Below are 72,089 nucleotides of genomic sequence, written 5' to 3'. Positions count from 1 at the left end.
TGTAAACTCAACAATATTTTCTTTGTTAAGAACAGTGCGAACACAAGTTTTAAAAAGCCCGCGTATTTAAATATCCGAAGTTTGGCATCTGGCAACACTATCTCAAAATTTGTCAGCTTCTTTTAGCCGGAAATAGCTACTTTTAGCTATAATCCCGCTAAAACCATAATTTTTCTTTTGTTAATTACACAAAAACTACATAATAAATCGCCAAGGCGCACCTGAGATCGTACTTGTGGAATTTTTCTCGTTCGTTTAATACCAAATTTATGTAGTTTAAGGCTGTTTTAGGCTCGAGTAACGTAAGTAAATATTTACCATAAAAAAATTAGCAATGAATAGAAGACATAAAGAAACAAAATTCAAATACATTTTGCAACGGTCAAACAATTTTTTGTCGGTTTCGCTTAAATTTTCCATTTCATCGAACGAAAGACTAAATGCATTTGTTTTCGCTTTAGACTTTGAGTAAAATTTCTCGGTTTTTAATCGTTTTTGTTTCCAAATAAAAAAAAAAAAAGTAAATGCCATTTTTCTCATTAGCACGTAACCTGTTGAGCCTGTGAAATAAATACTTCGAAAACGATTGAAATTTTAGTCACATTTGAAAATGGATATTCACTTTACGTTTGAAAACAAGGCAGAGTACGGAAAGCAAGTGATTTAAGACTACTTTCATGAATGAGCTAAAGAAGCATCTCGAGAAGTGGTGTCCGAAAAATCTCTGCGAGTAATATTTTGCCCTTAAAAAGGAAATTTGTCCTTTATTATCGCAATAGAGAAAATCTCTAATTGTGTACAAATAAGGAATCGGTTAAGTCGGCTGCATTTTTTTTGCACCCGCAGTAGGGGATTGCATTCGCATTCTTGGAAAAATAAGTTTACATTTACTACCCATTTACATACAACAAATCTTCTGTCGATTTATAGATGATCAAAAATCTACATTTCTAGCCTCGCGTCAAGTTTTTTTTTAAAATGAAGCCTGGATAAAAAATTCGGATTATAATGATCGAACCATGGAGAAACGCAGCTTTGCACCATGGCAAGCGATTCAACCAAAACACCAAAGGAAAATATTTTGGAAAATTTTATTCATCCAAACTCCAAAAAGACACTTGCCCCGGACTAAAATAAACGCCTCTTACCGTTCGATACTAAGAAAACAAAAATTGTAAAAAAACCAGAGGGCCGGGGCTAACTTCGACCGTGTCAAAGTTTGTATACCCTTGCAACTTTTATGGTAACTCTTTCTTTACCTATAGCCATCAAAATGGAAAAACGTTTTTTCTAAAAAGGCTAAAGCTTGCGAAAGAACGGCCTACAATCTTAGCATAGGAAAGATATTGATCAAAGTCACTGTTTTCCACCGATCGTTCCTATGGGAGCTATATGATATAGTCACCCGAACTTTATCAAATTCGGCACAGTCATTAACAGATATATTAAACTAACAAATGTTTAATTTGAAAGCAATCGCGTCAAAAGTAACGAAGTTATTGACAAAAGTCACTGTTTTCGAAAGATCGTTCCTATGGGAGCTATATGATATAGTCACCCGATCTTGATCAAATTTGGCATAGTTTATATTGTAATTAACTCACCAATATTAAATTTCACGACAATAGCTCAGAAAATAATGAAGTTATTAAGAAAAGTCACTGTTCGTGACTTTGCCGTTTGTATGGGAGCCATATGATATAGTGGTCCGATCCGGCTGAATCCGAGATATACAACGCCTGCAGTATATACAAGCCTACATGCAAAATTTCAGCTCTGTAGCTCTTACGGTCTAGGAGGAGTTTGCGTTGATCCAGACGGACGGACGGACGGACGGACATGGCTATTTGAACTCGTCTCGTCATGCTGATCAAGAATATATATACTTTATATGGTCGGAGATGCTTCCTTCTATGCGTTGCACACTTCTGACCAAAATTAATATACCCTTTTTGCAAGGGTGTAAAAAGAAGAAAAAGAAGAACAAATAGCTTCCAAATACCCCCTTGCAGAGGGTATTATAAAATTGGTCAGATGTTTGTAACGCACAGAAGGAGACGTTTCCGACCCCATAAAGTATATATATTCTTGATCAGCATGAGAAGCTGAGTTGATATAGCCATGTCCGTCTGTCCGTCAGTCTGTGCATATGCGTTTTACTCAGCCGTCTTAAGAACTATCGGGGTTTTTTATTACCCGGGAAAAATAAAGTATGAAAACCATCAGGATCGGACCACTATATCATATAGCTCTAGAAGAACTAGAAGAAACAAATTCATAAAAATTGGAGTATTGAAATTTACATATCACATATGTATATAAAACCCCAGATCCCAAAATTTGAATGTGATCGGATAAATATAACACAAGTTACAGTCAATATAATAATCGGCTCTGCTCCCAGCTCTGCCGGCAGCGCTACTACGTCTTTCGTCATCAACAGAGTACATGCATACACACACAGACGCAACGCTACATAAAGTGTATGTGTGTGCGTGCGTTGCTTTGCTTTGGGAATGAGGGAAGAAGAAGAACAAATTGTAAAATAGAGAGTAAAATTGTTTTGTTTGTATATTGATGAATTGATTTGCAGAAAACAAACAAACATGTAAAATTATTATTACCAAGGACTGCAAGGGTATATAAACTTTGGCATAGCCCATGTTAGCATCTTTGATATTTTTTTATTATTGTTTTTTTTAGATTCTTTAAATTGGCATGGAATGGGCCCATAACCCATTGAATTGATGAAAGCCAGTCCTCAGATGAAGAGAGGGAAATTATTAATAAACTAAGAAAATCTAGTCGTTCAATTGCAGACATTGCAAATTAATGAATTGCTCAAAAATAAATGGGTTTTCCGCTATTTATTTTGAATATAAGCAAGACATAAAAAACATAAAGACATATAGTGCTCGAAAAGTGGGGAGGAAAAATAAAAAACATAAAATAGATCAATTGATTAAATACTAATTATCGATTTGACTTAATATGATTTTCTGGCCTTTCCACAGCTCAAAATAAATGATTAATATTTAATCAATTTTTTTTTATGAAGTTTCATTAAGATCTGTTGTGAGACAATTTGTTTTGCACTTCATGATTGACATAGAAAATTTAATTCAGCTCAAGTTCAAAATTCGAGTATTTGTGATGGGCCGACAGTCCTGTGGAGGTAAGAATTGAAGATCCAGCGGGTGCCTTCTCCTCAGTCTTCTTGTGTGAGTACTGTTGTCCAGCAAGTTGAAAGCCAGGGTATTCTCGTGATGTTCAAACCTCAGGATAAAACTATTTTTAGGTCTATTTGCACAATTTAGTGATGACAGTGGTCAATATTTGCACTTGGTCTAGTTGACCAGCTGTTTGGTTTTCAAAGATTGGGGCTGGGAGAGCGGGTTCAATTGATTAAAAATTTTTATTTTTTAAGTTTTAAGAAAAAACTTATAATGATTACAGTCCCTGAAAAAAATCACTCCTTATGATCCAAAAAACCCTTTAAAGACCGTTTGGCATTGAGGTGGTAACAATATGTTTTGGGGATACTCCTCTTCTTTACGTGTCGGTCCGTTATTTTGGATAAAGGATAAAATGTGCGCCATCGACAAAGTAAATATCATTAGCAACACTATGCTTCTTTATGCCGAAGGAGAATTGCCTTTCAAGTGGGAATATCAGCAGGAAAACGATCCCAAATACTCGTCCGAACTGGCGAAAACATGGTTCAAGGAAAATCAAGTTTACTAAATGACCAAAAAAATATTAAAGAAGCTAAGTGTGGCTATGCTAAAGTTGTGAAACTGCCGATATCTGCTAAAATATATGAGCTTAGGACAGAGCTTAAAAGTCTGCTCAAAATACACCCGGGAACAGTGAGGAGAGCACCTCGTCTGATGGTGGAAGCTTGCGACATTAAAACAGAATTTGAAAAAGAAATGAAACCGAAAGATATAAATGGACAGCGACCCTCTAAGGCTTCGGCCACGCTTTAAGCGATGAGCGACTAAGCGACTGAGCGACGCGCTCTCGAGCGACGTTAATGGGCGATCGCGTTGAGTGAGGTGGCCACGCACTAAGCGACACCGCTCGATTGATTAGTTGCAAAAATGACTTATTCTAAAGAAGTTCTACGAAATCTTCTTGAAAGCCGCTATAGCAAATATAGACAATTAAAGAGAATTCAAAGGCGAAGGTTTGGCGTTCATCCCATAAATCGGGTGAGAAAAGAGTATGGCGAGTTTCATCACCTATACAGTAGCCTTCGAGACCACCCAGATCGATTTTGGCAATATTTACGCATGTCAATCGATTCATTTGATTTGTTGTTAAGTAAAATTAATAACAAAATAAATAAACCGAGATCAACAATTTCTGCTGAAGAACGATTGGTTTTATTATTGAGGTAAGTGTAAATTATGTAAATAAGTATATAACAGTAGTATTAGTTTAAAGTTGTAGGTGTTCCTTATTTTTAAGCTTAGCTATAATTATATTTTGTATTTCGTTTCTGATTTCCAACTTTTCGATGGAGGTAAATTTTTCAAAAAAAAGGCAAAAGTGATTTAAAAAACAATAAATCTTGGTTTTTGTTTTCTTCGTCTGTTTCCTTGTCTTTTCCGATTTGGTTTTTTAACATTTCCAGTCGCTCTTTTTCTATTTCCAAGAATTCGGTTTCCATATTTATTTTCCTTTTTTTAGAAGTAGGTTTTCCGTCTATACTTGTAGACGGTGTTGACATAACAGACATATTGCTGTTATCTTCATCAAACAGATCTGCAAGCAGCATGTCGTTCATGCTTTCATCGTCCTCCTGCAAATTGCCCTCAGTAGGATCTGGTGCAACTGTTTGCTTTAGGAAAGACATTAGCTCCAAGTATGGCCATTTAACATTTATCGTTTGAGCTTCGGATCCTGATGGTAGGCGTGGTAGTCTTTGCAAATTCCTTCTATATGTATCCTTTAAATTTTTCCATTTTGCTTTTGCAGCAGCTCCTAAAAAATAATTATATATAGATGTAAATTTGTTATTAATTTTAATTTTTTATATCAGTTTTATTTTGTTAAGCACATATTTTTATTTTAAGGTACCTTGCTACAGGTCAATCGTTTCGTGACTTGTCATTTGCTTTTCGTCTGGGAAGAAGCACTGTTAGCAACATTATATGCGAAACAAGCATTATAATTTGGAAATCACTCGTAAATGAATATATGCCAACACCAACAACTGATATGCTTCAAAAAGTTACGGATGATTATTATAAGCGTTGGAAGTTTCCAAACTGTCTGGGTAGCATCGACGGAAAACATTGCCAAATTAAGTGCCCAGCTCATACTGGATCACATTATTTTAATTATTTGCATTATTTTTCCCTTGTTTTACAAGGTGTAGCAGATGCTGACAAAAAATTCATAGCAATTGAAGTGGGTGGCAGAGGAAAGCAAAGCGATGGTGGCACATTTTCTGGATCCACTTTGTTTAGATTGCTGGAAGCAGGCAAATTCAATGTTCCACCACCACAAGCACTACCAGGCTCGAATATCATTTTGCCGAACTTTTTAATAGGAGATGAAGCCTACCCACTGAAAAATTATTTATTGAGACCATATCCTCGAAAAAAATTAAATGCCAAAACTGAACGATACAATGAAAGATTATCAATCGCCAGGAAGTGCATTGAATGTGCATTTGGTATTTTAACTAAGAAATGGCGAATTTTACAAAAAGATATTGAGACAAAACCTAGCACAGCCATTCAAATTATAAAATGTGCTTGCATTTTACATAATTATGTAAGAGAACGTGATGGGGACAGTGATCTGGACTACATAAATACGACATCAGAAATTAACAATGGAATAGTTGCATCAACAAATGTGGATGTTTTTGAAGAACAGTCACATTGCAACAGAAGCAGTCACTCAGCAATGAATGTTAGAAATTCTTTAGCTGATTATTTTTGGGATTTTAGATATTAAGTTATTAAATTAAATAACGTTTAAATATATACACTAATTCATACATACACATATTAAATACAACTTGCTACACATATTAAATATAACTTAACTTAAGTTAGCATTCTATATTCTACATAACGGTAAATAAAAACTTACCTGTACAGTTACAAATAACTCCAACTTCATTCCATTCTTTATCAGTTATAAATCTATTTTTATACTCTTTATGAGTGTCGTTCCATAAAACGGTTCGGCTTTGAACAGCCGAAATTAATGATTCTGCGCAGATTTTTTGCATTGTCTGCAATTCGTCGCTCAGCGATGCACTAAAAATTAGAATCAATTCTAGCGCTGAGCGACGTCGCTCGTCGCTCAGCAGCTGTGTGGCCACTCCAACGCTTTCTCATAAGCTTTAATATTTTACGTCGCTCGAGAGAGCGTCGCTCAGTCGCTTAGTCGCTCATCGCTTAAAGCGTGGCCGAAGCCTAACTCTGTAAAATCTTCCTATCACATATAGCTTTAAGAACATTGTACTATCAAAGAGCAATAAAGCAAATAATGAATTGAAAAAATTGTATATTCAGTGGTTGTCTTCTTAAGTTAAAATGTATCACAGATGATTTATTGGGGTTAAAAGTTAAATTAATTTTATTGCACTTTTCGTTGAATTTGTTGACTAGATTTTCTAAGTTATTTTTGGCTGCTAAGAAGTTTTTGTGGAAGCTTATTAAGAAAAAGTCATCAGCATATTGGAAGAGGATGCTGTTTCGTGTATCGGTGATGTTGTGTAGTTCAGCTGTGTAAATATTGAAAAGGATGGGGCTAAGGCAGCTGCCTTGACTCACTCCCTTGCTCACTGTTTTTTCTATCGTTCTCATAGAGAGAACTCTTTTTCGGAGAAAATTGGTGATGAAAGTGATGTGCATTTGTTCAAAGCCCAGATCAGTGAGTTTTTTTTCCCAGGATGGGAATATTCACTGCATCAAAAGCTTTGCATAAGATCTTGGGGGGAGTATTTGGTATTTGGCTATATGTTCTTCCATTTAGGGTTTTATCAAACCTTCTAGGCACTTAAAGACTACGCTTAGAAGGCAGATGGGTCGGTTGTTGGTTATGATTGAGGAGTCGAGGTTTTTTTTCGGGACAGGTACAACCTTTATTTTTCTCCAAAAATCTGGGATAATGCCGGTATCTAACGTTTCATTTAGTAGGCTTACCAGTTTTTGGGTTTGAGCAGCTGGGAGGGAGAGAAGCATACTGTACGAGATATTATCTAGTCCTTTCGCGGAATGAGGATTACGCGATTTAAGAAAAGCGTAGATCGTTGTTAGAGAAACTAGCCCTGTTTGAGTTGTCTAGGCTAGCTTCAGGGGGGGATATTTGTGTGCAACCAGGTGTGTCGGGTGTAGAAGCTATTACATTAAGAAATTCTTCGTAGTTTTCTACTAAGGTTTCGGCCCTAGAGGGTTTTGTCTGTTTATATAATTTCAGTGTGCGAATTATCCTCCAAGAATCTTTTATAGTAGTAGGGTTTGACAGGGTTTCTGCAAGATTGTCCATGTTGTCTTTCCTAACTTTTCGTATATAATTATTTAATTTTTTATTGCTATTTAGATATTCTAGGGCATCCGCATGTAGCTTCGATTTATAATACTTTTGTCTGCTCGCGCTCCTAATCCTGAATAGTTTTTCACAGTTTTCGTTCCAGTATTTCTTTGGCAGGTATTTATTTTTGGCATCTACTTTAATTGTGTTTTGCGATGTGATTGCGATTGAGGTATATGGTAAGTTTTCTAAGGTGGATATATCAATTTGTGCAAAGTCTTGAGCTACCTTTTTATAGTTGATTATTTTTCTGTTGCAGGACGAGGATATTCCCTCTATCTCAATAGTAATCGGGAAGGAAACGATTGCTGTTGGAAATTTTTGAGTTCGTTGCTGTCCAGTTAAATTGTAAATTGGTTTTGTTGACTAGGGTGATGTCTAATGCTGAACTGTAAGTTGGAGTGTGAGAGTAGGTTGGACTGCCGTTGTTTATGCAAAAGAAGCCAGAGTTTAAAAGTACTTGCTCAATGATGTTTCCTCTAGGATTATGTACGCTGTTACCCCAAATCTGCAACTTAGCATTTAAGTCTCCGCCTATCATCGATAGGCCCGTGGATTGATTTGCCAGCGATATGTCCTTGCAACCGTCCTCAAATTCATCGTTACTTAAGGATTGTGGTGCATAGACGCTAAAGACGCTGATGTTGTGCTTTAAATTGGTTGTGCAGATGCCTATTGCTTCTACAGAACTAGGACAATTTGGCTGCTTAAAGCGTATATGTTTTCTTAGGTAAATTCCCACCCCTCCGTAGCCGTCAGGGCGGGGCTTGCAAACAAAATTGTAATTAGCTAAGCTACACATGGCATTGTCAGTAATCCAGATTTCGGAGGGTATGGCAATATCTATGTCGTTTTTAATCAGGTAGAGTTCAAGGAGATGTTTATTGTTATTTGACGTGAGACTTTGTATGTTATATTGTAGAATTCTCATCTTAAAAGGAGATAAGTTTAAGAAATAAGATAAGTAGGCTTGAGAAATTTGTCTAGAGATTTAATATTAGTAAGTTTGATTTATTTTAAGTACATCTATTTTAGAGTTGGTTTGAGCAATTCTACTTCTTAGGGCTTCTAGGAAATTTTTGGATTCGGGTATAATGTTAGAGTTCTGGTCTATTAGAAATTTTGAGATTTCCATTGATAGGGCTGACAGACTGTCTTCGGCTGTTTCAAGAGCCGAGACTCTGTCGTTAGATTTTGAGGTGGAAGGTCTGGGGGTGAAATTGACGTTATGGTTGGCATGGGAGTTAACATATTTTTCATTGAGAGAGATTCTATGATCACTTAGAACCGCATTCCAGCTGTTCATGGTGTTCATAGCGTTTCTCTCTTCGTTTCGAAGAGAGAGCGGGGTATTTAATGTAAGTCTCGTTTCTTGAAAGATTTTCCATAGTCATGGCTTTTTGTATGGCGAATTCTCTTTTTCGAGCAGGGCATTCTGTGTGTGTGGCAATGTGTTCATTTTTGCAGTTTATGCAGATTGTCTGTGAGCAAGATTGTTCTTTTGTATGGACTAGGGAGCAGGTGCTGCATTTTTGTTGCTTTTCTTTGCAATGCTGAGCGAAATGGCCAAAACGGAAGCAACGAAAGCATTGGCTGAAGGGAATAAAAGGATTTACTTTGACCTTGGAGTACAGAAAAGTTATCTCTGTTGGAATATTGTTTCCTTTGAAGATAAGCTTAACCCTACTCGTGGGGACCAGCACATCCCTTTCTTTCCTATTTACACGTATTATTTCGTAAATTGGAACTGCAGAGCTGATGTACTCTTTTAGTTCCGCGTCTGAGAAACGTATCGGTATTTGAAATAAAATACCAGTTTTGAATAGAAAATGTTGAAGGATCTTGGGTTCATAACCGTTTTTTTTTTAAATCAGAATTTAATAAATTATTGGCTGCCTCTGCTGACTTGAACTCTGCTTTACATCTACCATAGCCTATTTTATTGACCGTTAGGATGTCTTTTACTTTGAGCCTAAGTAACACCGCGTTTAGCTCTAGGGGATTTATTGGAATTCTCATTTTCGACTCACTTGCATTTGTGTCAAATTTGTCTATGTATACGATGTAGGGGCCTTTGTGTGTGTTATTATACATATGTACATTCGTTGAGTTCTTTTGTAGCATTGTTTTTACTTTCGTATTGTGTAATAATTCCACTTGATTCACACAATTTATATTTTTCTTGTATAAAAAAGAAATAAAAATATTTCCACTGGTCTGTGGAATTTGATTTAAATTTTGCGCCTTTTTTTTTATGTTCACACTTGAAAAGTACCACCACTATGCTTTGAAGCTGTTGCTTCGGAAGTCCACTTGGTAATGTAAGTGCAACTTTATATTTCCAAATTCTATTTTGCCAAATTTTCAATAACGGGATAACCAGGCTGCCACATTTCCAAAAAAAGAGTTGCCCAATCGGTCATAATACTAAAAATTTAATATAGAAAGCCTAGTGTGCAAATTATTTTGTTCATCGAAATATGCCTTATTTTTTAGTTTTTGGTTTTTTAGTAATACTATGTTTAAGTTTTTGAAATAAGTTTTTTGTGTATGTATAATAAATACTTTAATCTCCGTGTCTAATATTCTTTTTGCGACTCATTTTCATTCCAAGGGTCACACGGTGGCCAGAAAGTTAAAAAAGCTTGCTGTGCCAAAAATTTAGTTCGTCACTGTACTTTAGTTTTAAATCGACTGAACCGTCTGAACGTCTCAATTCTGGAAACGTGCGCGTGGTCTCCAGAATTGAATAAGAACAGAATAAACGATGATAATCATCGTCTGTGTATATATGTGGCAAAATTCAATTATCGATATATCGATAAACCCATACAATATATTTTGTATGTTACTTTTGCTTATTTTTAACATTTACTTTGAAAGCCTTTTGATTCTATTACATTTTCCAAGGAAATGAAAATAAATGCCATCGTTTTTATATTAAACTTATGCCGTTTCTATTATTTCTTCCAACACTGTATATGGATACATAAACAGCCGTCAAAGAAAAATGTTTTATGTGAAAAATCTAATATTTGTATGCTTTTCGCCAATATCTCCGCATTTTCCCAAGCATCATCTATTTTGCCAGGCATTGTGTTATCAATTACTTTAAAAAACTTTTAACTCGGTCTCAATTTCCATGTAGAATACTTTTTACCACAGAAAAGCTTAATATAAATATTATACTTATTCTTTTCCATTTCCCACGTATGTATGTATTATATATATATATATACATATATATATATATATATATATATATATATACAACAAACAAAAAACACTCATGCACGCACAAAACAATTTCCATTTCTTAACTATTTTTTTTATATTATTTTTTTTTTTTAGATTCTTTAAATTGGCATAGAATGGGCCCATAACCTATTGAATTGATGAAAGCCACTCCTCAAATGAAGAGAGGGAAATTATTAATAAACTAAGAAACTCAAGTCGTTCAATTGCAGACATTGCAAATTAATGAATTGCTCAAAAATAAATGGGTTTTCCGCTAATCATTTTGAATATAAGCAAGACATAAAAAACATAAAGACATATAGTGCTCGAAAAGTGGGGAAGAAAAATAAAAAACAAAATAGATCAATTGATTAAATACTAATTATCGATTTGACTTAATATGATTTTCTGGCCTTTCCACAGCTCAAAATAGATGATTAATATTTAATCAATTTTTATACCATACACCCATAGGGTGAAATGGTATATTAAAGTCGCCAAAATGTCTGTAACAGGCAGAAGGAAACATCTCCGACCCCACAAAGTATATATATTCTTGATCAGGATCAACAACCGAGTGGATCTAGCCATGTCCGTCTGTCCGTATGAACACCTAGATCTCGGAGACTGTAAGAGCTAGAGCCACCAAATTTGGTATGTAGACTCGTGTAGTATGTAGAGTGATCAAGTTTATTTCAAATTTTGGCCACGCCCCTTTCCGCCCCCGCAATTTAAAAAAAGCGTTTATCTCAAAAACTATTCCAGCTAGAGACATACCATATTTGGTATGTATATTCGCTTAGTAAATGCACACATTTTGTATATATAAAGATTTTGCCACGCCCTTTTCCGCCCCCGTACTTTGAAAAACTTGATTATCTCCCGTATTTTTTTACCTTATGCAATCAAATTCGGCACACTTAAATTTAATACTAATATCTAGCAAAATACGAAATTTGAACAAAACCGGACAAAAACAGTCGAATTATGCATATAAACGTTTTTCCATAAGGCCGGAGTTGGCCGTTGGCTGGTGGGGGCGCTAGGGTGCTCGTATGATTGAGTAAGCGAGATACTAAGATATGCTTGTAAGAAGCATGTGAAAATGCATTTGTTTAATAAAGTTGAAATATTTGCTTTACTGGTGATGGTATACCTAAGTCGGCGAGACGACTTACTTACTTCATTTTTTTTGTTGTGAGACAATTTGTTTTGCAGTTCATGATTGACATACAAAATTTGATTCAGTTCAAGTTCAAAATTCGAGTATTTGTGATGGGCCGACAGTACTGTGGAGGTAAGAATTGAAGATCCAGCGGGTGCCTTCTCCTCAGTCTTCTTGTGTGAGTACTGTTGTCCAGCAAGTTGAAAGCCAGGGTATTCTCGTGATGTTCAAACCTCAGGATAAAACTATTTTTAGGTCTATTTGCACAATTTAGTGATGACAGTGGTCATCATTTGCACTTGGTCTAGTTGACCAGCTGTTTGGTTTTCAATAATTGGGGCTGGGAGAGCGGGTTCAAAAATCACTCCTTATGATCCAAAAAACCCTTTAAAGACCGTTTGGCATTGAGGTGGTAACAATATGTTTTGGGGATACTTTTCTTCTTTACGTGTCGGTCCGTTATTTTGGATAAAGGATAAAATGTGCGCCATCGACAAAGTAAATATCATTACCAAAACTATGCTTCTTTATGCCGAAGGAGAATTGATTTTCAAGTGGGAATATCAGCAGGAAAACGATCCCAAATACTCGTCCGAACTGGCGAAAACATGGTTCAAGGAAAATTAAGTTTACTAAATGACCAAAAAAATATCAAAGAAGCTAACTTTGGCTATGCTAAAGTTTATACACCCTTTCAGTCTTTGGCCATAATATTCCTACATGTTTCAAACATTCTTTCGGTAACTCAATTCTTTAAAATACAGACAAAACCTTCCAAATATCATTTCCATTTCTTTCCCTATCTCCTTTTACAAGCATGGCGCAATTGGCAATTGGTAAACGTAAGGATATTTCTTTTCATAATAAGGATCATAGATTTTTTTGCAGCGATTGGTTGTGAAACTGCCGATATCTGCTAAAATATATGAGCTTAGGACAGAGCTTAAAAGTCTGCTCAAAATACACCCGGGAACAGTGAGGAGAGCACCTCGTCTGATGGTGGAAGCTTGCGACATTAAAACAGAATGTGAAAAAGAAATGGAACCGAAAGATATCAATGGACAGCGACCCTCTCACGTGCACATTCGACGATTTACCTGTCGCTCTGGTAACGGAATACAATAAACGGCTGTTCCATGCAGCAGCCAATGAGGACACCATGAAATGGGTGTAACCAAACATTTGTTTCATGGGACCATATGAGGCCGTTAAAATTGCGTCGCCAAATGTCGAGTGGAGTTTGCATCGAACTCATCCTTTGAAATACAGTCGTCCGACGGTAACCAGTCATCTGGCATTGAGCTCTCCTCTTGTTCAAGCAGTGAGTTGCTGGATAACTTCTTGTTTAAATTCTAAGTAAGTCCTATAATTGGAACACCAGATAATTGGGAGTTGCGGATGGGTTTTTAAAACAACGCATCATGCAAAATTGGAAAGAAAAAATAAACAAGATCATCCAGAATTGCAACAAAGGCCTAAAATCAACGCACATATGTACATACTCGACAATTGAAATTTAAATTGACAATTGAAAATATGTAGTCCCAATCTCTTCTAGAATCTTAGTCCTAGTATCAATGCACCAGAATGGATCAGGTTAGTGAATATGGCCGCATGCTTAATTTCTGCAAATCAAAAAAACTCGACGACCAAATGAAAACAACAGCGAAACTGTCAAAACTGGCCTTACATTCCTTATACAATTACTTTGTGAAAGCACACAATTTCGAAATTCATTCACCTGTTGTATTGTCGGGTTGTGAGTTCTGTCTTTATTCCGGAAAGAAGTCCACATATAGCACATTAATCAATCCAGGAAATTTAAGCTTAGGTCAAGCATTCGCGGCCATTCAATATTCATCAATATTTAAAGCCAAATTTTTTTTTTATAATTTATTGGTTCCATTATCATCAGGTGCTACCGATTTAACAATGTATCAGTATTAGGCATTAACATTTAGAACAGAACTTTACATAGCATTAGCATATAGAAATCGCGCATTGATTTTGTAGAAGTGTTATATACAATTCCCTTTGGAAAATAAAAGAAAATAGTATTAAAATCTTAGCAAACATTCCTCTTCAGACTATATATATATCCGATATGGTTTTGATTTCGTAAAGTAAAGTAAAATTTTAATAAACATTAGTAGGACTCAAATAAAACTTTTATTTATTTATTTTTGCAATCGTCTCACGTTTTTATCCCAGAGGAGACAAATTTCTTTGTCCCAAAAAATTACCACTTCTCCAAATGCTTCATCATTTTTTTAAGGAATTAATTAAGCTCCTTTACTGACCGAACACGACTGAGAAAACTTGTGTGCGGTCCGCCAATGCATGTGTGTGCTTAAATAGAAAAAAAGGCCACGTTCGAATGGACAATGTTCAAAATGAGTTGAGTCAGTTCGAGTGCGAGGCCGAACATGTTGGAATGCCAATTCAATTTATTTTATATCAACTCATTTCGTTTGATGCTGTGTGTTGTAAGATGCACTCATACTTACACTTATTCCACCTAATGGTGAACTAGAGCTGAAAAATTATCGATAGAATTTATGGTTGTTATGTTTTCGATGTATCGATAAACTTTTGTCTATATCGATTAATCGCTGCAGAGGATATTATAAAATTGGTCAGATGTTTGTAACGCATAGAAGCAGACGTATCCGCCACAAAAAAATATATATTCTTGATCAGCACGAGAAGCTGAGTCGATATAGCCATAACCTTCTGTCCGTCCCTCCTTCGGCGCGTGTCTATGGTACTCAGCCATGTTAAGCTGTTAGAGCCGTTGGGATTCAATTTGATATTTGAGCTACGTATAAGCCGGGAAGTTGAAATAGGTGAAGAAATTGGAATATCCCTATAAAAATATGATATGATACTAATATGATAGTTTTTTATATAAAACATAAAATCCCGACGTTTAAATCAGATCGGATAAATAGACCACAAGTTAGAGTCAATATAAATCGGCTCTGCTCAAACGCTACTGGCAGCGCTGCCAACAGCCTACTACGTCTTTTCTCAAATCAGCAAATCACACGTACATATACACACAGACGCAACGCTACATAAACTGGTGTGTAAGCGTGCTAATTGCGTCATGCATGTAAAAGGAGGTAGGGAAAGAAATTGAAATGATTTTTGGAAGGTTTAATGTGATTTGATGAGTTGAGTTACAGAAAAAGAGTTTGAAACATGTACAAATATTATGGCCAAAGACTGCAAAGGTATACAAATTTCTGCACAGCAAAAGTTAGCTTCTTTGATTTTTTTTTGGTCATTTAGTAAATGGGTGCTCCAAATAAGCAGAGCAAAGCAAGCAAATGTTTCATATACAGACGAAAACATATCTTAAGTTTTTGGCATTGAGAGAGAGCAATCCATAGTGATAGAAGAGAAGAGACAAACACGTAGTGGCCGAACATTCTAGTAGTAGTAGAGAGAGCAGGGCATATGATCATTATATAAGTTGAGAGAGAGCTTGTTAAAGAGACTGTCAACTGAGTCGCACGTCAAGGTCCATAAGTAGTCCAGTGTTATTTTTATAAGTATGTTTAAATCTGAACAATATATTGAACTCGATTGTCATTAAACAATTCAAATATTAATAAATAAATAAATATAGTAACGATCATTGAATCAATCAATCGAGTGTGCAACCCAGAGAAGGAAGCATCTCCGACCATAAGAAGTATATAAATTCTCAATCAGCACGGTGATACGTTCGGCACAACGCAAACTCCTCCTAGGCTGTAAGAGTTACGAAGTTGAAATTTTGCTATAACAACTATATGATTTAGCTCCGTTCCTTAAAAACTAAACGTTTATCAGTGTAATATATCTGTTAATGACTATACCGAAGTTGATCAAAATATTATAACTATATTATGCATCTGTTATACAAAAAGATATCGTGTGCTGTGTGCTCCGATTGCTCCAGCAACAGATTGTAGGCCGTTCTATTGCGCACATTAGATTTTTCACATTAAACATTTTTCCTTGACGGCATTGTAGCTGGTTTTATAGAATACTATTCAACCTATCTACTATATCTAAAAGTGTTCTATTAACTTTAAGTCCGGAGACTGACACGGCGACCCAAAAATATTAACTTGATTTTCCCTGAACCATGTTTTCGCAAGGCAATTCTACTTCGGCATAAGAAAGCATAGTGTTGCTAAGGATATTTACTTTGTCGATGGCGCACATTTTATCCTTCATCCAAAATAACAGACCACCACTTGAAGAAGAAAAGCATCCCCAGAACATAATGTTGCCTCCTAACGGTTTTTAAAGTGTGTTTTGGATCATAAGCATTGATTTTTTGCAGGGACTATAATCATTATGGGTATTTTTTTGCCATCAGATCCAAACAAATTGACCTTTGTTCCATCCGACCACAGCGCGTTTTTCCAAGGCCCGAAGCACATGTTGGGTAGCAAAATTCTATTCTGTGTTTTATATTTTTCTTCCTCAAGCACGGAACTTTTCGAGCAGTTTATGTCTTTATGATTTTTATGTCTTGCTTATATTCACAATGAATAGCGGAAAACCCCTTTATTTTTGAACATTTCATTAATTAAATGGACTTCAAAATCCTTTAATGTTGAATATTATATTAAAACCAAAAATTTACTTTTATGAGACTTAAAATGTTTTTGACTAAAAACATACGGATTGTTTATATTTATTTTTCCAACCGAAAAACGGGATTGTTTTGATTTTCAGGCCGGATATTTTCTCCAACGCTGAAAAAAGTGATTTCAAAATCAAAATATCAAATACCAATTTGGCTATGCCGAAGTTTATATACCCTTGCCATCCTTGGCAATAATATTTTTACATGTTTAAAATTCTTTTCCTTCAACTGAATTCACAAACAAAACCATCAAATTATTACTCTTTTTACCAGTGTTTACAATTGCTGCTACATTTGTATGTAGCAGGAATTTGGATAAAAATATTACTCTGCTCCCGCTACTGGTCTGATTTGAAAAGGCTACGTAGCATAGCGGAGAGCACAAACGTAAAACGGTTGCTCTCCTGCTCTGCTCCATAGCAAGAGGAAAATATTTGTGATCCGCTATTTGTAGTTGTAGCAATAGCACAAGCATTAAAAGCGTGATGAGAGCGGAGGAAACCAAATAAATTTTTAGTAGTATTTTTGTAGTCGCTCTCATTGTAATTTTGTAGTTGCTCTCATAGCAGAACTGTACCAACTGCCGTTTAAAACGTTAATTTCAAATTGAAGAATCTAGCGAAAACACTAGATTGTCTAAACTGTAGTATATATACGAATAAAGCATATTAAAGAAATTAAAAATTCAATTTCGAACAAGCAGTAATTTTTAATTTTGATTTTCATGGTTTTTTTCATCTTCAAATGAAGGAAAGTTGTCGATGGCACCATCCAAATGGGATGAGTTTAGTTTAACAAGTAAAATTTTTTCTAAAGTGTCGCGGTTTAACTCATTTCGATTGTCGATGATGAAAATGCTCGTTCTATTGTGACCTACATAAATAAAACAAAAAGATGTGAACATATTTCTTTCAGCAAAAACAATACTTCTTACTTGTGTTGGCGGAATGGTAAAACATACTCTGCTCAGTTCATAGAGTTCAGAATCAGTCGACTTTCTTTCTCTCTAGAAGTTCAGAACATTAACATTTGCACTTTTCACATTTCGTTTTGTTCTAAGTCCATAACTATAGCCGCACTTCCTTTTCTTTTAGAAGCAAAAACAAAGTATTAAAAAATGTATAACAACCTACTTCTATTAATAATGAGTATAACCGTTTAGCTGAAATAAGCTCAAAAACACGATTTGGCATCAAATTACTTATATCTAATAATAGCCAGTTTAAGGCTATTAACATTGCTAAATTTAGTGTTACGGGCATAAATTCTACGCACTAGTAAAGCCCACAAGTTCTCCATAGGATTCTGCTGGAAAACAAATGAATCTTCTAGTTGTGCGCGAAGGAACGGTAGAAGGTTCGTTTTTAGCAAATCCATATACTCTCCGGAGTTCATATGAGTCCTTGGAAGTGCAAGCTTCAAGCATCCTGACGCACAGAAACAGCCAATACCATGAGAGATTCTTCACCGAAATTTCTCTTCGAGAAATAAACAGGTTCTTTTCTTAAATCTCTCCAATAATATGAGAAGCCCGGACCATCCAAAGACCATCTAAAATATAAAATTAGTATTAGTATTTTTTAAAAGAAAACAAATCCTGTACCTTTTTCCAATAAGTTGACATATTGTCTCTAGCGAACTTCACCTGCGCCTCTTTATGCCTTTGCAATAATTTGGAAGCCACTTTTAATTTTTGGTGGGAGACTTTTTTAATGCTCGTGCAACCGTCCATCGGGATACATTTTGGGACACATTCAGCCAACTCATTAGCTGTAAGCAAAGAGTTGCTTGCAGCACGCTCCAGAAGACGCTGGGCAGGCGAATTTATATTGGATTTCGGTCCACCTGTTCTGTTTTGTCCATATTTGGACTGATTTTTATAAAAGTTTCTAATGACTTTGTCCGATCTACCAATTTTTCTCGCGATTTCTTCCCCCTTGAGAGCTAGAATTTGTCCTTTTTCAAAATCTGAGAGAACCGATCAATTTGGCATATTTATTAAAATCTCCGCAGCTAATTATTCACGAACGATATTATGAGAACAACGTCACAAAGTAATTATAGTGGTCAAAAATGAAAAGTGCGGCTATAGTTATGCACTTGGAACAAAACGAAATGTGAAAAATTACATTTATTTTGTGCAAAAAGGGTATATTAATTTTGGTCAGACGTGTGCAACGCATAGAGGGTAGCATCTCCGACTATATAAATTCTTGATCAGCACGACGCGACGAGTTCATATAGCCATGTCCGTCCGTCTGGATCAACGCAAACTCCTCCTAGACCGTTGGAGATACAGTGCTGTAGGCTCGTATATACTGCAGGGGTTGTATATTTCGTATTCAGACGCATCGGACCACTACATCATATAGCTTTTGATGACTTTTCTCAATAACTTCTTTATTTTCTGAGCTATTGTCGTGAAATTCAATATTAATGAATTTATTACACTTATAAACGACTCTTCCAAATTTGATCAGATCGGGTGACTATATCATATACATCCCATAGGAATGATCGGTCGAAAACAGTGACTTTGGTTAATACCTTCGGTATTTCCAATGCTAAGATTGTAGGCCGTTCTTTCGCAAACATTAGCCTTTTTAGCTTAAACGTTTTTCCACTTTGATGGCTATAGGTAAGGAAAGATTTACTAAAAAAGTTGCAAGGGTACACAAACTTTGACGCGGTCGAAGTTAGTCCCGCCCCTCTGGTTATTATTTATTACATCTTGTTTCGTGCTTTATCTAACGGTGGTTTGAGATTTCTTCTATGTCTATTCGTTTTTGAGTTATAAGAAAAAGCAGGCCGCAATAGTCGTGCACCAGAGTTTAGGCATGCGTCAAATCCAACATTCAATATAAGTTTTTCCGTTCGAGTATCTATGCTTTCAATAATGGTTTTACCAATTTTTGAACTGTAACAATTTGATTAGTAGTCAGCTTACATGAGAGCCACAAAGCGTACAAATTGCCATAGTGCGATTGCTCTTTTTGGAACTTTACTATAGTTTTTTTAAATGGATTCATAAAACAGGTTTAGCAATCTATAAACTCCCACAACATAGAGCTCCCGTCAGAATTTTCATCATCCGTTTTATTTTCGGTCCTTAGCTTTATTCAGTCGATCGATCATTTCATATGTTGATCCCCACCTTGTGGGACAATCCAATTAAGGTAATTTCAGTTTACGAAACTCAAATACCTCACGCGATCCATTTGATGGCTTACGAATGTATTTCGTCATGTTGCGACATTGAAGTAAATAGTTCTTAATTTCTGCCTTTTTTTAAAACATCAAAAGCGCAAAGTTGTGCAGTATGTGCCGCACACCGGTATATTTGTAAATTACCCACATGCAATTCTTCTGGGGTATCAAAATTATCAATTTTTTCAGTGTAGTAGTGTATGTTTTTTTTCCACCTTCTATGCGTCTTAAAAATCATCATCAAATATATAACTATATGATAATATTTTTGTTGTTTTAATCATATTAGCTCCGTTGTCTGATGTAATTGAAACAATTTGATTTAATCGAATATTGTACTTGTCCAAAGATGCTAAAATTTCTTTGGCCAGATTTTTAGATGTACTTTCACTAGCGCCTTTAATTTCCGACAAGCCTAATATCCGGATATAATTTCACTTTCATTTAAAAATTGCGAACTTATTCCAAAATATTACGGTTCAGACGAGTTGCGCTATCTATTTTTAAGGACAGTTATCGGCCGTGCATTGAAGTTTTTTCCGTTCTTTTCTAAAAGACCGTCACAAATCGGATCTATTATTTTTTTCATAATTTCCTATGTACGAACGAATTAACTGCTTTTTGTTCATTTTAACTTTGTTTCTTTTCTGGGTTAAGATATGTTTTTTGAACAAGAGGACTCGTTGTCTTGAAAATCGATTTTTATTTTGTGCACTCTAATAATATGTGTTTTTAAATTAAATGTACGATCCTTCTTTAACCGATTACATGATTTGCACTGCACATATGATGACCCATCGGCTTCAAAATACTTAAAAATATCAAACGAGGTTTTTCGCGAAGCCATGTTAATACTACTGCGCTATCAAAAACTTAGCCAAATGCATGTAAACAAATATAACGGGAATATTTAGATACAGATCTAAAATACAATGAGAGCAACTACAAAAATACAGTGAGAGCGACTACGAAGTTGATACGAAAGCAACAGAAAAGGAAAAATGCTCTGTGGCAGTAGCACAAAAATTTATTTGGTTTCCTCCGCTCTCATCACGCTTTTAATGCTTGTGCTATTGCTACAACTGGAAATAGCGGATCACAAATTCTTTCCTCTTGCTATTGCTCTGTGCTCCGACGATCTATGCTATGGAGCAGAGCAGGAGCAAAAAATAATACTCCGATGTAGCATAGCATTTTCAATCACTGCTTTTACTAAAATATTTTCTTCTTCTTCCCTCATTGCTTAGGCAAGCCACGGCACGCATAAACATACGTCGTGTGTGTATACGTGTGATTGCTGATTGAGAAAGACGTGTGGTCTATTATCCGATCTGATTAAAACGTCGGAAAACTATATATTAGTATCATATCATATTTTATAGGATATTCCAATTTCTTCACCTATTTCAACTTCCCGGTTTATACGTACATAGCTCAAATATCAAATTGAATCCCAACGCTCTTAACATGGCTGAGTACCATAGACACGCACCGAAGACGGACGGACAGAAGTTATGGCTATATCGACTCAGCTTCTAGTGCTGATCAAGAATATATATTTTTTTGTGGCGGATACGTCTGCTTCTATGCGTTACAAACATCTGACTAATTTTATAATATCCTCTGCAGCGATTAATCGATATAGACAAAAGTTTATCGATACATCGAAAACATAACAACCATAAATTCTATCGATGGTTTTTCAGCTCTAGTTCACCATTAGGTGGAATAAGTGTAAGTATGAGTGCATCTTACAACTCACAGCATCAAACGAAATGAGTTGATATAAAATAAATTGAATTGGCATTCCAACATGTTCGGCCTCGCACTCGAACTGACTCAACTCATTTTGAACATTGTCCATTCGAACGTGGCCTTTTTTTCTATTTAAGCACACACATGCATTGGCGGACCTCACACAAGTTTTCTCAGTCGTATTCGGTCAGTAAAGGAACTAAATTAATTCCTTAAAAAAAGGTGATGCATTTGGAAAAGTGGTAATTTTTTGGGACAAAGAAATTTGTCTCCTCTGTGATAAAAGCGTGAGACGATTGCAAAAATAAATAAATAAAAGTTTTATTTGAGTCCTACTAATGTTTTTTAAAATTTTACTTTACTTTACGAAAACAAAACCATATCGGATATATTTATGGTCTGAAGAGGATTGTTTGCTAAGAAATAATTTTAATACTCTTTTCTTTTATATTCTAACGGAAATTGTATATAACACTTCTACAAAATCAATGCGCGATTTCTATATGCTAATGCTATGTAAAGTTCTGTTCTAAATGTTAATGCCTAATACTGATACATTGTTAAATCGGTAGCACCTGATGATAATGGAACCAATAAATTATAAAAAAAAAAATTTGGCTTTAAATATTGATGAATATTGAATGGCCGCGAATGCTTGACCTAAGCTTAATTTTCCTGGATTGATCAATGTGCTATATGTGGACTTCTTTCCGGAATAAAGACAGAACTCATAACCCGACAATACAACAGGTGAATGAATTTCGAAATTGTGTGCTTTCACAAAGTAATTGTATAAGGAATGTAAGGCCAGTTTTGACAGTTTCGCTGTTGTTTTCATTTGGTCGTCGAGTTTTTTTGATTTCCAGAAATTAAGCATGCGGCCATATTCACTAAACTGATCCATTCTGGTGCATTGATACTAGAACTATGATTCTTCATAGTGATTGGGACTACATATTTTCAATTGTCAATTTCAATTTTTTCAATTGTCGAGTATGTACATATGTGCGTTGATTTTAGGCCTTTGTTGCAATTCTGGATGATCTTGTTTATTTTTTCTTTCCAATTTTGCATGATGCGTTGTTTTAAAAACCCATCCGCAACTCCCAATTATCTGGTGTTCCAATTATGGACTTACCATCAATTTTGGAAAATTCCTATGCGTTGATTTTAGGCAAGCAGTTATCCAGCAACTCACTGCTTGTACGAGAGGAGAGATCAACGCCAGATGACTGGTTACCGTCGGACGACTGTAATTCAAAGCATGAGTTCGATGCAAACTCCACTCGATCTTTGGCGACGCAATTTTAAGGGCCTCATATGGTCCCATGAAACAAATGTTTGGTTTCATGGTGTCCTCATTGGCTGCTGCATGGAACAGCCGTTCATTGTATTCCGTTACCAGAGCGACAGGTAAATCGTCGAATGTGCACGTAAGAGGGTCGCTATCCATTTATATCTTTCGGTTCCATTTCTTTTTCACATTCTGTTTTGATGTCGCAATCTTCCACCATCAGACGAGGTGCTCTCCTCACTGTTCCCGGGTGTATTTTGAGCAGACTTTTAAGCTCTGCCCTAAGCTCATATATTTTAGCAGATATCGGCAGTTTTACAACCAATCGCTGCAAAAAAATCTATGATTCTTATTATGAAAAGAAATATCCTTACGTTTACCAATTGCCAATTGCGCCATGCTTGTAAAAGGAGATAGGGAAAGAAATGTAAATGATATTTGGAAGGTTTTGTGTGTATTTTAAAGAATTGAGTTACCGAAAGAATGTTTAAACATGTAGCAATATTATGGCCAAAGACTGAAAGGGTGTATAAACTTTAGCATAGCCAAAGTTAGCTTCTTTGATATTTTTTTGGTCATTTAGTAAACTTAATTTTCCTTGAACCATGTTTTCGCCAGTTCGGACGAGAATTCGGGATCGTTTTCCTGCTGATATTCCCACTCGAAAGGCAATTCTCCTTCGTCATAAAGAAGAAGGGACTGTAATCATTATAAACTTTTTCTTAAAACTTAAATTTTTAATCAATTGAACCCGCTTTCCCAGCCTCAATTTTTGAAAATCAAACAGCTGGTCAACTAGACCAAGTGCAAATGATGACCACTGTCATCACTAAATTGTGCAAATAGACATAAAAATAGTTTTATCCTAAAGGAAGAAATCCGCAGGCTGAGCGAGCGATACATCCTGAGGTTAGAACATCACGAGAATACATACTCACACAAGAAGACTGAAGAGAAGGCACCCGCTGGATCTTCAATTCTTACCTCCACAGGACTGTCGGCCCATCACAAATACTCGAATTTTGAACTTGAACTGAATTAAATTTTGTATGTCAATCATGAACTGCAACACAAATTAATGATTGTCTCACAACAGATCTTAATAAAACTTTATAAAAAAAAAAAATGGATTAAAAGCCAGAAAATCATATTAAGTCAAATCAATAATTAGTATTTAATCAATTGATCTATTTTATGTTTTTTAATTTTCTTCCCCACTTTTCGAACACTATATGTTTTTTATGTCTTGCTTATGTATATTCAAAATGAAAAGCGGAAAACCCATTTATTTTTGAGCAATTCATTAATTTGCAATGTCTGCAATTAAACGACTAGAGTTTCTTAGTTTATTAATAATTTCCCTCTTTTCATCTGAGGACTGGCTTTCATCAATTCAATAGGTTATTCCATGCCAATTTAAAGAATCTAAAAAAAACAATAATAAAAAAATATCAAAGATGCTAACATGGGCTATGCCGAAGTTTATATACCCTTGCAGTCCTTGGTAATAATAATTTTACATGTTCAAACTTTGTTTTCGGCAACTCAATTCATCAATATACAAACAAAACAATTTTACTCTCTATTTTACAATTTGTTCTTCTTCTTCCCTCATTCCCAAAGCAAAGCAACGCACGCATACACATACACTTTATGTAGCATTGCGTCTGTGTGTGTATGCATGTACTCTGTTGATGACGAAAGACGTAGTAGACAGCAAGCAGCGCTGCCGGCAGAGCTGGGAGCAGAGCCGATTATATTGATTATATTGACTGTAACTTGTGTTATATTTATCTGATCACATTCAAATTTTGGGATCTGGGGTTTTATATACATATGTTTAAGAATAAACATCGGGTTCATCTGAAGCGGCTTCACCAAATCAGATGCACTAAAGAAAATATAATACAACTGTACTTTGGCACAAAACAACTAACCTAGCATATGACTAGAATTACTATCAGCCACACGCGTTGTGGGAAAAACACTTGTAATTGTAAACTAACCCAAACGATCACGACGGCAGGATGTCAAGTGGCCGACGCCGTGCCCAAAATAATAATAATTTTTCAACCCCCGAATGCGTGGGTGTGAGTTGTACTAGAATAAGATCTCCTTAAGAACAATTGTTACCTCCTAGAGCCTAAGATTTCCTATATAAACTCCGTACTTTAGTAAATAAAATCAGTTCATATTTTGAATTCAACGAATGAAGATTGGGTTATTTTCCTTCTCTCCGGGAATCCCTATTCACATATGTGATATGTAAATTTCAATACTCCAATTTTTATGAATTTGTTTCTTCTAGTTCTTCTAGAGCTATATGATATAGTGGTCCGATCCTGATGGTTTTCATACTTTATTTTTCCCGGGTAATAAAAAACCCCGATAGTTCTTAAGACGGCTGAGTAAAACGCATATGCACAGACTGACGGACAGACGGACATGGCTATATCAACTCAGCTTCTCATGCTGATCAAGAATATATATACTTTATGGGGTCGGAAACGTCTCCTTCTGTGCGTTACAAACATCTGACCAATTTTATAATACCCTCTGCAAGGGGGTATTTGGAAGCTATTTGTTCTTCTTTTTCTTCTTTTTTTTTACAATTTTTGTTTTCTTAGTATCGAACGGTAAGAGGCGTTTATTTTAGTCCGGTGCAAGTGTCTTTTTGGAGTTTGGATGAATAAAATTTTCCAAAATATTTTCCTTTGGTGTTTTGGTTGAATCGCTTGCCATGGTGCAAAGCTGCGTTTCTCCATGGTTCGATCATTATAATCCGAATTTTTTATCCAGGCTTCATTTTAAAAAAAAACTTGACGCGAGGCTAGAAATGTAGATTTTTGATCATCTATAAATCAACAGAAGATTTGTTGTATGCAGATGGGTAGTAAATGTGAACTTATTTTTCCAAGATTGCGAATTTAAATTCCCCTACTGCGGGTGCAAAAAAAATGCAGCCGACTTAACTGATTCCTTATTAATAAAAGTAAAGTGAATATCCATTTTCAAATGTGAGTAAAATTTTAATCGTTTTCGAAGTATTTATTTCACAGACTCAACAGGTTACGTGCTAATGAGAAAAATGGCATTTACTTTTTTTTTTTTATTTGGAAACAAAAACGATTAAAAAGCGAGAAATTTTACTCAAAGTCTAAAGCGAAAACAAATGCATTTAGTCTTTCGTTCGATGAAATGGAAAATTTCAGCGAAACCCACAAAAAATTGTTTGACCGTTGCAAAATGTATTTGAATTTTGTTTCTTTTTGTCTTCTATTCATTGTTAATTTTTTTTTTTGGTAAATATTTACTTAAGCTACTCGGGCCCAAAACGCTCTTAAACTACATAAATTTGGTATTGAACGAACGAGAAAAATTCCACAAGTACGATCTCAGGTGCGCCTTGGCGATTTATTATGTAGGTTTTGTGTAATTAAGAAAAGAAAAATTATGCTTTTAGCGGGACTATAGCTAAAAGTAGCTAATTCCGGCTAAAAGTAGCTATTTCCGGCTAAAAGATGATGCCAAGATGCCAAACTTCGGATATTTAAATACGCGGGCTTTTTAAAACTTGTGTTCGCACTGTTCTTAACAAATGAAAATATTGTTGAGTTTACATTATTTCTTGATTTGACAGAACGAATATAGCTTAGAATACAATATTCGGCTGCCAGAGCAGCGAAATATTCCTTAATTTTATAATTCAAAGTAAAATATTTGGCTGCCAGGGCGGTCAAACAACGCGCCAAATAAAAAATAGCGTTTGCCAATACTGAAATCTAGCTTTAGGCGAGTTTTTTACTTTTCAACATTGAAATCTCGTTAGCTTAAGTAAATATTTAACTTTTTTAGTGTTGCATTCAGAAAATATCGATAAAAAAGTTTATCGAAATGAACCTATTGGTGTATCGAACCAGCGACTTATAAATGAGCAAAGTGAACTATTGTGGTTCATAATTATGAGCTAGAACATGGAACTAGTTCAGCCAAAACCCTATAAATAGCTGTCGCTTTGCGAAGAAGCCTCATTCGTAAACATATTTTTCCTTCTTTTTTGTTCATTTCCTAAACACTTTAATGCTTAAACAAACGGTCGAGGCCCACTACATTACATTAGGACCTACTAAATACGGCTTTTAAAATTTGTTTCCTTTAAATTTTAGATCCGAACTTAACTATTCAAGTAATGTTCTTTCGAAGTTATTAATTTAAACCGGCGACTTAAGAGATTTTCCTGGCCAAGTAGCTAACATATTTTATATGAGTGTTTCCTTATTACTGCCTAAAATTATATATTTTTTCTTCATTACTAAAGGTAATATCCTGGCCAAGAGTTGAACACATTTGACGTGATTGTTTCCTTATTATTACATACCCCATCATGTTATATCTAAAGCTTTATAACTACTGTAGTCTGCGTAAAAAAATAATAAATTTCAACCGATTTCAACAAAATTGCTTATTATATGCAAAACCTTGTTATCCTCAGGCTCTAAAAGCATAATACCGCAAATTTAATGCCTTAATATGTTTCTATATTTTTTGTTTTTTAAAACTGACATTTTTGGAAAAATATTTTCGTCGAAGGAATATTTGAGGCTTCTTTAGGCTTGTTCGAATGGCTTGAATATAATCCGCATATTCAAGGTCCAAACGACTAAGAAAATTTTCAAAATTATTTAACTCTATTTGTTCATTATTTGGGAGGTTTCTTTTTTCTTCCAAGAGCAATTGAATGCGATTCCAGTATTGTTTATATTGTTCTTGTACAGTTTCCTCCTCACCAAAGGGATTAAGAATTCTAGTTTCTGGCATTGGCGGATAGGGAATGTTAAACCAACATTTGCTTTCTCTACGAATTTCTCTTTTGCATGTGGCACTTTATGGTATTGATACCTAAGAACATCTTGAAGCTTCTCATTATCTCCGTTAGTAGTAATGAACATATCAATGAATCTAATAACATCTTCTGTGTTTAACGATCCATTAGTATTCTCCATTTTTGGAGCTCCTTTTAACCAATACATCCCATGAGAGTGGGGTGAGCCACGTTGTTGAAATTCTATTCTCCAATAATAATGAGACGGTTCAAAATCACCAAAAATGTCTTTGCTTTTAAAAAGTTTCATTAACTGATGAAGCCGATGATCAAAATATCTAGAGCATATCGCAGGGTCTGACCGGATCAACCGTGCTTTTTCTGATGCTGACAGATTCGATGAATCCTCTTCAATGATAATTCTATTGTGTATGAGAAGGGATAGAATTACCAGAAGTTCATTCCATTTGGTCTCGGCCGCTGAGAGAGTAATGAAGAAAGTTGGCAGTCCAAACTGGCGAATCGTAGCTAAAACTTTTTTCTTCTCCGCCCTTCTTCCTCGTTGCCTTCTGGTTCAGGTTCGATTTCCATTTGTTCGGTAAGAAGTCGCTCCACAATGGGGCGATCTCGGTCATCAGCAATAAATGGTACTTCCTCATTATTTGCAAGTTCGCCAAGCCAATTATGTAAGACAGAAATCCCATGCTTTTGGTATAGCTCCGTGCTTTCCAAAAATGTTAATGCATCCACAACTTTTGCTGGTCGAATAGTCAAAGTTGCGGGGCAGAGCTGTGACAGTATCATTTACGGAAAAAGGTACATTAACAACTGCTCCTCTTACTGCGCACTGTCTTTTATAGCCTAGGGAAATAATTCGCATAAATGGGATTACGGGGGAAATAAGTCTTTCTTCTAGGCATGTTATATCAAGCATGCACTCAGGAGTTTCGGCGAATGCAAAACCTTCTGATAGGCATAAGTTTGGAATTTGTCCAGTATTTATTGCTCTGTGGCAAGTACAGCAAAATAAATAATTGCCATATTCAGAATAAAATTTTATTGAGTAACTAGCAAACCCGGCGAACTTCGTAACGCCTAACAGTCAAAGAATTTCCTGTTACCTTTTAGCTTGAAACTTGCCATTTAAAATGGTGGCCTCAATCACGTTCTTCATTAATTTTTTAATAACCAATCGTGTGCCATTGCACAGCCGTGGTGGGTTCAAGTTACGGAGCAAAATCACCGGAGATCCTACTTTCAATTGTAAGTGGTGCGGTGGCATGCCTGGCAAATCCAAGGAATTCAAAAATTCTACTGGGTAATTTACAGCTTCGATAGTATTGCAAACTGTATCAACAGATTTGTATGACACAGAGTCTGTTGGCAACAATTGTTGTATCTTGAAATTTAATCCATGAACGTCCACATTTTTTGCTGCTAAAATGGCTCTTTCTGCCAGCCACTCAAGATTTATATATTGTGTGTGTACATCGGGAAATATACAGTCTATGAGAACATCTTGCGAGTGGACGATTGTGCAAAAACCGGTTGGTAATTTTATTGATCCAGTATTTTCATGTACGGCAACTTTCCCATTGCCAATATCTAATAGCTGTTTCGAAAAAGTTTCGGCGGATGGATCCTGAAGCGTTTGAACGCGCATGTTCACATGCCCTGCCACGCTTCGCTGTGCCCGCTTTTGAAAAATTAAAATTGCGGTTGGTAATTTTATTGCTGAAATTCAAGTTAAACCCTTGAAGTAGATGTCTTTGGATATGTTGAACGTCTTATTACTATGTTAAATTCTATTTAACTCTATTGCTGAGTTGCAGTTAAGTATAAATTACAGTCTATATACATTTGAGTGATTTATAAATGAAAAACGAAAGCTGGCATACTACGAAAACATTCAATGTACAAGTAATTTAGATGGATGGCAAAAGGTTGAGCAAAATCTTTTACTACTCTTAAAGCTTGGGTATAAAAAATAGATATCCATGTATTAATTGAAGAGTTTTCATATTCTTAATGAATGAATTACCTGTTACCGGATCTCGTTGCTTAAGGTTTATGCAACATCCGTCTTGTCCCTTCCAAAAAATGAGTGGATATTGGAGAGCATCATATAAACGATGGGTATCAGGAATGGACTGAAGAGAATTATTTCTTCTTCGAATCACGATTTGTCGCGTAGCTGTATGGTCGCCAACCATGATTCCAGCCACGTCGTCAACAACAGGTGCGTTGAATCGACGTATATGCCCTCCAGCTGGTGTTCTATCAGGATTGATGAAAATAGCGTGATTGTCACTTCGTAGCTTATGCATATGTGATTTGAATAATTTCAACAATTCGTTGTGCTCATTTAACAGAGCGTCCAGCTCGCTGACAATGCGCGTTGCAAATGGTGAATTGAGGTGATTATAGTTGCAACGTGTATTCACGCGATTGGCGAGTGCCCGTTCGGAGTCCTCGCCACCCATAAAGTAAATTTGTAAAAATTTATAAGGTTCGTTTGGCATTGGTAGTAATGAGCCGACTTTGTGGTAAATTTGGCCTTTGATTTTGAATGTGGAATTAAATTGTTGACCATTTGCAGCAGTATTTTTAACTATTTCCGTTGCTCCGGACGATGTCATTTGAAAACATGAATTGAATTGCCGAATTGAACGCAAGAACAGCGAAGAATTTGGATCAGTACCAATAAGGAGGCCGTGCAATGGTTCCGGCGGTGTTTCAATTTCTGGAAGTTTCACTTTTCCTGATGAGCAACACGTCCCAATTGGCTCATTTTTAAATTTAAGGGCTTGATAGTGCGGGCATTCCTTGTCCAATGTACCAATTACCACTTTGGAATGAGCGTAATATTCAACATCAGGCTCATACTGAACTGAAATGCTAGTCGAAGAAATGAATGTGATGTAAATGCTCGAAGTACTTGTTGATGTTGGTCAATCCCTCTACGTCTGTTGGCTACGAATCTGCGCGATTCTCTTCGTTCCAATTGTCTTTGTTGGTGTCGCTCATCTCGTAACTGCGCCATTCTTACACGGACATCTGCATTACTTTGTTGCCTTTCTGCATCTGATCTTATTGCTCTGCTATCTTGCATGCCTCTAGATCTGTTTGATTGACGACTCAAATTAGCCCCCCTGCGTGTTCGTGGCATTGTTGTAATAAATCAAGTTGGAAAACTGATTGGTGTATAACGTGTATTATTTTCTTGATCAATAATTAGCGCAGCGAGTTCGGTCGCACTCGAGTTGTAACAACGACTGAACTCGAGACGCACAATTCTTGTGCGCGCCTTCCACCGAACCACACTCGGCGACAGCGACAGAACGCTTGTCCTGAAGTTAAAAGAAAATTTCAACTGTTTGTTCCGAAAAAAAAACTGGAAAATTAAATTTTTGTATACGGAAATCCCCAAGCGAAGCCGTGTGAACTCAGCAGTGTACATCACCTTACTGAAATCTAGAAAGTCTCAACGTTGTATATGGTTTTTCACGGCCTGTTTCGATTGGAAGATTTAAATTATTTTTGTTGAATTGATAAGAGATGAAATCAAGTAGGCCGTGTGTCTAATTTCACTCGTATAAAACACAGGGTAGTTCAGATATCCAGCACAGTTAGTTTTAATCGTGAGCTCGTTATTATTTGGGTATAAAAAATAGATGTTGGCCTATTCTCAGTCCTACACGATCTGCATAAAAAATTTCGTGAGAATCGGTCGAGCCGTTTCGGAGTAGTTTAGTAACAAACACTACACACTCGAGAATTTTATATGAATAGATAGAAGGCTTTCGAGATGTCTAATCGGGGACGCTTAAGAGAAATTTGATTTTTGTTCAAACTCTTAACATTTTGTTTAAAAAATGTGCCACCACAGCTCATGCATATTTCCGTGGGGCCAATTTTGATATTTCGGAGGTACGCTTGACGTACGGCACTCCTGCGATGCTGTGTCTGCAAATCTCTGTGTTCCTGCAACTCCTGAGGCAACAGTGCAGCTCTGGCGTCCCTATTTCGTTCCGATTGCCTCTGAGACTCCGCTTGTCGATTCTGAGGGTCTTGCCGAAAATTCAAAACTCGTGCCTCGTTCATATCGCGTATCCGTTGCTCTAGAATTCGGGCTTGCCTTCGAGTGACTCTTCTTTGGGATGAATTTAAAACTGAATTTGAACTGAACTGATGAATTTTTGAACTGATAGAATTTTCGCCATCTGATCGTGATAGTAAAATTTGATTAGTAGTCAGCTTACATGAGAGCCACAAAGCGTACAAATTGCCATAGTGCGATTTCTCTCCTTGGAACTTTACTATAGTTTTTTGAAGTGGATTCATAAAACAGGTTTAGCAATCTATAAACTCCCACAACATAGAGCTCCCGTCAGAATTTTCATCATCCGTTTTATTTTCGGTTGCTTCAATTTCGTTCAAAACGTCCTTAGCTTTATTCAGTCGATCGATCATTTCATATGTTGATCCCCACCTTGTGGGACAATCCAATTAAGGTAATTTCAGTTTACGAAACTCAAATACCTCACGCGATCCATTTGATGGCTTACGAATGTATTTCGTCATGTTGCGACATTGAAGTAAATAGTTCTTAATTTCTGCATTTTTTTAAAACATAAAGAGCGCAAAGTTGTGCAGTATGTGCCGCACACCGGTATATTTGTAAATTACCCACATGCAATTCTTCTGGGGTATCAAAATTATCAATTTTTTCAGTGTAGTAGTGTACGTTTTTTTTCCACCTTCTATGCGTCTTAAAAATCATCATCAAATATATAACTATATGATAATATTTTTGTTGTTTTAATCATATTAGCTCCGTTGTCTGATGTAATTGAAACAATTTGATTTAATCGAGTATTGTACTTGTCCAAAGATGCTAAAATTTCTTTGGCCAGATTTTTAGATGTACTTTCACTAGCGCCTTTAATATCCGACAAGCCTAATATCCGGGATATAATTTCACTTTCATTTAAAAATTGCGAACTTATTCCAAAAATATTACGGTTCAGACGAGTTGCGCTATCTATTTTTAAGGACAGTTATCGGCCGTGCATTGAAGTTTTTTCCGTTCTTTTCTAAAAGACCGTCACAAATCGGATCTATTATTTTTTTCATAATTTCCTATGTACGAACGAATTAACTGCTTTTTGTTCATTTTAACTTTGTTTCTTTTCTGGGTTAAGATATGTTTTTTGAACAAGAGGACTCGTTGTCTTGAAAATCGATTTTTATTTTGTGCACTCTAATAATATGTGTTTTTAAATTAAATGTACGATCCTTCTTTAACCGATTACATGATTTGCACTGCACATATGATGACCCATCGGCTTCAAAATATTTAAAAATATCAAACGAGGTTTTTCGCGAAGCCATGTTAATACTACAATGCTATCAAACACTTAGCCAAATGCATGTAAGCAAATATAACGGGAATATTTAGATACAGATCTAAAATACAATGAGAGCAACTACAAAAATACAATGAGAGCGACTACGAAGTTGTTACGAAAGCAACAGAAAAGGAAAAATGCTCTGTGGCAGTAGCACAAAAATTTATTTGGTTTCCTCCGCTCTCATCACGCTTTTAATGCTTGTGCTATTGCTACAACTAGAAATAGCGGATCACAAATTCTTTCCTCTTGCTATTGCTCTGTGCTCCGACGATCTATGCTATGGAGCAGAGCAGGAGCAAAAAATAATACTCCGATGTACCATAGCATTTTCAATTCACTGCTTTTTACTAAAATATTTTCTTCTTCTTCCCTCATTGCTTAGGCAAGCCACGGCACGCATAAACATACGTCTGTGTGTGTATACGTGTGATTTGCTGATTTGAGAAAAGACGTGTGGTCTATTTATCCGATCTGATTAAAACGTCGGGAAAACTATTATATTAGTATCATATCATATTTTTATAGGGATATTCCAATTTCTTCACCTATTTCAACTTCCCGGTTTATACGTACATAGCTCAAATATCAAATTGAATCCCAACGGCTCTTAACATGGCTGAGTACCATAGACACGCACCGAAGGACGGACGGACAGAAGGTTATGGCTATATCGACTCAGCTTCTAGTGCTGATCAAGAATATATATTTTTTTGTGGCGGATACGTCTGCTTCTATGCGTTACAAACATCTGACTAATTTTATAATATCCTCTGCAGCGATTAATCGATATAGACAAAAGTTTATCGATACATCGAAAACATAACAACCATAAATTCTATCGATGGTTTTTCAGCTCTAGTTCACCATTAGGTGGAATAAGTGTAAGTATGAGTGCATCTTACAACTCACAGCATCAAACGAAATGAGTTGATATAAAATAAATTGAATTGGCATTCCAACATGTTCGGCCTCGCACTCGAACTGACTCAACTCATTTTGAACATTGTCCATTCGAACGTGGCCTTTTTTTCTATTTAAGCACACACATGCATTGGCGGACCTCACACAAGTTTTCTCAGTCGTATTCGGTCAGTAAAGGAACTAAATTAATTCCTTAAAAAAAGGTGATGCATTTGGAAAAGTGGTAATTTTTTGGGACAAAGAAATTTGTCTCCTCTGTGATAAAAGCGTGAGACGATTGCAAAAATAAATAAATAAAAGTTTTATTTGAGTCCTACTAATGTTTTTTAAAATTTTACTTTACTTTACGAAAACAAAACCATATCGGATATATTTATGGTCTGAAGAGGATTGTTTGCTAAGAAATTAATTTTAATACTCTTTTCTTTTATATTCTAACGGAAATTGTATATAACACTTCTACAAAATCAATGCGCGATTTCTATATGCTAATGCTATGTAAAGTTCTGTTCTAAATGTTAATGCCTAATACTGATACATTGTTAAATCGGTAGCACCTGATGATAATGGAACCAATAAATTATAAAAAAAAAAATTTGGCTTTAAATATTGATGAATATTGAATGGCCGCGAATGCTTGACCTAAGCTTAATTTTCCTGGATTGATCAATGTGCTATATGTGGACTTCTTTCCGGAATAAAGACAGAACTCATAACCCGACAATACAACAGGTGAATGAATTTCGAAATTGTGTGCTTTCACAAAGTAATTGTATAAGGAATGTAAGGCCAGTTTTGACAGTTTCGCTGTTGTTTTCATTTGGTCGTCGAGTTTTTTTGATTTCCAGAAATTAAGCATGCGGCCATATTCACTAAACTGATCCATTCTGGTGCATTGATACTAGAACTATGATTCTTCATAGTGATTGGGACTACATATTTTCAATTGTCAATTTCAATTTTTTCAATTGTCGAGTATGTACATATGTGCGTTGATTTTAGGCCTTTGTTGCAATTCTGGATGATCTTGTTTATTTTTTCTTTCCAATTTTGCATGATGCGTTGTTTTAAAAACCCATCCGCAACTCCCAATTATCTGGTGTTCCAATTATGGGACTTACCATCAATTTTGGAAAATTCCTATGCGTTGATTTTAGGCAAGCAGTTATCCAGCAACTCACTGCTTGTACGAGAGGAGAGATCAACGCCAGATGACTGGTTACCGTCGGACGACTGTAATTCAAAGCATGAGTTCGATGCAAACTCCACTCGATCTTTGGCGACGCAATTTTAAGGGCCTCATATGGTCCCATGAAACAAATGTTTGGTTTCATGGTGTCCTCATTGGCTGCTGCATGGAACAGCCGTTCATTGTATTCCGTTACCAGAGCGACAGGTAAATCGTCGAATGTGCACGTAAGAGGGTCGCTATCCATTTATATCTTTCGGTTCCATTTCTTTTTCACATTCTGTTTTGATGTCGCAATCTTCCACCATCAGACGAGGTGCTCTCCTCACTGTTCCCGGGTGTATTTTGAGCAGACTTTTAAGCTCTGCCCTAAGCTCATATATTTTAGCAGATATCGGCAGTTTTACAACCAATCGCTGCAAAAAAATCTATGATTCTTATTATGAAAAGAAATATCCTTACGTTTACCAATTGCCAATTGCGCCATGCTTGTAAAAGGAGATAGGGAAAGAAATGTAAATGATATTTGGAAGGTTTTGTGTGTATTTTAAAGAATTGAGTTACCGAAAGAATGTTTAAAACATGTAGCAATATTATGGCCAAAGACTGAAAGGGTGTATAAACTTTAGCATAGCCAAAGTTAGCTTCTTTGATATTTTTTTGGTCATTTAGTAAACTTAATTTTCCTTGAACCATGTTTTCGCCAGTTCGGACGAGAATTCGGGATCGTTTTCCTGCTGATATTCCCACTCGAAAGGCAATTCTCCTTCGTCATAAAGAAGAAGGGACTGTAATCATTATAAACTTTTTCTTAAAACTTAAATTTTTAATCAATTGAACCCGCTTTCCCAGCCCCAATTTTTGAAAATCAAACAGCTGGTCAACTAGACCAAGTGCAAATGATGACCACTGTCATCACTAAATTGTGCAAATAGACATAAAAATAGTTTTATCCTAAAGGAAGAAATCCGCAGGCTGAGCGAGCGATACATCCTGAGGTTAGAACATCACGAGAATACATACTCACACAAGAAGACTGAAGAGAAGGCACCCGCTGGATCTTCAATTCTTACCTCCACAGGACTGTCGGCCCATCACAAATACTCGAATTTTGAACTTGAACTGAATTAAATTTTGTATGTCAATCATGAACTGCAACACAAATTAATGATTGTCTCACAACAGATCTTAATAAAACTTCATAAAAAAAAAAATGGATTAAAAGCCAGAAAATCATATTAAGTCAAATCAATAATTAGTATTTAATCAATTGATCTATTTTATGTTTTTTACTTTTCTTCCCCACTTTTCGAGCACTATATGTCTTTATGTTTTTTATGTCTTGCTTATGTATATTCAAAATGAAAAGCGGAAAACCCATTTATTTTTGAGCAATTCATTAATTTGCAATGTCTGCAATTGAACGACTAGAGTTTCTTAGTTTATTAATAATTTCCCTCTCTTCATTTGAGGAGTGGCTTTCATCAATTCAATAGGTTATGGGCCCATTCTATGCCAATTTAAAAAATCTAAAAAAAAAAATAATATAAAAAAAATAGTTAAGAAATGGAAATTGATTTGAATTATAATATCAATATTAAGCTTTTCTGTGGTAAAAAGTATTCTACATGGAAATTGAGACCGAGTTAAAAGTTTATTAAAGTAATTGATAACACAATGCCTGGCAAAATAGATGATGCTTGGGAAAATGCGGAGATATTGGCGAAAAGCATACAAAGATTAGATTTTTCACATAAAACATTTTTCTTTGACGGCTGTTTATGTATCCATATACAGTGTTGGAAGAAATAATAGAAACGGCATAAGTTTAATATAAAACCGATGGCATTTATTTTCATTTCCTTGGAAAATGTAATAGAATCAAAAGGCTTTCAAAGTAAATGTTGAAAATAAGCAAAAGTTACATACAAAATATATTGTATGGGATTATCGATATATCGATAATTGAATGTTGCCACATATATGTATACACAGACGATGATTATCATCGTTTATTCTGTTCTTATTCAATTCTGGAGACCACGCGCACGTTTCCAGAATTGAGACGTTCAGATGGTTCAGTCGATTTAAAACTAAAGTACAGTGACGAACTAAATTTTTGGCACAGCAAGCTTTTTTAACTTTCTGGCCACCGTGTGACCCTTGGAATGAAAATGAGTCGCAAATAGTATATTAGACAAGGAGATTAAAGTATTTATTATACATAAACAAAGAACTTATTTCAAAAACTTAAACATAGTATTACTAAAAAACTAAAAAATAAGGCATATTTCGATGAACAAAATAATTGGCACACTAGGCTTTCTATATTAAATTTTTAGTATTATGACCGATTGGGCAACTCTTTTTTTTGGAAATGTGGCAGCCTGGTTATCCCGTTATTTAAAATTTGGCAAATTAGAATTTGGAAATATAATCGTTCAGCGCTTTAAGGGAGCCTCAAATTTAGAGAGTTCAAAACACACAGGTCGCCCAAAAGTGTTAAACCTCCGCGAATGCAGCCAAATCATTCGCAGAGTAAAAGTATACCCCACAATATCCTTCACACAGATCGCAGTTGAGCTTAAAAAAGATATGGGGATAGAAGTTCACCCAATTTGAACATCAAAATATAACTCCAACTGTTAAGCATGGTGGTGGAAGTGTTATGGTGTGGGGTTGCATGTCTGCTGCAGGTGTGGGTGAATTGGTATTCATAGACGGCATAATGGACAAAAATATTTATATTAATATTTGAAAGGATAACTTAAAAAAAAGTGCCGAAAATCTAAGTTTACCAAATTCATTCACATTTCAGCAAGATAACGACCCCAAGCATTCAGCCCACATAGTCAAAATGTGGCTTGCCTCCAATACCGCCGATGTTCTGCCACACCCACCACAGTTCCCGGACCTCAATCCAATTGAACATTTGTGGGAAGAATTGGATAGGCGCATTAGATAGCGGGCTATAAGGACAAAAGCCGAACGACCTTCCTTATTGGAAGAATGGCCAAATATAGGGGAAGAAACAACCAAACCAAAACAAGCCAAATCGGATCACTATATCATATAGCTCCCATACAAACGGCAAAGTCACGAACAGTGACTTCGTTATTTTCTGAGTTATTGATATTGAAATTTAATATTGGTGAGTTTATTACACATATAAACGACTATGCCAAATTTGATTACGATCGGGTGACTATATCATATAGTTCTCATGGGAACGATCGGTCGAAAACAGTGACTTTTGTCAATAACTTCGTTACTTTTAACGCGATTGCTTTCAAATTAAACATTTGTTAGTTTAATATATCCGTTAATGCTGTGCCAAATTTGATAAAGATTGGGTAACTATATCACATAGCTTTCATAGGAACGATCGGTGGAAAACAGTGACTTTGATCAATATCTTAGTTTTTTCCTATGCTAAGATGAGGTGATGAAAGAAACAGAAAATGGATAAAGGAAAACGTAACATTAAACCATTCACTGGAGACAAATACTCTAATAGGAAAATTCGAGTTAGGGCTTTATTAGAAGATTACATGTGATAGATGAGCCACAATTACAGAGCACAGATGAAACTAATAAAGCAGAAAGAAATGCGAAAAACATTATTATAGAACATTTGAGTGATTCGTTTTTAGATTTTGCGAACTCTGGGAATTCGGCAAAACAGATTTTCGCTAATTTAGATGCAATCTATCAGCGCAAAAGCATAGCGTCGCAGCTATTACTGCGAAATGTTAAATGTTTTCATTGTGGAAAATTGGGACATTTGAAAAAGGATTGTTATATTTTAAAGAAGCAGACAGGCAATCAAAACGTTAGTGAGAATAGTGGAAAAGAAAAACAGGCTCAAATAGCTATAACAGCACAGCCCGATCGTGGTTTTGCCTTTATGATTAGAAGTCAATGTCATAGCACAAATTCATATGAGGTAGAATTTATAATTGACTCCGCCGCTTCAGAGCACCTAATTAAAGACATTGGACTGTTTGCGGAATTCGAATACTTGCGTGTTTGTTTGTGAAAAGTGTAGAACTACAACCTTTGGTTGCTTAGGTGAGAGTGAGCTCAATTTTATTCAACATAAGCTTAACTAGGGTTGCCACATGTACATCTGACAGACACAGCACAGAATTGCCATATCAACATTGCGTTTAAAGGATTCAACAGAAATCGCAAAACCAATGTATTCATGCTACGGCTAAAGAAGTAGTACATCTCAGCTGCTCTGGCAATGAAATATCGCTGAAGGACGTGCTGTACAGCAAGGACATTCCACTTGCTGTCTGTGAAGAAGATGCAGGATGCCGGATTGACAATCGAATTTAATCCTGGAGGCATAAAAGTCACCAAAGATGGTAACATGGTATTTGAAGGAAACGTGAGTATAATGTACCAATCATAAAATTTAATATGAGAAGTAAATTATTCAGTTTAAAGAAATTAAAAAGTGCAGAGTATCGCTTTGGCATGAAAGATTGGCCATATAAGTGCTGGAAAGTTTTTAAAAATAAAACAAAATCGTTTATTTGAAGACATAAATATTTGAAATTGCATTGAACTAAACGATGAGTTATGAGGCTTGTATAAAAGGAAAACAGTCAAGACTGAAATTTGAAAAATGTAAAAATAAACAACATGTTCAGAGACCACTGTTTGTGGTTCATTCTGGTGTTTGTGGTCCGATCACACCCACAACAATTGATAATAAAAATTACTATGTTGTTTTTATTGACCAGTTCACACATTACTGTGTGACATATTTAATAACATACAAGGGTGATGTATTCTTTTGTTTCAAAGATTTTATAGCCAAAAGTGAGGCTCATTTCAACCTCAAAATAGTTAATTTGTATATCGACAATGAACGAGAGTTTCTTTTCAACGATATGAGTGAGTTTTGTGTCCAAAAAGGCATCAGTTAATGTTGAGGAACGGTTGCTGAATTCTTAAACTTAAATTTATTTGAATGTAAACGATCTTTGTATTGTATTATTTTTAACTTTAAGTTGCATGGTCATACCGTTTTGGGTGATGCAATAGCAAGCGTGTGGTGAAAACGAGAAATGTACAGTGAGTCAAAAAAGTATTGGCACACTTGAAAAATCCAACTTCTAAGAGCTGTAACTTTTTTGTTAACACAGCTATATGTAAATGAAAAATTACATTTCTTAAATTCATATATTATATTTAATCTTGAACAAAAAAAAATTATATTTCAGCTTTGGTTCATTTGCAAAATACAAAAATGTAAATAAAAATTTTCATCAAAAAAGTTTTGGCACACGCTTTATTCTAGAACGCTCTTGGTAAAAACGAAAAATGTATGTTGAGTTAGTTAATTGCTTATTGGCCAACAGAAAATGATGTGGTGGATACTATGATGACCAGACTCGACAACGTGTGGAAGGAGTTTGATCGGTCCACTGATGATATGTTTGATTTTCAAGAATCGCAAGGGTACGTCGACCCCATGGGTGACTACGGAGACTATGAGATGAAGTACTTAAATGCACAACTGCATTCAAAGAAACTCGGAAAATTGGTTAACCCAGTAAAAGTTATTTAGCACGTTCTGCTCTAAATCTACAGCCGCGAGGAAAACCAAGGAGTGTATTGCCCACAGCTCTAGTTTTGGCATTAAATTCAAAGGGATCGTACACCACTTGTCGTGTTCTCTTTGATAGTGGATCAGAACTATCATACATATCGGAGCATTGCATACGATCACTGGGCCTCTTACGCTCACCATCTCGAATACTTGTCTCAGGAATTTCGTCAATCAAGGCCGATACTACAAGAGGGGTCAGCGCAGTACATTTGAACAAGGTTCTCGAAGCATACACTAGATATTACAGCTCATGTCTTAGGTAAGTTAACCACTCTATTGCCAAAGGATGAAGTCGACCCGGCCGTTTTGAAAGTTTTCGATGGGTTAGAACTGGCTGATCTACCGGAAACCAGCGCTAAGCATATTAGGAATACATTGGGAACCAAAGTCTTACATCTTCACATATGGTATAAGGTTGAGCGAATGCACAGAAAGTTCAAAAAGACAAGTATTATCAGACGTATCACGCATATTTGACCCGCTTGGTCTACTGGCGCCGGTCATTGTTCAATTAAGATCCTTTTCCAAGAGCTCTGGCTTCTCAATCTAGATTGGGATTCACCGCTTCCAACTAAGCTGGCAGACCGATGGCCGATAAGTATCGCGAAGACATTATCAACATAAGGCAGTTAAAGATACGGCGTCATATTGGGTATGTCGGCAAACGAATAGAGATACACGCCTTCTCAGACGCCTCAATAAAAGCATACGCAGCAGTCGTATACTCTCGGATCGTGAACCAGGATGGCAGCATAGAGGTTTCACTAATTGCGGCGAAAACACGGGTCGCTCCACTTAAGCAGCAATCGCTCCCTCGTTTGGAATTATGTGGCACACTTCTACTAAGTCGGCTGATCGCATCAATCAAATTAGCTTGGAAGGATCTAGACAGCACCGTATACGCTTGGTGTGATTCGACAGTTGTGTTGGCATGGCTGAACCACTTGCCAGCTGGTTTGAAGACGTTCATTGGCAATCGTACTGCAGAAATATTGGAAGTAATACCAAGGGACTCGTGGCGCCATGTTGATACCAAGCAGAACCCCGCAGACTGCCCTTCTAGAGGAATGCTGGCTGAGGACTTACTCCCGTTTACTCTCTGGTGGAAGGGTCCCGACTGGCTGGCTGAGACACATCTTAACTTAGGTAACGAAGATGATATACAAATCTCTAACTTAATTTCAGATGACGAGTACCGAAAAGAGTTAAAGGCTACAGTATTAGTTACTCTCGCGGAACCCATGAACGAGTCATCTCCCCTCGACGAACTCATTGGTCGTGTTTCTTCCTGGCCTAGACTTGTGCGCATTGTGGCATACATTTTACGATTCATCCGACACATGAAAAACCCCCAAGAAAAGTCAGACACTTTCGCCGTAACCTATGACGAGTACAAGGCATCCAGGAATTTATGTTTACAGCAAGCTCAAAACGAATGGCATAAAGAACGAAAAGCGCTACGAAATGAAGGATGCGTACCAAAAGGCTCGAAGCTGTGTACCCTGACGCCGATTCTAGATGACAGTGGGCTTCTACGTGTAGGAGGTCGCCTCAATAATACAGAGGTATCATATTCAGCCAAGCATCCGCTCATCTTGCCGAGGAAGCATCGCATATCTCACCTGATTTTGGAACACGAGCATCAACATAATCTACACCCAGGAGTTTCGGCCCTCTTCGTCATAGTTCGTCAACGTTTCTGGATAATGGGAGCCAGAAATCTGATTCGTAAAGTTACTCACAACTGTATAAAGTGCTTCAGACAGCGAGCACATACCAGCAACCAACTAATGGCCGCACTACCGGCAGTGAGAGTTCGGCAAGCATTTCCGTTCGAAAATACAGGCTGTGATTATGCTGGCCCAATCATGATGAAGACACATAAAGGAAGGACCGCTCAAAAGGAAAAGGGATACATATGTCTCTTCGTATGCATGGCAACCTCAGCTTTACTTGGAGCTGCAACAGACCTTAGCACTGACACATTTTTGGCTGCTCTTAGACGTTTCATTTCACGGCGAGGCAAATGTGTGACGATGTTCAGCGACAATGGACGAAATTTCGTGGGAGCCAAAAGAAGTCTTAACGAAATGGAACAATTAGTTCAATCCCAGCTGCACAATATTGTGACAAGATAGCAGAGGCGGTATCGATCGAAGGCATCAACTGGAAGTTCATACCGCCACATGCGCCTCACTGGGGAGCAAATGGGAATCGGCTGTGCGCTCTGTGAAGCTTCATTTACACCGAGTAATCGGCCACGCCGTTCTTACATTCGAACAAATGCATACGTTGTTAACACAGGTGGAAGCGGTGATCAATTCAAGGCCTCTTTGTGCCACTTCCGATACAGACGTTGGATATCTTTCGCCCGCTCACATGCTGATCGGTCGTCCTTACACCACAGTGCCAGATGGAGATTTGGACCAAGTGCCGGCAAACCGATTGGATTACTGGCAGCAATCTCAGGCCATGTTGCAAGGCATTTGGAAAAGGTGGCATCTTGAGTACCGTACGTCGTTGCAGCAAAGGCCAAAATGGTTAATGAAATCGGCAAACCCGAAGCCTGATGATCTCGTACTAGTAAAGGATTCTCATACTCCTCCGGCTTCATGGATCCTGGCCCGCATTATCGAGACGATTCCTGGCCCAGACGGTCTAGTACGAGCCCATAAGTTAAAGACAGCTACAGGAGAGATGACCCGTCCCATAACCAAGGTGGCTCCCCTGCCAGTTTCAGAAACATTGTTTCAGGGCCCGGCGGTATGTTGAGGAACGGTTGCTGAATTCTTAAACTTAAATTTATTTGAATGTAAACGATCTTTGTACTTTATTATTTTCATACCCTTGCAAAAAGGGTATATTAATTTTGGTCAGAAGTGTGCAACGCATAGAAGGAAGCATTTCCGACCATATAAAGTATATATATTCTTGATCAGCACGACGAGACGAGTTCAAATAGCCATGTCCGTCCGTCCGTACGTCTGTCCGTCCGTCTGGATCAACGCAAACTCCTCCTAGACCGTTGGAGCTACAGAGCTGAAATTTTGCATGTAGGCTTTTATATACTGCAGGCGTTGCATATCTCGGATTCAGCCGGATCGGATCACTATATCATATAGCTCCCATACATATGGCAAAGTCACGAACAGTGACTTTTCTTAATAACTTCGTTATTTTCTGAGCTATTGTCATGATAATAATTTAATATTGGTGAGTTAATTACACATATAAACGACTGTGCCAAATTTGATCAAGATCGGGTGTCTATATCATATAGCTCCCATAGGAACGATCTTTCGAAAACAGTGACTTTTGTCAATAACTTCGTCACTTTTGACGCGATTGCTTTCAAATTAAACATTTGTTAGTATTGTTAGTATATAATATATCTGTTAATGACTGTGCCGACTTTGATAAAGATCGGGTTACTATATCATGTAGCTTCCATAAGAACGATCGGTGGAAAACAGTGACTTTGATCAATATCTTAGTTTTTTCCTATGCAAAAATTGTTGGCCATTCTTTCGCAAACATTAGCCTTTTTAGCTTGAACATTTTTTCACTTTGATGGCTATAGGTAAGGAAAGAGTTATCATAAAACTTTGACGCGGTCGAAGTTAGCCCCAGCCCTCTGGTTTTATGTTAAATTTACTTTAAAAAATACAAAACAAATTTTTTTGTATTCTTTGGAAAACAAATTTTTCTCGCAACACTGTATGTTTTTCGCAATTGAAAATATTTCTTCACCTGGTGCATGGTATACCGAAGTCGAACCTTTTTCTAAGTTGGAAACTCATATATTTTGCAAGGCATAAAATTTAAACTTCAATTTTTGGTTAATCTGTCTTTTTTGAGATGGTTTTCTTTGCCAATTTCTAACCGATTAATGTGAGATCTTAAGGAGAATGTAGGGTTTTTTTGACGAAGCGTTTTACTTTTGTTCAGATGATCCTGGAACCCAGCATTGTGCTCACCGTAAACATTTTTTCGCATAAAGCCCTGCCACGATCGAAATAAATTTATATTCATATATTTAAATAGAATTCAAAATTTGACCATTGATACTTCGATTGTCAATAAACAAGATGTAATAGAGTTTACCTCAACAATTTAATTTAATCATTTTCTTGCTACTAAATACTAATTTGTATTTGAAAAAGTATTCTTCAAATCGTCAAATTGCTGAACTTTTCTCGTGGTAACGTTTAAAACGGTGTTGCAAATTATAAAAAACATGGCACTTTTGAAAATATGCCTCGCCGGAAGCCGACAAAAACAAGCGCAATGGATGATAGCATGAGTGGATCCGTTTTCAAGTTCATTTCAAATCAGGGCTCAAATAGAGCGGAGTAAGTGTGTCTTCTGGTCTAAGAAGACGACGTCTGTAGCGACGAATCAAAGTTCAATGTGTTGGATTGATGCAAGGTACACCAAGAAGACGGTAAAACACGGGGACTCTTCAGTAATCGTTTGGGCTGGTTTCACGTCATCTGGAGTTGATCATTTGGTAATAAATACGCCGACAGTTTACCGCTTGCATGGGGTTTCCAGCATGATAATGGATCCGAAGCCAATAGAAAATATGTTGGTGATATTTAAGCCAGCAAACAAAAAAAATTTGTGAGAATTCTTTAAGAATGGTGTAAAATCACTCCAAATTAGCGTAGACGTCTTGTGGCCACAATGCCAAAAAGTTACCTCTCTTGATTTTATATTTTATTTTATGTGAGCAGGACATTTATGAAATACTTAAACATTTCCAGGATTTTTTTTTTAAATTTTATTTTTGTGTTTCATTAATGGTAACGGGTTGCTTATGACACTTTAAAAAAAAATTAAACATGAACGATAAAATGAAAATTATTCATAATATGCGTACAAGTATCGCCCCACTTAATTAAATAACAATTTAACATACTTTAAAATGGCATTAAGCACTTCCATCTTTGAAGTTTTTGAAAAAATTGACCATACCAATTTCGAACTTAAGATTTTAATGCCGACTGAAAAATACTAACTTGATAATCAAAACATACATTTTTCAAATTGTTTATTAAATTCTGGTCAATTTAGTTTTAATGCGAAGCAAATAAAGCCGAAACATTTTCAAAAACTTTGAAAATTGACCATATACTTTTGGGCTCTTAAGTAAAAATCTAAGGTCTACTGAAACTAATTATAAGACATACTTTGGGATTATTAGAGAGAATAATATAATTAGAAGAAGCATATATAAAGACCAGTCACAGTGGCTCTGCAACGCTCTCAGTAAATATAAGTTAACTCATGACCATCTTTCTGATCGGAAACAGAGTCCGACGATCCCAATTCGAGGTGGCATTCTTTTTTATGTTTATTATTTTATAGAACTATTAAGGACGAAAAACGGTTTGAATGGACTTATGAATAGAGATTTATAAATGAACCTTCAATTAGTGGCCATCACCAGGTAGACACTTAGTTCCTAGCGTCGACGATCTGAACTTATGGAGACAGACTTCAGAGCCAAAGGAAACGTCTTTGGCCGTATTTATATACTCAGTAGATTGTTTACCGTTTTAAAAAAATGTACAATCATTAATTTACGTTTGCTATCGAATTCATCCTGGTAATTACGATTTCTGCAATTGGTTCTAACAACTCTATGTATCCAACGATACTGGTAAGTCCTATGATGCAAAAGAAATGCGTAAAATTCTCTCATTGGACTGAATCAAAATGGTTTAAGTTATTTGAGGAACCTGAAGCGAAGTCAATTTACTTTGATAGCTAAGGAGGAAAAGTCTACCGAAAAACTCCGACGTAATGGCAGGGTACTCTACGCTGCACTAAACCCAAACTGCAAAATGGCCTATCCGGAAGTGTATTATTATGAAAGTAGGTACATACAGTTACCTCCAGACTCTGAAGTTGATGATGATGAGAGTGACAATAATGAGATCATTCAAAAGCCAAAACCTGGTATCCCTTACAAGGACTATTCTCCCGAAAATCTAGTCCATGAGATTGCTAACAAAACTGAATTCTTGGCTGGAAAAGAAGAATTTAAGATGACTGCAAAGATCGATTAATTTTCTGGCAGAAGAGCCATTTTTCGCACGCAAGAGATGCAAATTCTTCATTTACGCAAATATCAAAGGGAAATAGTCTTTAATAATGGTCATTCTAAATTATACGACAACCCAATGTAATAGTCTTCACACAATTCATACATTTCCAAATTGATCTTCGTAATATTTTCAAAAATTCCAACGAAAAGTCTTTTACTATGTGAATCTGTGTGGAATATTTTTTAGTTTACTTTTTTTTCAACTCTGCACAAGTTGAAGAGCTGACGTCAATTAAATGGCAATAAAGCAGATAACCACTAAAAATGTTCAAATGGACTGCCGATGCCGAGACGCTTACAATCTGTAATTGTCGACGATCTGAACTTAAGGAGACAGACTTCAGAGCCAAAGGAAACGTCTTTGGCCGTATTTATATACTCAGTACATTGTTTACCGTTTTAAAAAAAATAACAATCATTAGCACTAATGGAAATGACGAATCTGCAATCATATTACCATTTAACATGGATGCTTGTGAAATAGGTCGTATTTAAAGCGGCTACTTCATTTTATTTTTGTTAGGCGCTTATACCGCAAATAGAAATTAAAATGGTATTTAAAATGAGAGAATATCATCCTATGAGTGCATGGATTAAAAAGAAGAATTATAATAATTTAGCTGTTGCTCCAACAAGAAAATGTTGCTAAATGCGGAAACCGATGAGTCGCCCCTGTATTTATACAATTTTCCAGCAAATTTAGTGATGGGTCTTGATAAGAGTTAACATGGATTTGCTATCGATAACAAATACCCGAATACTATCGCACATATGACACAGCGTCATATGAAGCACATCACTTTAAAGTTTAAACTAGCGGCCGGCACACATACAATCACAAATGAGGCTTTTGCATTTGTGTCTGTAGCAACTAGAGATGGGCATGGGCCGTGCCGTGCTTATTTCAAAAAATTACGTGCTGGGCCGTTGGGCCCCTTACGAAAAATTACCGTGTTTTACCGTGCCAAAGTTTAGATGCACGGTAGGTACGCAAAGCACGGTACAGAAAGAACCAATGTCAAGATTTTCAATTGAAATATGCCGTCCACTTAGTTGGCTTATTTTTGAATCCCCCTTTAAGGAAAAAGGGAGCAAGTAAGGGCAACAGTAAAAGCCATGATACTACATATACAAAATAAGCAGAGCGTACAGCAGTCTCATGAAAATCAAGCTATCGCAACAAGTGCTAATGGGTTTTCCACATTTATGCACTTAAATTGTAAAAAAAAAAAGAAAAATTGAAAAAAGTTCTGTAGAAATAGAAATAGATAAGTATTTAGCAATGACTGACTGACTTGTGACACAAATGTTTTAGATTTCTGGAACAAAACAATACTTTACAAAACTTGGAAGCATTGGCAAGAAATATTTAAAATATACCAGCAAGTGCCGCAACAAGGGAACGATTTTTTATTACGAACTCGCGCGAGCAGCAGCAATTTAGATAAAATATTATTTTTACATAAAAAATATGCGCCCACTTTAATGAGAAATGTTTAAATTTATAAAATACTTAACTTGTTTAAATTTATTGAATACATCAAAAAATTGGGTTACATTTTTATACCCTTGCAGAGGGTATTATAAAATTGGTCAGATGTTTGTAACGCACAGAAGGAGACGTTTCGACCCCATAAAACATATATATTCTTGATCAGCATGAGAAGCTGAGTTGATATAGCCATGTCCGTCTGTCCGTCCGTGCGTATGCGTTTTACTCAGCCATCTTAAGAGCTATCAGGCTGACATTTTTTCTGTGCTTTTTATTATCTGGAGCAGATCAAGTATGGAAATTATTAAGATCGGACCACTATATCATATAGCTCTAGAGGAAACATTTTCATAAAAATTTATAAAAATTGGAGTATCTCCATGAAATTATGTGACTAATGTGATAGTATTGGATATAAAACATCAGATCCCAAAATTTCAATCCGATCGGATAAATAGAACACAATTTACAGTCAATATAAATCGGTTCAAACGCTGCCGGCAGCGCTGCTTGCTGCCTACAACGGCATCATCAAATCAACAGAGCACATGCATACACACACAGACGCAACGCTACATAAGCTGTATGTATGTGTGACGTGCTTTGCTTAGCGAATGATGGAAGAAGAAGAAAAAATTGTAGTTAAAAAATGAGTGTTTTGTTTATGTATTAATGAATTGAGTTGCAGGAAAAGAAATTTCAAAATGTAAAAATATTATTGCCAAGGACTGCAAGGGTATATAAATATATATACCCTATATACCCTTGCTGATATTTTTTATACCCTTGCAAAAAGGGTATATTAATTTTGGTCAGAAGTGTGCAACGCATAGATGGAAGCATCTCCGACCATATAAAGTATATATATTCTTGATCAGCACGACGAGACGAGTTCATGTAGCCATGTCCGTCCGTCCGTCTGTCCGTCCGTCTGGATCAACGCAAACTCCTCCTAGACCGTTAGAGCTACAGAGTTGAAATTTTGCATGTAGGCTTGTATATACTGCAGGGGTTGTATATCTCGGATTCAGCTGGATCGGATCACTATATCATATAGCTCCCATACATATGGCAAAGTCACGAACAGTGACTTTTCTTAATAACTTCGTTATTTTTTGAGCTATTGTCATGAAATTAATTATAAATTAATTATAATATTGGTGAGTTAATTACACATATAAACGACTATGCCAAATTTGATCAAGATCGGGTGTCCATATCATATAGCTCCCATGGGAACGATCTTTCGAAAACAGTGACTTTTGTCAATAACTTCGTCACTTTTGGCGCTATTGCTTTCAAATTAAACATTTGTTAGTATTGTTAGTATATAATATATCTGTTAATGACTGTGCCGACTTTGATAAAGATCGGGTTACTAAATCATATAGCTCCCATGGAACGATCGGTGGAAAACAGTGACTTTGATCAATATCTTAGTTTTTTCCTATGCAAAGATTGTTGGCCTATCTTTCGCAAACATTAGCCTTTTTAGCTTGAACATTTTTCCACTTTGATGGCTATAGGTAAGGAAAAGTTATCATAAAAGTTGCAAGGGTATACAAACTTTGACGCGGTCGAAGTTAGCCCCGGCCCTCTGGTTAACTTTAAGTTGCATGGTCACACCGTTTTGGCTGATGCAATAGCAAGCGTGTGGTGAAAACGAGAAATGTATGATGAGTTAGTTAATTGCTTATTGGCCAACAGAAACCAACACAGGGAATAAAGCAAAACCTTATTTTATAATACAAAACGAACCAGCAAAGTTAATTTATGAATCAACAGTTAACATTTAACAGTTCCTCATACTCCACAATTGAATGGTGTTTCAGAACGGGTGATTAGAACAATCACCGAAAAGGCCCGTTCAATGATAAATTGTGCAAAACTGAGTAAACAGTTTTGGGGAGAAGCTGTTTTAACAGCAACATATCTGAATAACAGATCTCCAAGTAGGGCACTGAAAGAATTTGACGATAAGTCAATTAAAGGTATACTGGTCGGTTATGAGCCAAATGGATATAAATTGTGGAATGTGGAGTTAAGGAAGTTTATGATAGCAAGGGATGTTGTGGTGGATGAAGCAAGTTTGCTTGAATATAATGATGTACATGATAGACCCTCTCAAATTGAACTTGATGTACATCAAAATAAATCAATTGTAGAAGATGGAGAGATGGGTGCTTCCTTAATGGAAGGTGAAGGTTTTCCTTAAATATCTGAGGAACAACCTCTCGAAAAAAGTAATACTGTACATGGTAAAGACTCTTAAATTGAACTTGATTGTGTTAATCAAAGTAAGGAATCTTCAATTGTAGAAGATGGAAGATCCTTAATGGAAGAGCAAGGTGTTTCTTCAATATCTGAGGAACGACCTTTTGAAAAATCCACAAATCTCGAGAATGCCGATCCAGTTGAGACTGGTGATATATTAAAAAGGGACACAGTTGAAAAAGAAATAAGACGCAGTGAAAGAATTAAAGATAAACCAAAGCTATCATACTGATACATGAATACCCAAATTTGTTTTACCAAGATACCAAATACCTTGAGAGATTGAATTTCGTGAAGATCGAATTCAATGGGAAAATGCCATAGAAGAGGAGCTGAAATCTCATTTTCAAAATAATACTGGTGCATAGTTCTAAAACCTAAAAACAAAAACATTGTAGATTGTAAATGGGTTTTTAGTATCAAACAAGAAGAGTTTGGTAACTTATTGTTAGTAAAATATAAAGCAAGACTTGTACCACGAGGCTTTACTCAAGAATATATGACCGATTATGAGGAGACGTTTGCACCAGTTGCACGAATCTCAAGCTTTAGGTTCCTCTTAGCCATCTCAAATCAATTTGATTTACAAGTGCATCACATGGACTTCAAAACTGCATTTTTAAATGAAACTTTAAAAGAGGAATTTACATGACGGTTCGAAAGGTTTGAATCATGAAAATGAAAAAAAGTATGCAAGCTGAATAAGGCCATTTATGGTCTTAAGCAAGCTGCAAGATGTTGGTTCGAAGTATTTGAGCATGTGTTAAAAGAAGATCCAACTTCTGAGAATTTAGGAGTTGACAGTTGTATTTACATTTTGAATAAAGGAGACATTGCTAAAAATATTTATATATTACTATATGTCGATGACGTAGTTATTGCTACTCTTGAATCAGATACAATGTCTTATTTAAAATCCTACTTACTGAGTAAATTTCAAATGACTGACTTACAAGAAATACGTTTCTTTATTGGTATAAAAATTGACAGGAAAAATGATCTGCTAAATCTGAGTCAATCGGCATACATTAACGATGTGTTAAAAAAGTTTAACATGGAAGATTGTAATGCAGTAAGTATGCCTCTGCCAAGTAAACTTTGTTACGAGGCTTTACAATCGGAGGAATCATATGATGCACCTTTAGGAACTTGATTGGATGTTTGATGAATATCATGCTGTGTACGCGTCCCGACTTAAGTACATCAATAAGCATTTTAAGACGATACACAAATAACAACAACAAGGAATTATGGCAATGTCTTAAATGTGTTCTAAGATATCTTAAAAGCCCAGTAAATTTTAAATTGACATTTAAGAAAACTATAAACGTTGATAGTAATTTAAAGGGGTATGTTGTTTCTGATTGGGCTGGAAATGAGACAGATAGAAGAAGTACAACTGGATTTGTATTTAAAATGTTTGGAAATTGTTCAGTCTCATGGAATACAATGAAACAAAAATCTGTTGCTGCTTCATCTACTGAAGCGGAATACATGACCTTATTTGAAGGTGTTAGAGAAGCATTATCGCTGAAATCGTTACTTCATGAAATCAAACTAGAATTAAAAGGTCCAATTGATATTTATGAAGATATTCAAGGTTGTATTAGCATTGCTAATAATCCTACATGCCACAAGAGAACAAAGCACATTGATATTAAGTACCATTTTACTAGAGAACAAATTGAACAGAAATTTATATGTCTAAAGTATATTTCCACAGATAAACAATTGGCCGACATATTGACAAAACCGTTGCCAGCAATACGGTTCATATCTTTGAAAGAGCAACTAGGACTCTCCGAACATTGAAGACACATTGGTTTGATTATTTAAAAGTAAAATTTAAAAAAATTGAACAATTTAATGAATTTAAAACAAAAAAAAACCAGAGGGCCGGGGCTAACTTCGACCGCGTCAAAGTTTGTACACCCTTGCAACTTTTTTGGTAACTTTTTCCTTACCTATAGCCATCAAAGTGGAAAAACGTTTTAACTAAACAGGCTAATGTTTGCGAAAGAAGGACCTACAATCTTAGCATAGCAAATAACGACGACATTGATTAAAGTCACTGTTTTCCTATGGGAGCTATATGATATAGTAACCCCATAATTATCAAATTCGGCACAGCCATTAACAGATATATTAAACTAACAAATGGTTAATTTGAAAGCAATCGCGTTAAAAGTAACGAAGTTATTTACAAAAGTCACTGTTTTCGACCGATCGTTCCTATAGGAGCTATATGATATAGTCACCTGATCTTTATCAAATTTGGCAGAGTCATTTATATGTATAATAAACTGACCTCTATTAAATTTCACGACAATAGCTCAGAAAATAACGAAGTTATTGAGAAAAGTCATTGTTCGTGACTTTGCCGTTTGTATGGGAGCTATATGATATAGTGATCCGATCCAGCTGAATCCGAGCTATACAACCCCTGCAGTAATACATGCAAAATTTCAACTCTGTAGCTCTAACGGTCTAGGAGGAGTTTGCGTTGATCCAGACGGACGGACAGACGGACGGACGGACATGGCTACATGAACTCGTCTCGTCATGCTGATCAAGAATATATATCCTTTATATGGTCGGAGATGCTTCCTTCTATGCGTTGCACACTTCTGACCAAAATTAATATACCCTTTTTGCAAGGGTATAAAAAATAAGTAAATCTATGTATGTATATAGAAATATGTGAAAATAATGAATTTAAGTTGAATTAGAATTGAAATCTATCCATAATGAATGAAAAATGAAAATGTACATATATATAGTCATATATCCAATTCCAATACCCAATAACATATAAATATTTCGCCCCCTAAACTCCATAACGTTAAAGTAAACATGCGTTTTTATAAACAATTGTCCCCCTCAAAACCAAAGCGTATGAAAGCTAACTCATAAAATTAACATAAACAATTAAACACTTGAAATAATAATTGTCCCCCTAACAACCAAAAGCGTGCGAACGCTAACTCAGCAATTAAATTCGGGCCAATCAAATCATTCAAATATCAATCACGCCACCAAAGGGCTCCCAAATTTAGCTTATAAATATAACCATAAGACATTTTTGTAACTCAGTTCTAACAATAAGTTTTAATTCAAATAATAAAGTACGTTGCTTTTAACTCACAAAACATATCTTTTTTCCTAGAGCGAATGCTGGATCACCAGAAGTAATAAAGAAAAGATAAGCGCAAACTCGTCAATCAGAATATGCATCATTAATGTTTTTGATATTTGTGAATTTAACTTTTGAGGTGGCGTGTCGAAAATAAGCAAAAGTAACATACAAAATATATTGTGAGGGATTATCGATATATCGATATTAAAATTATAAAGCAATGAGAAATGAAAGCAATGAGAGTATATACATATATATATTTATTGAGACTATTATATGGTGAACCGAATGGTACGATGAAAGAGAACAACTAACTGAACTGAAAAATTAGTGTGGCCAGACTACAAGTACATATTGTTGCCAAATTATTAGATACGATAATAAACCCAAATAATCAACAGTTTATATGCAGCAAATCTCTTTTTTATACCCTTGCAAAAAGGTATATTAATTTTGGTCAGAAGTGTGCAACGCATAGAAGGAAGCATCTCCGACCATATAAAGTATATATATTCTTGATCAGCACGACGAGACGAGTTAAAGTAGCCATGTCCGTCCGTCCGTCCGTCCGTCTGCCGTCCGTCTGGATCAACGCAAACTCCTCCTAGACCGTTGGAGCTACAGAGTTGAAATTTTGCATGTAGGCTTGTATATACTGCAGTCGTTGTATATCTCGGATTCAGCCGGATCGGACCACTATATCATATAGCTCCCATACAAACGGCAAAGTCACGAACAGTGACTTTTCTCAATAACTTCATTATTTTCTGAGCTATTGTCGTGAAATTTAATATTGGTGAGTTAATTACACATATAAACGACTAGGCCAAATTTGATAAAGATCGGGTGACTATATCATATAGCTCCCATAGGAACGATCTTTCGAAAACAGTGACTTTTGTCAATAACTTCGTTACTTTTGACGCGATTGCTTTCAAATTAAACATTTGTTAGTTTAATATATCTGTTAATGACTGTGCCGAATTTGATAAAGATCGGGTGACTATATCATATAGCTCCCATAGGAACGATCGGTGGAAAACAGTGACTTTGATCAATATCGTCGTTATTTGCTATGCTAAGATTGTAGGCCGTTCTTTCGGAAACAGCTTTTCTAGATAAAACGTTTTTCCACTTTGATGGCTATAGGTAAGGAAAAAGTTACCAAAAAAGTTGCAAGGGTATACAAACTTTGACGCGGTCGAAGTTAGCCCCTGCCCTCTGGTTAATATTCCCTTAAGGTGTTCTATTAGGTTTAAGTCCGGGAACTGACACGGCGACCCCAAAACATTAACTTTATTTTCCTTATTGTTGCAAGGGATGTTGTTGTAGACGATACTAATATGATTTACTCTAGAGCAGTGAAATTTGAAGCAAATAATAATACGGAATGTGATCAGCTTAGTTTTCCGAATGAAAGTGTGAAAAAGGATCAGCTCAATTTCCCAAATGAAAGTAAAGTAAAGAAAGTCTCTTTGAAATAGAAATGAAAAATCTGATTTGAGGAAGCAATAAAGACAGAGTTTAATGCCCATGAATTTAATAACACCCAGAGAGTAATAAAGAAGCAAGAAAACATCTGGGTATTTTCAATTAAATATAACGAACTGAGCATCCCAATCAAATATAGAACAAGACTGATCGGAAGTACCAAGTTGATTACGAGGAAACCTTTGTTCCAGTTGCTAGAATTGCGAATTTTAGATTCTTACTATCATTAGCAGTTCAATTTAATTTGAAAGTCCATCAGATGCATGTTAAGACAGCTTTCCTCAATGGTACATTAAAGGAGGAAATATATATGAAAGCTCCACAAGGCGCACTATGCAATGCTGGACATGAATGCAAACTAAACAAGGCCATATATGGGCTTAAACAGGCAGCTAGGTGCTGGTTTCAAGTATTTGAGCTAGCAATAATAGAATTCGAATTTGTAAACTCTCCGGTTGATTGCTGTATGTTCTTGACACAGGTGACATTAAGAAAAACATATATGTGTTATTATAAGTTGATGACTTAGTAATAGCGTCAGGAGATATAAATAAAATGAATAGTTTCAAAAAATATTTAAGCGAGAGGTTAGAATGACTGACTTAGATGAAATACGACATTTCATTGGTTTCAGAATAGAAATGAATGAAGACAAAATATATTTAAGCCCAGCAGCATATGCGAAAAGAATTTTAAATAAATTTAACATGGATAATTGCAATTCTGTCAGTACTCTTCCAATTAATAAACTTAATTATAAGCTGCTTAACTCAGATAAGGATCGCAACGCTTCTTGTCGTAATCTTATTGGCTGTTTAATGTACATAATGCCATGTACACGTCCAGATCTAGCTACTGTCATAAATATCCTGAGTAGATATAGTAGCAAGATCAATGCTGAGTTATGGCAATCTTTAAAAAGGGGTATTAGATATTTTAAGGGAACTGTTAAAATGAGACTTATTTTTAAAAAGAATACATTATTTGATAATATTTTAGTTGGATATGTAGATTCTAATAGGGGTAGCAATGATTGATAGGAAATGTACATCGGGATATTCGTGTAAAATGTTTGATTCTAATCGAATAATGGAGTACAAAAAAAAAAATAAAACCAAGTGGCAACTTCATCAACTAAAGATGAATATATGACTCTATTTGAAGCTCTTCTAAATAGTGTAAACATAAAATTTGAAAACCCTATTAAAATACAACCAAGGCTGTATAAGCATTGCGAATAATCCCTCATGTCATAAAAAAGCAAAGTATATTGATATAAAATATCATTTGTTGGGTATGCCATACACCAAATAACAAATAATTGAAATTTATAATAACAAATACATTTACGTTTTTATACCCTTACAGAGGGTATTATAAAATTGTTCCGATGTTTGTAACGCACAAAGGAAACGTTTCCGACCCCATAAAGTATATATATTCTTGATCAGCATGAGAAGCCGAGTTGATATAGCCATGTCCGTCTGTCCATTTGTCTGTGCGTATGCGTTTTACTCAGCCATCTTAAGAGCTATTGGGATGAAACTTAGTATTTGAGCTACTTATGACCCGGGTAAGATAAAGTATGAAAACTGTCTGGATGGGACCACTATATAATATAGCTCTAGAAGAAACATTTTCATACAAATTTGAGTATCGCTATGAAATTTACATATGTGATAATATTGGATATAAAACATCAGATCCCACAATTTCAATTTCCGATCGGATAAATAGAACACAAGTTACAGCCGATATAAATCGGTTCAAGCGCTGCTTGCTGCCTACGACGTCATCATCAAATCAACAGAGCACAGGCATACACACCCAGACGCAACGCTACATGAACTGTATGTGTATGCGTGCCGTGCATTGCTTAGGGAATGATGGAACAAGAAGAAAAAATTGTTGTAAAAAGAGTAATAATGTTTTGTTTGTTCATTGATGAATTGAGTTGCAGGGAAAGAAATATGTCTTAACTTTGGGCGCCAATAAATCTTAACCGATTTCAAAAAATGAAAATTTTTGGATTCATAATCTCTAATGTATTCCTTATCGATTGAATATATTATTTTGCAAAACGCGATCCAAATTTAATTGCACAAGATAGAAAATTACGGGAGATAGTCGAGTTTTTCAATTAACGGAGGCGGAAAGGGGCGTGCCAAAATCTTTACACATACAAAATGTGCGAATTTACTAAGCAAATATACATACCAAGTTTGGTGTATCTAGTTAATATTATGCTTGAGAAAATCGGTTTTATTTAATTTGCGGGGCGGTAAGGGGCGTGTCAAAAATTGGAAACAAACTCGATAACTGTACATACTACACGAGACTACATACCAAATTTGTTGGCTCTAGCTCTTATAGTCTCCGAGATCTGGGTTCATACGAACAGACATGGCTAGATCATCTCGGCTGTTAAAGCTGATCAGACAATCTTAATGGGTATATCCGCCATGATCTCCCTGAACATCGTGCTAGAGATTTCGGGCAGGCAATGGCTGGGCAACAACGGATCACATCCCGTATCGATGACCTTGCGTTCCATTAGCCAGCGATTAAAGGAATCTCGTGGAGCTTTAATATTCTCACGACGCATGCACAGATCCTCGTGGGTTTTTAGTAGTTTCATGGTAAAGGCAGCTCCAAAGGCCTCAATTTCAGGATGCGGCTTCGTGCAAACTCTGATTTGCTTGAGGTTCTCTTCAGTCTTGTAATTCTCCGTTGAACACATAGATCGGACCAGATCTTTTTCAACTTTTAACGGGATTTTAGCATATTTTTCATTGACGGATCTAGAGCTAGGAAATAAGGGAATGTGTGCAATAGATTGAAAAAATATTCCTTTTTTTGCGTGCCTTGTAAGTGAAAAATTGCATATAAAGAATATTAACCTGGTAAAATTAATTAAAATTTAAAAAAATATCTCCCATCCAAATTCTTTCATAAGTAATTCCTCTGAATTAAATTCTCCGGGCAAAACCCTCGGCGATTTTGTTTTGCTCCTGTAAACAGTTCAATGTAGCTTAAATCCAATAATAATTGTAAGAAATAAAACCAGAGGGCCGGGGCTAACTTCGACCGCGTCAAAGTTTGTATACCCTTGCAACTTTTTTGGTAACTTTTTCCTTACCTATAGCCATCAAAGTGGAAAAACGTTTTATCTAAAAAGGCTAATGTTTGCGAAAGAACGGCCAACAATCTTATCATAGAAATAACGAAGTTAATGATCAAAGTCACTGTTTTCGAGCGATTGTTACTATGGGAGCTATATGATATAGTCACACGATCTTTATCAAATTTGGCGCAGTTGCTTATAGGCGCAATTAACTCACCAATATTTCATTCACCAATAATTTCACGACAATAGCTAAGAAAATAAAGTTATTGAGAAAAGTCACTGTTCGTGACTTTGCCGTTTGTATGGGAGCTATATGATATAGTGGCCGATCCGGCTGAATCTGAGATATACAACCCCTGCAGTATATACAAGCCTACATGCAAATTTCAGCTCTGTAGCTTTAACGGTCTAGGAGGAGTTTGCGTTGATCCAGACGGACGGACATGGATGAACTCGGTCGTGCTATCGAAATCTTTTTGGTCGATGCTTCCATCTATGCGTTGCACACTTCTGACCAAAATTAATATACCTTTTTGCAAGGGTATAAAAATATATCAACAAAAAGTTAAAATGGCCCGAAAAGCATAAACATATTACATTTTTAATTATTTTCGGAATATTTAAATTTGAAATTTTCTAAGAAAACATGTAAGTACATATGTATGTAGGTTATATTATTAAAGGATAAATCAAATAGAATAAATAGTGTTTTTAACTAACATATTGGCCAATTTTTTAGTTTTCGGCAAAAGACAAATACAATTTAGACCATTTAAAATTTTTACTGTGGCACTGATAAGGAGAGAATAGAGCAAGACATTCGCTTCGGTGCTTTCATCTATCTAGCTTCGCTTCTTGCTCTTGAATGACTGTGTCTATTACGTTTTCTGTTCTGTTCTGTTCAGTTCTGATGCTTCTATTCCTCCTGCTCTTGTGATCCTGTTATCAACTACAATAACAGTTTCTAGCTCCCACTAGGACCTTTAATGCATGAAACACGCGAATGGTACTTGAGTTATTTTTGGGGGTAAGTGCAAAACTAGCTCAACTAAATATAGCAACGAAACCAAGGAAATACCAATTAAGCTCCGGTACATAGAACGTTGACACACACACACACACATGCACACACACAGGCGAAATTTCTCACCCTCGTCCTATCACTGCACTGTGGGGTGAACAGCCCTTTTATGACCACATTTGTCAATTTTAAGAGGGTATAAAATTGAAATATTTTTATGCGGATTTATGACAAAACATTAAAGCAATTGTGGCACACTATTTTGAAATTTTCCAACACTGGTGAGAAACACCTAATCCGAGAAAGCTACAGTAGTTAAATTTTGAACTTAAACTTTTACATACTTTAAGCATGATTATGTGAAATATTATCAAATAACTCCTAAAAATAATTTTAGCCAGATAACTGCTTTGCTTCCTTTACAATACCTATGTATACATGAATATATATTATTAATCATTCGCGCCAGGACTATATTTACCTAAGAGGTTGCTCTTATTGAGTTCAGAATCCTCAGAACTTAGATTATAGCGAACAATTTATTGGCCATCGATATTGCTAATTTTTTACAATGTTAACGAGAAAATTACATGCTAAGCTTACACGAGATCATTTCGCAACCAACAAATAATTTGGTTATCTACTTGATATATTCATCTTTAAAGTTAAGTCTTTCAAGTCTTTTAAGCAAAAGAAGTGTACATAAATCAAGAAGGAAATTAAATTGTTAGAAAAAACATTTCTAGTGTATCGAAGCTTCAAAAAAGGATAATATTTATATACGATTTCTTTTCACATCATTTTGCATAAATCACAGAATGAGAAAACTGAATTTGGGTGTAGCACAGACAGGTATTACATTTCAAGGGGGGATTCTACAAGCCTTCATCTCCGCCGGGTAGTTCAGCATTTTCAAATTTACAGATTTCCTTCGAAGTAAATTTGGCAATTTGAATCATGCTGTTTGGAGCCGCGCAATATGGGCAACGCTGAAAGTCCATTAAATATATTTCCTAAAACGGAAAACATTTCAAATTTACTGTAAATGTTTTCGCCTTATCCTACCTACAGATTTGTGACGTGGACAAATTTCAGCCAAACGTCCATGGAAATATTGATGACATCGGTCGCATACATAGCCGTGCTTTGGACGATGACAAATGCACTCAGGCCTGTTGGCATTTGGATGGACTATCTGTTTTTATTGCCATCTGCTTCGGCTTCCACAGAATTGGTTTCATCATTGGCGTCCACATATATATAAGAATTCAGGTGAAATTGCGGGCGCTTGCGTACAGCACTCTTGGGGCGTTTAGGCTGGTAACCAGTACCAGAGCAGTGGGGGCATCTGTTCATGGCCGATTTACTTAATTTTTCGAAGAAATTTGCTTAGCTGACGAATTACACAGAAATGCCAGAATTGCTTTTTCGCAGTTAATGATTGTTCTGACATTTACCCAAATGGTTGCCTCGACGTGAACAGAAAAAAATATGTACATGTTTATATGTATATATGTTGATGAAACTTAAAAGCTCAGTCTTGTACCATATTGTTCGTAGATCTGTGATGTTAAAATTCGGTAAGTCTAAGTGACTCTCAAAGAAAAAGTGTCTTAAAAAAGGCTAATTTAAAGAAAGTTATAAAAACAAGGCAAATTATAATAAAAAAAAAAAAAAAAAAAAAAAAAAAAAAAAAAAAAAAAAAAATATATAAATAGGCAACAACGTTATAAAAAAGCAGAGGCGATTGATAATGGAGCTAGAATTAATTAATTGGCATGAGCAAGGAAAAAAAGTACGTAATAGGCGAAGGCGTAAAAAAAAAAAAAAAAAAAAAAAAAAAAAAAAAAAAAAAAAAAAAAAAAAAGAAAAAAAAAAAAAGAAAAAAAAAAAAAAAAAAAAAAAAAAAACTTAAGGTGTATTGGATGCGGAATCAAAAGTTAATAGTCGACTTTCTTTAAATTACATCAGAACTAATAGCTTCGATTTGAAGCTAATCAATGGAAAATTTGGAAGCTGGCCAAAGACCACTTAAACAATTGCAAAAAGTAATAGTAAAAATGATTGCTAAAAAGAGAATTTTATAATTAAATGCTTATCAAAAGGTCTGTACATCCCAAAGTTCACTGCGTATGAGTGATAAACAAAGTTAATTGCAGCGACCAGAGAGCAGAGCTGTAGCTCTTACGGTCTAGGAGGAGTTTGCGCTGATCCAGACGGACAGACGGACGGACATGGCTATTTGAACTCGTCTCGTCGTGCTGATCAAGAATATATATACTTTATATGGTCGGAGATGCCGATATATTCCCTCGATATCTATATCGATAGCGATCACTCAAAAAGTAAATATCTTTTTGCAAGGGTCATATCAAAAATGCCGAGACGCATGGCTTACAAAGTCAGAATTCAAAGACTGGGTGAGAAAAGTAACCACAGATCTCACTGAATTGTTCTGTTTTTATTGCAAGGGCACGATAAAGGCCAAACTGTGTCATTTGCAAAAACATGGAACAACAACAAAACATGTTTCCAATGGTAAGAGTTTTGAACAGAGAAACAAAATTTCCTGCCTTGCTGAACGAATTGAATAAATGGGAACTAGATGCAAAAAATGTAATAGGCGTAGGAACCGACAATGCCAGTGGGATGGTTGGCTCCCACAAGAGCGTACACGTGAAGCTCAAAAATCATTCACCTGATCTACTACTCATTAAATGCGTTTGCCACTCAGTGCAGTTGGCAGTCAACTATACGTGCAAGCAGTTTATGCCAGAAGATCTCGAGTATTTGATCTATAAGACCTATAATTGGTTCTCAAAAAGTTGTCATCGACAATCAGCTAATGAATAATGATAAGGTTTGGAATGTGTTTCTGTTCGGAACTTGTGTTGTCTTGTCTGTTGTGTTGTGTGTTTTTTTATACATTTATATACATTATTTTAAAAGCAATTTTTTCATGATCGCGTTTGGCATAAATGATACATTCAATCGATAAGGAATACTTCAGAGATTATAAGTTGAGATAATAAAAGTAGAAGATTTAAATTTACCAAATATGAAACCAAGTCAAAAACCAGAGGGCCGGGGTTAACTTCGACCGCGTCAAAGTTTGTATACCCTTGCAACTTTTTTGGTAACTCCTTTCTTACCTATAGCCATCAAAGTGGAAAAATGTTCAAGCTAAAAAGGCTAATGTTTGCGAAAGATAGGCCAACAATCTTTGCATAGGAAAAAACTAAGATATTGATCAAAGTCACTGTTTTCCACCGATCGTTCCCATGGGAGCTATATGATTTAGTAACCCGATCTTTATCAAAGTCGGCACAGTCATTAACAGATATATTATATACTAACAATACTAACAAATGTTTAATTTGAAAGCAATAGCGCCAAAAGTGACGAAGTTATTGACAAAAGTCACTGTTTTCGAAAGATCGTTCCCATGGGAGCTATATGATATGGACACCCGATCTTGATCAAATTTGGCATAGTCGTTTATATGTGTAATTAACTCACCAATATTATAATTAATTTATAATTAATTTCATGACAATAGCTCAAAAAATAACGAAGTTATTAAGAAAAGTCACTGTTCGTGACTTTGCCATATGTATGGGAGCTATATGATATAGTGATCCGATCCAGCTGAATCCGAGATATACAACCCCTGCAGTATATACAAGCCTACATGCAAAATTTCAACTCTGTAGCTCTAACGGTCTAGGAGGAGTTTGCGTTGATCCAGACGGACGGACAGACGGACGGACGGACATGGCTACATGAACTCGTCTCGTCGTGCTGATCAAGAATATATATACTTTATATGGTGGAGATGCTTCCATCTATGCGTTGCACACTTCTGACCAAAATTAATATACCCTTTTTGCAAGGGTATAAAAAATATCAGCAAGGGTATATAGGGTATATATATTTATATACCCTTGCAGTCCTTGGCAATAATATTTTTACATTTTGAAATTTCTTTTCCTGCAACTCAATTCATTAATACATAAACAAAACACTCATTTTTTAACTACAATTTTTTCTTCTTCTTCCATCATTCGCTAAGCAAAGCACGTCACACATACATACAGCTTATGTAGCGTTGCGTCTGTGTGTGTATGCATGTGCTCTGTTGATTTGATGATGCCGTTGTAGGCAGCAAGCAGCGCTGCCGGCAGCGTTTGAACCGATTTATATTGACTGTAAATTGTGTTCTATTTATCCGATCGGATTGAAATTTTGGGATCTGATGTTTTATATCCAATACTATCACATTAGTCACATAATTTCATGGAGATACTCCAATTTTTATAAATTTTTATGAAAATGTTTCCTCTAGAGCTATATGATATAGTGGTCCGATCTTAATAATTTCCATACTTGATCTGCTCCAGATAATAAAAAGCACAGAAAAAATGTCAGCCTGATAGCTCTTAAGATGGCTGAGTAAAACGCATACGCACGGACGGACAGACGGACATGGCTATATCAACTCAGCTTCTCATGCTGATCAAGAATATATATGTTTTATGGGGTCGGAAACGTCTCCTTCTGTGCGTTACAAACATCTGACCAATTTTATAATACCCTCTGCAAGGGTATAAAAATGTAACCCAATTTTTTGATGTATTCAATAAATTTAAACAAGTTAAGTATTTTATAAATTTAAACATTTCTCATTAAAGTGGGCGCATATTTTTTATGTAAAAATAATATTTTATCTAAATTGCTGCTGCTCGCGCGAGTTCGTAATAAAAAATCGTTCCCTTGTTGCGGCACTTGCTGGTATATTTCAAATATTTCTTGCCAATGCTTCCAAGTTTTGTAAAGTATTGTTTTGTTCCAGAAATCTAAAACATTTGTGTCACAAGTCAGTCAGTCATTGCTAAATACTTATCTATTTCTATTTCTACAGAACTTTTTTCAATTTTTCTTTTTTTTTTTTACAATTTAAGTGCATAAATGTGGAAAACCCATTAGCACTTGTTGCGATAGCTTGATTTTCATGAGACTGCTGTACGCTCTGCTTATTTTGTATATGTAGTATCATGGCTTTTACTGTTGCCCTTACTTGCTCCCTTTTTCCTTAAAGGGGGATTCAAAAATAAGCCAACTAAGTGGACGGCATATTTCAATTGAAAATCTTGACATTGGTTCTTTCTGTACCGTGCTTTGCGTACCTACCGTGCATCTAAACTTTGGCACGGTAAAACACGGTAATTTTTCGTAAGGGGCCCAACGGCCCACACGTAATTTTTTGAAATAAGCACGGCACGGCCCATGCCCATCTCTAGTTGCTACAGACACAAATGCAAAAGCCTCATTTGTGATTGTATGTGTGCCGGCCGCTAGTTTAAACTTTAAAGTGATGTGCTTCATATGACGCTGTGTCATATGTGCGATAGTATTCGGGTATTTGTTATCGATAGCAAATCCATGTTAACTCTTATCAAGACCCATCACTAAATTTGCTGGAAAATTGTATAAATACAGGGCCGACTCATCGGTTTCCGCATTTAGTAACATTTTCTTGTTGGAGCAACAGCTAAATTATTATAATTCTTCTTTTTAATCCATGCACTCATAGGATGATATTCTCTCATTTTAAATACCATTTTAATTTCTATTTGCGGTATAAGCGCCTAACAAAAATAAAATGAAGTAGCCGCTTTAAATACGACCTATTTCACAAGCATCCATGTTAAATGGTAATATGATTGCAGATTCGTCATTTCCATTAGTGCTAATGATTGTTATTTTTTTTAAAACGGTAAACAATGTACTGAGTATATAAATACGGCCAAAGACGTTTCCTTTGGCTCTGAAGTCTGTCTCCTTAAGTTCAGATCGTCGACAATTACAGATTGTAAGCGTCTCGGCATCGGCAGTCCATTTGAACATTTTTAGTGGTTATCTGCTTTATTGCCATTTAATTGACGTCAGCTCTTCAACTTGTGCAGAGTTGAAAAAAAAGTAAACTAAAAAATATTCCACACAGATTCACATAGTAAAAGACTTTTCGTTGGAATTTTTGAAAATATTACGAAGATCAATTTGGAAATGTATGAATTGTGTGAAGACTATTACATTGGGTTGTCGTATAATTTAGAATGACCATTATTAAAGACTATTTCCCTTTGATATTTGCGTAAATGAAGAATTTGCATCTCTTGCGTGCGAAAAATGGCTCTTCTGCCAGAAAATTAATCGATCTTTGCAGTCATCTTAAATTCTTCTTTTCCAGCCAAGAATTCAGTTTTGTTGGCAATCTCATGGACTAGATTTTCGGGAGAATAGTCCTTGTAAGGGATACCAGGTTTTGGCTTTTGAATGATCTCATTATTGTCACTCTCATCATCATCAACTTCAGAGTCTGGAGGTAACTGTATGTACCTACTTTCATAATAATACACTTCCGGATAGGCCATTTTGCAGTTTGGGTTTAGTGCAGCGTAGAGTACCCTGCCATTACGTCGGAGTTTTTCGGTAGACTTTTCCTCCTTAGCTATCAAAGTAAATTGACTTCGCTTCAGGTTCCTCAAATAACTTAAACCATTTTGATTCAGTTCAATGAGAGAATTTTACGCATTTCTTTTGCATCATAGGACTTACCAGTATCGTTGGATACATAGAGTTGTTAGAACCAATTGCAGAAATCGTAATTACCAGGATGAAATAGATGGCAAACGTAAATTAATGATTGTAAACTTTTTTAAAACGGTAAACAATGTACTGAGTATATAAATACTGCCAAAGACGTTTCTTTTGGCTCTGAAGTCTGTCTCCATAAGTTCAGATCGTCGACAATTACAGTCTTTGCAGTCATCTTAAATTCTTCTTTTCCAGCCAAGAATTCAGTTTTGTTGGCAATCTCATGGACTAGATTTTCGGAAGAATAGTCCTTGTAAGGGATACCAGGTTTTGGCTTGAATGATCTCATTATTGTCACTCTCATCATCATCAAATTCAGAGTCTGGAGGTAACTGTATGTACCTACTTTCATAATAATACACTTCCGGATAGGCCATTTTGCAGTTTGGGTTTAGTGCAGCGTAGAGTACCCTGCCATTACGTCGGAGTTTTTCGGTAGACTTTTCCTCCTTAGCTATCAAAGTAAATTGACTTCGCTTCAGGTTCCTCAAATAACTTAAACCATTTTGATTCAGTCCAATGAGAGAATTTTTACGCATTTCTTTTGCATCATAGGACTTACCAGTATCGTTGGATACATAGAGTTGTTAGAACCAATTGCAGAAATCGTAATTACCAGGATGAATTCGATAGCAAACGTAAATTAATGATTGTACATTTTTTTAAAACGGTAAACAATCTACTGAGTATATAAATACGGCCAAAGACGTTTCCTTTGGCTCTGAAGTCTGTCTCCATAAGTTCAGATCGTCGACGCTAGGAACTGAGTGTCTACCTGGTGATGGCCACTAATTGAAGGTTCATTTATAAATCTCTATTCATAAGTCCATTCAAACCGTTTTTCGTCCTTAATAGTTCTATAAAATAATAAACATAAAAAAGAATGCCACCTCGAATTGGGATCGTCGGACTCTGTTTCCGATCAGAAAGATGGTCATGAGTTAACTTATATTTACTGAGAGCGTTGCAGAGCCACTGTGACTGGTCTTTATATATGCTTCTTCTAATTATATTATTCTCTCTAATAATCCCAAAGTATGTCTTATAATTAGTTTCAGTAGACCTTAGATTTTTCCTTAAGAGCCCAAAAGTATATGGTCAATTTTCAAAGTTTTTGAAAATGTTTCGGCTTTATTTGCTTCGCATTAAAACTAAATTGACCAGAATTTAATAAACAATTTGAAAAATGTATGTTTTGATTATCAAGTTAGTATTTTTCAGTCGGCATTAAAATCTTAAGTTCGAAATTGGTATGGTCAATTTTTTCAAAAACTTCAAAGATGGAAGTGTTTAATGCCATTTTAAAGTATGTTAAATTGTTATTTAATTAAGTGGGGCGGTACTTGTACGCATATTATGAATAATTTTCATTTTATCGTTCATGTTTAATTTTTTTTTAAAGTGTCATAAGCAACCCGTTACCATTAATGAATCACAAAAATAAAATATAAAAAAAAAAACCTGGAAATGTTTAAGTATTTCATAAATGTCCTGCTCACATAATTCAGAACATGAAATAAAATAAAATCAATATTTCGTCGGAACTTTTCTTTCCTTTTAAGAACTTACTTTAAAATCAAGAGAGGTAACTTTTTGGCATTGTGGCCACAAGACGTCTACGCTAATTTGGAGTGATTTTACACCATTCTTAAAGAATTCTCAAAAATTTTTTTTGTTTGCTGGCTTAAATATCACCAACATATTTTCTATTGGCTTCGGATCCATTATCATGCTGGAAACCCCATGCAAGCGGTAAACTGTCGGCGTATTTATTACCAAATGATCAACTCCAGATGACGTGAAACCAGCCCAAACGATTACTGAAGAGTCCCCGTGTTTTACCGTCTTCTTGGTGTACCTTGCATCAATCCAACACATTGAACTTTGATTCGTCGCTACAGACGTCGTCTTCTTAGACCAGAAGACACACTTACTCCGCTCTATTTGAGCCCTGATTTGAAATGAACTTGAAAACGGATCCACTCATGCTATCATCCATTGCGCTTGTTTTTGTCGGCTTCCGGCGAGGCATATTTTCAAAAGTGCCATGTTTTTTATAATTTGCAACACCGTTTTAAACGTTACCACGAGAAAAGTTCAGCAATTTGACGATTTGAAGAATACTTTTTCAAATACAACATTAGTATTTAGTAGCAAGAAAATGATTAAATTAAATTGTTGAGGTAAACTCTATTACATCTTGTTTATTGACAATCGAAGTATCAATGGTCAAATTTTGAATTCTATTTAAATATATGAATATAAATTTATTTCGATCGTGGCAGGGCTTTATGCGAAAAAATGTTTACGGTGAGCACAATGCTGGGTTCCAGGATCATCTGAACAAAAGTAAAACGCTTCGTCAAAAAAACCCTACATTCTCCTTAAGATGTCACATTAATCGGTTAGAAATTGGCAAAGAAAACCATCTCAAAAAAGACAGATTAACCAAAAATTGAAGTTTAAATTTCATGCCTTGCAAAATATATGAGTTTCCAACTTAGAAAAAGGTTCGACTTCGGTATACCATGCACCAGGTGAAGAAATATTTTCAATTGCGAAAAACATACAGTGTTGCGAGAAAAATTTGTTTTCTTTTGTGTCTGTCGTTGCAAAATTATATTTATTTTATAACTGAATGGTTTATTATCAAAACGCCAATCCAAAGAATACAAAAAAATTTGTTTTGTATTTTTTAAAGTAAATTTAACATAAAACCAGAGGGCCGGGGCTAACTTCGACCGCGTCAAAGTTTTATGATAACTCTTTCCTTACCTATAGCCATCAAAGTGAAAAAATGTTCAAGCTAAAAAGGCTAATGTTTGCGAAAGAATGGCCAACAATTTTTGCATAGGAAAAAACTAAGATATTGATCAAAGTCACTGTTTTCCACCGATCGTTCTTATGGAAGCTACATGATATAGTAACCCGATCTTTATCAAAGTCGGCACAGTCATTAACAGATATATTATATACTAACAATACTAACAAATGTTTAATTTGAAAGCAATCGCGTCAAAAGTGACGAAGTTATTGACAAAAGTCACTGTTTTCGAAAGATCGTTCCTATGGGAGCTATATGATATAGACCCGATCTTGATCAAATTTGGCATAGTCGTTTATATGTGTAATTAACTCACCAATATTAAATTTCAAATTGACAATAGCTCAGAAAATAACGAAGTTATTAAGAAAATTCACTGTTCGTCACTTTGCCATATGTATGGGAGCTATATGATATAGTGGCCCGATCCGGCTGAATCCGAGATATACAACCCCTGCAGTATATACAAGCCTACATGCAAAATTTCAGCTCTGTAGCTTAACGGTCTAGGAGGAGTTTGCGTTGATCCAGACGGACGGACGGACGGACATGGCTATTTGAACTCGTTTCGTCGTGCTTCCATCTATGCGTTGCACACTTCTGACCAAAATTAATATACCCTTTTTGCAAGGGTATAAAAATATATCAACAAAAAGTTAAAATGGCCCGAAAAGCATAAACATATTACATTTTTAATTATTTTCGGAATATTTAAATTTGAAATTTTCTAAGAAAACATGTAAGTACATATGTATGTAGGTTATATTATTAAAGGATAAATCAAATAGAATAAATAGTGTTTTTAACTAACATATTGGCCAATTTTTTAGTTTTCGGCAAAAGACAAATACAATTTAGACCATTTAAAATTTTTACTGTGGCACTGATAAGGAGAGAATAGAGCAAGACATTCGCTTCGGTGCTTTCATCTTATCTAGCTTCGCTTCTTGCTCTTGAATGACTGTGTCTATTACGTTTTCTGTTCTGTTCTGTTCAGTTCTGATGCTTCTATTCCTCCTGCTCTTGTGATCCTGTTATCAACTACAATAACAGTTTCTAGCTCCCACTAGGACCTTTAATGCATGAAACACGCGAATGGTACTTGAGTTATTTTTGGGGGTAAGTGCAAAACTAGCTCAACTAAATATAGCAACGAAACCAAGGAAATACCAATTAAGCTCCGGTACATAGAACGTTGACACACACACACACACATGCACACACACAGGCGAAATTTCTCACCCTCGTCCTATCACTGCACTGTGGGGTGAACAGCCCTTTTATGACCACATTTGTCAATTTTAAGAGGGTATAAAATTGAAATATTTTTATGCGGATTTATAGACAAAACATTAAAGCACATTGTGGCACACTATTTTGAAATTTTCCAACACTGGTGAGAAACACCTAATCCGAGAAAGCTACAGTAGTTAAATTTTGAACTTAAACTTTTACATACTTTAAGCATGATTATGTGAAATATTATCAAATAACTCCTAAAAATAATTTTAGCCAGATAACTGCTTTGCTTCCTTTACAATCGGATACCTATGTATACATGAATATATATTATTAATCATTCGCGCCAGGACTATATTTACCTAAGAGGTTGCTCTTATTGAGTTCAGAATCCTCAGAACTTAGATTATAGCGAACAATTTATTGGCCATCGATATTGCTAATTTTTTACAATGTTAACGAGAAAATTACATGCTAAGCTTACACGAGATCATTTCGCAACCAACAAATAATTTGGTTATCTACTTGATATATTCATCTTTAAAGTTAAGTCTTTCAAGTCTTTTAAGCAAAAGAAGTGTACATAAATCAAGAAGGAAATTAAATTGTTAGAAAAAACATTTCTAGTGTATCGAAGCTTCAAAAAAGGATAATATTTATATACGATTTCTTTTCACATCATTTTGCATAAATCACAGAATGAGAAAACTGAATTTGGGTGTAGCACAGACAGGTATTACATTTCAAGGGGGGATTCTACAAGCCTTCATCTCCGCCGGGTAGTTCAGCATTTTCAAATTTACAGATTTCCTTCGAAGTAAATTTGGCAATTTGAATCATGCTGTTTGGAGCCGCGCAATATGGGCAACGCTGAAAGTCCATTAAATATATTTCCTAAAACGGAAAACATTTCAAATTTACTGTAAATGTTTTCGCCTTATCCTACCTACAGATTTGTGACGTGGACAAATTTCAGCCAAACGTCCATGGAAATATTGATGACATCGGTCGCATACATAGCCGTGCTTTGGACGATGACAAATGCACTCAGGCCTGTTGGCATTTGGATGGACTATCTGTTTATTATTGCCATCTGCTTCGGCTTCCACAGAATTGGTTTCATCATTGGCGTCCACATATATATAAGAATTCAGGTGAAATTGCGGGCGCTTGCGTACAGCACTCTTGGGGCGTTTAGGCTGGTAACCAGTACCAGAGCAGTGGGGGCATCTGTTCATGGCCGATTTACTTAATTTTTCGAAGAAATTTGCTTAGCTGACGAATTACACAGAAATGCCAGAATTGCTTTTTCGCAGTTAATGATTGTTCTGACATTTACCCAAATGGTTGCCTCGACGTGAACAGAAAAAAATATGTACATGTTTATATGTATATATGTTGATGAAACTTAAAAGCTCAGTCTTGTACCATATTGTTCGTAGATCTGTGATGTTAAAATTCGGTAAGTCTAAGTGACTCTCAAAGAAAAAGTGTCTTAAAAAAGGCTAATTTTAAAGAAAGTTATAAAAACAAGGCAAATTATTATAATGGCACAACGAAAAAAAGCGAGGCGGAGCGTAAGGGCTTAAGGTGTATTGGATGCGGAATCAAAAGTTAATAGTCGACTTTCTTTAAATTACATCAGAACTAATAGCTTCGATTTGAAGCTAATCAATGGAAAATTTGGAAGCTGGCCAAAGACCACTTAAACAATTGCAAAAAGTAATAGTAAAAATGATTGCTAAAAAGAGAATTTTATAATTAAATGCTTATCAAAAGGTCTGTACATCCCAAAGTTCACTACGTATGAGTGATAAACAAAGTTAATTGCAGCGACCAGAGAGCAGAGCTGTAGCTCTTACGGTCTAGGAGGAGTTT

The 72,089-nt window shown here is 35.8% G+C and overlaps 3 protein-coding genes and 1 long non-coding RNA gene across 4 annotated transcripts; 1 reads left to right on the top strand and 3 right to left on the bottom strand.

The window, feature by feature from the left end:
- Window positions 1-28,805: 28,805 nt before the first annotated feature.
- LOC124460863 lies at window positions 28,806-30,699 on the bottom strand. Its single transcript, XM_047012468.1, has 2 exons — window positions 29,730-30,699; window positions 28,806-29,422 (listed from the first exon to the last, which is right to left on the bottom strand). The coding sequence occupies exons 1-2, from the start codon at window positions 30,325-30,327 to the stop codon at window positions 28,806-28,808; spliced, it is 1,215 nt and encodes a 404-aa protein (XP_046868424.1). The 5' UTR covers window positions 30,328-30,699.
- Window positions 30,700-41,425: 10,726 nt separating this feature from the next.
- LOC124460862 lies at window positions 41,426-43,610 on the top strand. The gene is made up of 2 exons (XM_047012467.1): window positions 41,426-42,646; window positions 43,143-43,610. Exons 1-2 carry the CDS (start codon window positions 41,426-41,428, stop codon window positions 43,608-43,610), a joined length of 1,689 nt encoding a protein of 562 aa, XP_046868423.1.
- A 16,620-nt stretch (window positions 43,611-60,230) lies between these two features.
- LOC124460855 lies at window positions 60,231-61,070 on the bottom strand. The gene is made up of 2 exons (XR_006954830.1): window positions 60,561-61,070; window positions 60,231-60,504 (listed from the first exon to the last, which is right to left on the bottom strand). It is a non-coding gene; the product is annotated as an uncharacterized LOC124460855 (long non-coding RNA).
- Window positions 61,071-70,831: 9,761 nt separating this feature from the next.
- On the bottom strand, window positions 70,832-71,554 carry LOC111519721 (uncharacterized protein CG13380-like). Its single transcript, XM_023181536.2, has 2 exons — window positions 71,162-71,554; window positions 70,832-71,105 (listed from the first exon to the last, which is right to left on the bottom strand). Exons 1-2 carry the CDS (start codon window positions 71,447-71,449, stop codon window positions 70,968-70,970), a joined length of 426 nt encoding a protein of 141 aa, XP_023037304.1. The 5' UTR covers window positions 71,450-71,554; the 3' UTR covers window positions 70,832-70,967.
- Window positions 71,555-72,089: the final 535 nt, after the last annotated feature.

This window comes from Drosophila willistoni, unplaced genomic scaffold, assembly GCF_018902025.1.
Source record: "Drosophila willistoni isolate 14030-0811.24 unplaced genomic scaffold, UCI_dwil_1.1 Seg145, whole genome shotgun sequence".
Taxonomy (NCBI): Eukaryota; Metazoa; Arthropoda; class Insecta; order Diptera; family Drosophilidae; genus Drosophila; species Drosophila willistoni.
This window is presented reverse-complemented; position numbering and strand designations above follow the sequence as displayed.

Excerpts from the sequence above, each read along its gene's own strand:
- LOC124460863 (XM_047012468.1), bottom strand. The coding sequence starts at position 30,327 with ATGACATCGTCCGGAGCAACGGAAATAGTTAAAAATACTGCTGCAAAT. Across the intron at positions 29,423-29,729 it reads GCAACGAGATCCGGTAACAG|CAATAAAATTACCAACCGCA; the intron begins GTAATTCATTCA and ends CTTGAATTTCAG.
- LOC124460862 (XM_047012467.1), top strand. The coding sequence starts at position 41,426 with ATGGCCGATAAGTATCGCGAAGACATTATCAACATAAGGCAGTTAAAG. Across the intron at positions 42,647-43,142 it reads TAATGGCCGCACTACCGGCA|GTGGAAGCGGTGATCAATTC; the intron begins GTGAGAGTTCGG and ends TTGTTAACACAG.
- LOC111519721 (XM_023181536.2), bottom strand. The coding sequence starts at position 71,449 with ATGAACAGATGCCCCCACTGCTCTGGTACTGGTTACCAGCCTAAACGC. Across the intron at positions 71,106-71,161 it reads TTTGTCCACGTCACAAATCT|GAAATATATTTAATGGACTT; the intron begins GTAGGTAGGATA and ends TTTCCGTTTTAG.